This window comes from Culex quinquefasciatus, chromosome 3, assembly GCF_015732765.1.
Source record: "Culex quinquefasciatus strain JHB chromosome 3, VPISU_Cqui_1.0_pri_paternal, whole genome shotgun sequence".
Lineage (NCBI taxonomy): Eukaryota > Metazoa > Arthropoda > Insecta > Diptera > Culicidae > Culex > Culex quinquefasciatus.
The window spans coordinates 161,716,710-161,775,450 of record NC_051863.1 but is presented as its reverse complement, the minus strand read 5'-3'; the positions used below and the strand labels follow the sequence as shown (position 1 = coordinate 161,775,450).

Here is a 58,741-nt window from a genome sequence, read left to right as displayed (position 1 = left end):
CAAATAATAGTGGCTATTTGTTTGGGCGTGCGACAAATGGCATAACTTGATGACTTTAGAATGAATTCGTTTAAGGTGGAGGACATTCTACTTCATCGTCAAAAATCCTTCAACATAGGGGAAATATACCCATTTTAAGCCTAACAAGCGATCGTGTTTGAAAGATGTTCGGTAATCTGGAGTCTTCCTTGAAATTTACTTAAACCAAGGTCACCAACGAGTAGAGCAACTTTTTGTAAACATTTCTGTTTATTTTTTCTTTTGTGAAAAGTTATTCTATATTCCTTTTACAAGCATTTAAAAAAATATTTCCCAAATGTATTCTAATCAGACGAGAATGCATTGGGCCACGCCCATTTTTCTATTTTCAGCTTAGTTCATTTTTCTTCCAACGCTCTTTTGAGGATGCTTAGTGCTGCCAATTGTGATGAAATTTTAAACGAACGAAAAGTAGCTTTTATAGGGAAAATTTGTTGGCATCACTGACCCACTCCAACAGGCGCTGCTGCTGGTGTTGGTGGCCACCCTTTGTTCTTTATTTGCCTTTGCCTTTCGTTCGGTTTTCTTCAGCCTTCGATTGGAATGGGTCGTCAAAAGTCAAACGTCAAAAGACTTGGCGCGTTTGTTTTTTTGATGGCGCTTGCTAATTATTTACATGTTTTGGGATTATTTTTCAAGTGAGTGACTAACTAGTGTTCAAAAGAACACGTTGCCGGTAGTTGGAAGCAATTTTATATCATAAGCGCTTTGAAATCGTTAGCGCAAGTGCAAAGATATTGATGGCGACTTTCGCCAAGCAGTCATCTTGCGTGTGGATCTCAAATCGAAATTATGATCAAAAGTGCATTAAATTTGTTCTTTTTGGCCAGTAAGTGGCATACATTTGAGTGCTTACTCGAGGCGGTGTTGTTGCTGGTATGTTTATAGCTTTTGGAGCTTTAATCGAGCATCAAACTCTCCATATGACGAAGATAGGTGTTTGATTAGAAAGAGTATATTTCCCCTACATTTTATTATGATCTTTGAATAAAGTTTCCGAATAACTTTGATGCGATTTGGAAACAACTGCTACTTGCAGGAAAGAACTATTCAAAATTTTTAATAAGGAAATAAATCCTCATCTCATGCTTTTCGATTCGATTGAAAACCAGAAAAGCCCTTACCATCAATTATGCCGAATGTTTCAACACCCAAAATTCACACGCGTAATTTGTTTCAGTGTGTAAAACTACTAAGAAGGATGCCGATGCACACATAAACCTTTGGATGTGTGTGCGCGCGTGTGTGTACGAAAGTGGGTTTCGGGGAGGGGGCAGAAATCTAAAGACAGAAAACATTAAAAAAGTGGGACAATAATAACAGTCTGAAGAGTTCCGATTTCGAAGGAAAAATAGGGTTTTGGTATTTTCTTACTTGTTTTTTTTCTTCACCTTCCTTTTCTCTTTCTGTGTGTGTGACAATAATTAGCGAAGAGCGATGAATTAGATTCATGTCTTAATGGTTGCGTTAATAATATAACTCTAATATTTGTTTTGTTTGCTTGCTTTTACTATGTTTTAATTTCACCGTGTTTGCATGTTTTTTTTGTTGTTTTCCGCGAATGTTTCTTGCTTTCATCTCGTGTTTTTTTTTTTGTTTGTTTCAATTCTAGTGAACCAATCGCGCGCGCAAACGAAAGAAATCAACCTTTCTCTAACTGATACAGCTGACGAAACGAAATACAATTCATTGTATATATGTATATATATTTTAAAAAGACCAACACGAGTGGGTTTGTTTTTTTTTTTGTTTTGTTTTGTAAAAATAATATACGCACAAACACTGCTCTTCATAAAGAATATTCGTAAAAAGGATATTCTTGGCACGCGCGCGCGCGAGCGCTGTTCGTGAATTTAGGTTTGACGAACCGGAGCGCGTCTGTTTTAGAAACAATATCCATAACAAATCAGTTTCCTTCTTTTCTTTTTCGTGTTTTTGCTTTTGTCTGATACAGTTACAGGTTACAACGGCACAATCTTGTTACAATAGGTAAACAGTGAATAATGTGTGTGTGTGTGCTTCTTCTTTGTTTCGTTACGTTACGTTCAATGAAAATGTTTCTTGTTACTTCATTTTTACGTTCCTCCTACGCGCGTTGTGTGTGTTTGTATAATTTTGCCTTCTCTCACTTGTTTCACAATTGAGAACCGAAAAAATGTAAACAAAACAAATAGTTATAATAAAAAAAACAAAACGTTTCATTGCATCTGTGTGTGAGTGTGGTGTAAGTGTGTTGAGGCGCAACAAAACAAGCGCGATTTTTGTTTCGTCCGACTTTTGATTATACATTCTTCTTCTTCTTCTGCTTGGTGTAGAGAGAGAGAGTAAACTATTACTTTTGTGATTCTTTTGTTACTAAAAAGAAGACGCGCGCGCGCGCGTTTTCGCGATTTTCCTCGTTCAAACAGTTTTATGCTCTCTTTCTTTGCTAGCGATGCGTACAGTTTTCCTACCTTTGTTTTTCTTTGCTTTCTTGCTTGTGTTTTGTTTATGTGTTATCTTTATTGTGTTGCTTTCCATTTCATTATTGTTTTTGCCTAGTTTTTTTTGTTTGTTTCTTTGTATATATGCGGCATATTGTTTCATTTCTTATTTGTTTGTTTTTAGTTTATGTGTTGCTTAGCTTTGTTTTACTTTTGTTTATAAATAATAATCACTTAGCGTTTACAGTTTCACAATAATATATAGTTGCGATAAAAAAGATTGGTTTAAATAATTTAAATAATAAATCATTACAAAAATAAAACAAAAAATAGCATTATTATTCATTAATAATAGTGTAGTGTTTATTCCAAGCAAATTCCTGTGAAAGTGAAGAGAGAAAAGAATATTGAACATTGCTTGCTATTCAAAATATTTTTATCAAAACTTTAAATTTAAAATATAAATTGTTGCTCTAAAATTGTTTTAAATTTTGTACATCGCCTTGTAACATCCAAAACTAGTTTTAAAAAGTGAGACAGATACAGCAGATAGTTGATGGCCAGGCCACCATACATAGCGTTCACCGCAGAGATAATTCGTTGAAATAGGTTTGAAGTTGAACTTCTCAAGACTTTTAGTAGGGCACGATTCCCGAACCGTGCTTCCATTTCAGCAAGCTAAAGCGGAGTACTCACCAACTAAACGTGGAGCTCTGACTGAAAATTGGAAGCCTTTTGTACCGTCCGGTCCCTTCGGGGCCCGAATCACCGTCAGGCGCGGCCCGCTGTCGTCGACCGAGTTGAGCTTGATGCGCGACAGCAGCCGCTCGGCGCGCATTCCGTTCACGTCCGGCACCTTGATCATGTTGCAGGCGGACGTCTTGCCGTTGCGCTGTTGACGAGACAGAAAAAAAACAGGAAGGTTAGTCGGACACTACGCCTGGGGGCGCGCTCTGCTATCCTGTCGATCACGCTACACTTGCCTGGTTTGTGACGATCGAGAACTCGACCGAGTCGCCCGGGTAGAGGCTGCCCCCGCCCTGCACCTCGGACATGTGGAAGAAGAGCTTCTTTCCCTCCTCGACCTCAAAGTCCAGAAAGCCGAACAGACCCTTGACGGAGTCGACCTTGGCTTGCTTCTTAGTACGGATCGATGTGACCTGCGGAAGTTTCAAATAAGAAACAAAAAGGTAAGATTTTGAACAATCTAAAATCAACCACCGACAAAACCCACCTCCACCGCACGGTTCTGATCGTCGACCTTGAACGTGACGACGTCGTCCTTCTGCAGCAGGTCGCGCTTGTTCTTCAGGCTGGTGATGCCAAACTCGTGCGTCGACAGCCCGTCCCCGGCCTCGTTGCGCACCTGCACCAGCCCGCAGTACTCGAGCTGGTCCGGGTTGATGCAACGCAGCGGGCGCAGCACGACGCCACTGTACACGGCCGGCAGCACCTTCGGCTGCGGGATGCTACCCTTCGGGATGATCTTGACGTTCTCGGCCGGGATGCAGTTGCCCGCGTTGACGGCACTGCGCGTCGACAGCGAGTACTCGACCTCGTGGCCCAGCTCTAGCGCGGACGTGTTGCCGATAAAGTTGCTAAAGTGGAAGAACACCTCCTGGTCGTGCTCGATGGTTTCGATGAAGCCAAAGTTTTCCTGTGGAAAATCAACAGAATAACGCTTAGAACTCGCATTTTTGCGCCAGCAAACGCCGACATACCTTCAGAACCGCGATGAAACCGTGGTGGATCTTGGCGGCCTTGCCGATGTTGCCGTTGGCGTAGTTGGCCTTCATGGCGTTGCTGGCGCCGATGGTGCGGTTGCCGTTGTTCATGCTCGGCGAGTGCGGCGCTTGCATGTTCTGCAGCGAAACCTGCTGCTGAAGAAGTTGTTGCTGCTGCTGCTGCGGGGACTCGCCGGCGTTCAGCGAAGTTTGCTGCTGCAGCTGATGGGGGTTGTTGGTGATCTCTTGAATGTTGGTGGCAATCAGCTCTTTGTTACGTTTAACCTGGACGGAAGAAGCGGCGAAATTAGTTGAACCCGCAATATGGAAAAGGTCATTGAAACCCACCTGACAGATATTGAATCTAACTTTATCACCCACGCGCGGTGCTTTATCACAATCTTTCAAGAAATACATAATAGTCTTTTTGGTTGGACCCGGCCCGTACGAGATGACGCCACCCTCGGTGCGCTCCTGGCTCTTGATCGGCGATTTGGGGGCCTCACGCGACACGACGCCCTCGACGTTCGACTCGATCAGCGTCTCGAACTTGACCGTGTCCGCCGGCAGGTGCTTGATGCGGATCGCGCTCTGGCGCGTGTTGGCGAAGCTCGAGCCCGGATCCTGGATGACGGTGAACTCGACCTCGTCGTCGACGCAGATCTCACGGCTCTGTCAAAATAGGGAGATTCTTTTAGTGTTTTGCAACTCGCTTAACTGAGCCTGCCCAACTCACCGTGTCCAACACCTCCGTAAAGTGGAAAAACAGTCTTATGTTACGCTCGACGCAGCGCAGAAAGCCGAAGCCCTCCTTGAGCGACGCGACGACGCCCTGTTCGCGCTTCTCGCCCGACACCTGGAACGTCTCGTCCAGCAGCGAGATCGAGGTGGCCCGCTGCAGCTGGTCGCGGCGATCGGTCGCCAGCAGGAACTGCACCCAGTCGCCGTGGCGTAGGGTAAAGTCACCCTTCTGGTCCTTGTCGCCGAATGGCACTTCTACCTCCGAATGGTCGGCAGCCCTATATCTAATTCGTCCCGGTAGCGGATCGTTGTTCTGTTGGCGCAGCTGGTTGTTCCGGTCGAGCGACTTGAGCACCTGGCCCTTGTAGATCGTCGAGTCGACGTCCTCGAAGATGACCGAGCCCGGCGGCAGGCGGGCAATGTTGCATGCGACCTCTTTGCCCTGCTTGAATAAACAAACACAACCAACCCCATTAACCTTTTTTGCTCAACCTCTCACTTTTGCTAGCAATGCTTACATTTCTCGTCTGGATGATGAACTCCACGTCGTCACCCGGGCGCAACTCGATGGTGTTGTCCGTCTCGGAAAAGTGGAAGAAGATCTCCTTCACCACATCGGCACGCTCAATAAACCCGAACGTGTCCTTCATCGAGCAGACCACCCCGCGGTACTTCACCGGATGGGCAGGATTCTCCAGCCGGATATGGCAGGCTCCCAAGTTGCCCCTACAAGAAAAAAAAAATCCCGTGTAAATCTCTCTCCACTTTCGCTCCAACCCACCCCGCTCTTACCGTTGATTGGTGGCAATCTGAAAGCTGACCTTGTCGCCAGCCCTCAGCGTGACGTTCCCCTCGACGTCGTCTTTGGTATAAGGAAGGAAGAAGCACTCGCCCCGGTTCTCATAGCTAATCCGGCCGGTCGTGGTGTCGCTCGAACTCGCCAACGACAGCTCCGTCTTCAGCTCGGTGGTAACCGTCCCGGTGACGCGCTCCTCCGACAGGACCACCTCCGGCGCAATCTTCGTCACCTGGCTAGCGATGGGCTTCCCCGTGCGACGATCGTACGTCATCTCGAACTCAACCGGGTCGCCAATCTTCAGATGCTCGATGGTGCCCCCAAACTGGGAAAAGTGGAAAAACAGCCGAGCCTGGCGCTCGCAGCACTGGATAAACCCGTACGAATGCTACAACAAAGAAACAAAAACAATCAACCACAACTCCAACCAACCCCCCTCAAAGGTCAAACCCTTACCAACAGCTTCTCGATGATTCCGGTCTCGCGGGTGCCCTGATTGTTAGCATCCCCGTTGCTATTCGACTGACCGCCACCACCGCTGCTGCTGCTATTGTTCCCGTACGAGTTCCCCGAACTGCCCCCACCGTTCGGCCCATTCCCTCCGCCATTCCCACCCATTCCGCCGCCCATGCCCATCGAGCTGGCGTTAAACACTCCGATCGGGCCACTCCCCATCGAGTCACCGCCGCCGCCAAAGACGTTGTTGCCGGCGCCGCCAGCACCTCCCTGCTGGCCGGACCCACCCGTGGTCGATTCCAGCGTAAACGTCCCGATCGGCGGGAACGAGTTCGACGGGGCGGACATGGGCGGACGCGACACCGACGGCGGGTTGCCCTGCTGCTGCTGCTGCTGGCCGCCACCGTTGAAGAACATGTCGCGCTGGCCGTACTCGGCGTAGTCCAGGAAAGGCGCTGTTAATAGGTAGAATACAAAATAGTATCACATTGTATTTAGCGATTTAAAATAAGCCTGTTCACAGAAAATAAAAATTATGGAATTATGACAGATTTTGTGTCAAAAAAAGTTTAATTTTGCATCAGGAACTAGTAAATTTTCATCAGGTTCACATTTTTAAACATTTTTTATGTAATATTTCTCAACAAAGAGGTAATATCTAGATTTTTTTTTGAAGTCCTAGAAAACATATGAAACACAATAGTTTATTGGAACTTAAAAGAAAAACTCTAGATATGAAACCAACCAAATTTTCAACCTTCCAAAATTCAAATTTTGCGATTTTGCAATACCCCGATTTTCCGAGTTTCGATTATCTGAAATTTGATTAACCCAAGGTTTCTGTAGAGACTTCGGATAAGGTTGCCTAATGTAACATAGATTCATTCTCTGCCAACTCAAACGAAATCGGAAAAAGTTGCCCCGACCACTCTTCGATTTGCGTGAATCTTCGTCCTAAGAGGTGATTTTGGTCCCTGATAACAAATACGAGGTCCATTATTCGATATATATCTAAATTTTTGAATATTAAAAAATACGTGTTTTCAATAATTTGCAAAAAATAAATGCAAAAATAGTTAAAAAAAATTCTCTGGCATTTTTCGTTACGAAGCTGTAAAAAAATTGGAACAGGTAATTTTATTGGAAATTTAATTCACCATTCATTTTGAAAAACAAATCATTTTAAAATTACGTATTTTTTGTAAGTTTGCAGGGTTATTTTTAGCATGTAACAATATTTCATAAAGTTATAGATTACAGATTGCTGAGATATTGCCATGCTCTCCCACCATTTTCTTATGTCGATATCTTAGCAACTAATGGTCTGATTTTCAATGGTAAATTTGGTATTTTTTTAAGTTTTCCGATTTTTTCGAAAACAATATTTTTAATTTTTTTAAATCTAGACTAACATTTCAAAGGGGCGTAATATTGAATGCTTGGCCCTTTTGAAATGTTAGTCTTGATTTAAAAAAATGACATTAGAAAATTATCCATACCTACTTACAAATCGATCAAAAAAATCCTTCTAAATATACAATTTATTTTGTATGGACAGCTGCCAAATTTGTATGGAAAATTATATAGACAAACTAATGATGCAAAATGGCTTCTTTGGGAATACCGAAAGCACTAAAAAAGTTTCAGTCGGATTTTTACAAAAATTAAAATAAAAAAAAGAACAATTTCGTAGAGAATTGCTCACCGGTAAATACACCGGCATTCACCGCCAAAATTTCACAGCGTCGAGATAGCCGTGCGAGTTGGGGCGTGGAATTGGTAAGCTCAATATGGTTATACCCAGTTTGATGTTATTTTTGGAATCGCGTGTTTTTTTTTTTTTGCATTGCATATGCCAGAGGTAAATTTACACGTTTTCAGAGGTAATATTAAAACTTTTTTTTCTGACATAAAAGATGTACCGTAAAACGGGGTGACTTTAATAGGTTTGCTTTTTTTTCCCGCAAAATGAAGAGTACAATTAAAATACGTACGGAATTGTTTAGAATCATACTGACCGTTGTAGAGAAGTGTTCAAAGTACCCCAAAATAACTTTTCATAAAATTTTGAAAAATTTAAAGTGTTATTTTACTATATTAAAGAAAATGTTGATGAAAATCATTATTTCAAACTTCTCAAAGTGTCATGATTTTCTCAATGAACACGATTTCAATCGGAAAACAGAACATTTTCGGATTCTTTGGACAATTTTCCACTAGGAGAAGGGTAAATAAGTTTTTAAATAACTCACAGCAGTTGCCCCAAACCCTTTTCGATTTTCGTGACACTTTTTCCTAATGGGTAACTTTTGTCCCTGATCACGAATCCGAGGTCCGTTTTTTGATATCTCGTGACGGAGGGGCGGTATGACCCCTTCAATTTTTGAACATGCAAAATATAGGTGTTTTTCAATAATTTTCAGCCTGAAACGGTGATGAGATAGAAATTTGGTGTCAAAGGGACTTTTATGTAAAATTAGACGACCGATTTGATGGCGTACTCAGAATTCCGAAAAAACGTATTTTTCATCGAAAAAAGCACTAAAAAAAGTTTGAAAAACTCTGTAGTTTTCCGTAACTCAACTGTAATTTTTTTTTTGAACATGTCATTTTCTGGGAAATTTAATGTACTTTTCGTATCTACATTGACCCAGAGGGGTCATTTTTTCATTTAGAACAAAAATTTTCATTTTAGAATTTCGTGTTTTTTTTCTAACTTTGCAGGGCTATTTTTTAGAGTTTAACAATGTTCTACAGAGTTGTAGAGCAGAAAATTACAAAAAAATTGATATATTAACATAAGGGGTTTGCTCATAAACATCACGAGTTATCGCGATTTTACGAAAACATGTTTTGAAAATGTTACTTTCTGCGTTTTTTTTTTTTTTGTTTTGTCTTCCGTGTCCGTCGCGGGTGATGATGAAAGGCCATGATCGACGACGACCAGCTTTTTCTAAACTTTTTTTTCGTAAAATCGCGATAACTCGTGATGTTTAGAACATTATTACACTCTAAAAAATTATCCTGCAAAGTTAGAAAAAACACAAAACCTGAAAAAATTAAAAAAATGTTCTAAATGAAAAAATGACCCTTCTGGGTCAATGTAGATTCGAAAAGTACATTAAATTTCCCATAAAATGACACATTCCAAAAATGTTTACTGTTGAGTAACGGAAAATGGCACAGTTTTTTTTTCGAAATTCTGAGTACGCCATTCAATTTTACATTAAAATTCTTTTGTAACCAAATTTCTATCTCATCACCGTTTCAGGCTAAAAATTATTGAAAAACACTTCTTTTTCGCAAGTTCAAAAATTTAAGGGTTATACCGTTCCTCCGTCACGAGATATCAAAAAACGGACCTCGGATTCGTGACCAGGGACAAAAGTTACCCCTTAGGACAAAGTTTCACGAAAATCGAAAAGTGGTCGGGGCAATTTTTCCCGATTTCGTGTGAGTTGGTAGAGAATTACCCATAGGTATGTGTTTATGAAACACAATTTAAAAAATCTCCATATTTGTAGGCAATTTCATTTGAACAAATTTCATGTAAAATGTGAAAACTTTTGATTCGTGCTTCGAATTCAATATAAAATACAATGTAAATCAATAATTTTATAAACAAAACCAGTTTTAACAAATTTCACGGCAAATTCCGTCTTTTTAACAATTTTGCCTAAAATTTATATGTTTTTTGTTAAAAAGCTTATAAACTTAGTTAACTAATTATGAACATTGATTTTTTTTTCTTAAAAACTATATCAGCTATTTTAGTGATGGTACATTTAACGTACAAATTAAGTTTTAACATATTACATATGATTTTAATAAGAATAACTATAACTATCAAAGTCACCCCGGAATTTAAACTAAGAATTTTAAACGTAACTATTTTTCGAAACACTATTGAAAAAACTTTTTTTTTCCAAAATAGTACATGGACTTTGTGTGGCCTACCCTGCCGTTCAACGCATAATTGTCCCATGTTCAAAAAAGTGCAACTGAGAAAAACGCGATTGAAATTTTTAGACCGATTTCTGTGTTTCTACGCATAATTGTCCCGTGGGTTCCTATTCGCCCTATGTGTCCCTAATCGGCCCAGTTAGCAGTTTATCACCCTTATTTGTGATCCTCTTGCTATGATTCCGTGTAAGAAAATACTTGTGGGACAATTATGCGTAGAAGTTCAACGCTGGGACAAACAGACTTGGTTTTGTTTTTGATGAGTTTCCGAACAACGCACCAGATTTTATGTGTTTTTCTTAAAGTACACATCAGACTAAACTTAAAAATGGCATAAAGTCAAAATCGTCAAAAACTGACATGGGACAATTACGCGTAGAACGGCAGTACCTACCTACTAAAAATAATAATCTGTTGGAAAATATTCCAAAACAAATTGAAATCCTATCAAAGTCACCCCGGTTTACGGTACTCCTTTCCAGATGTATATAGTATTTATAACGCTATTCAAAATGCAAATTAGTCGAAGCTTTAAAATTCACTTAAGGGGTTACATACATGTAAATCGGCAAAATGTCAGAGATTCATAGAACACACACTTACAATTTAGTAAATCTGTTTTCAGTGCATTGAAGTATACATTTTCAACTTTTTACAAAACAAATTTGGAGACATTTGGTTGTATCATTGCCGAAATAAAGCTATTTGAAGTAAGCAGTTTCAAAAAACGGGTGCCACGCTATCTCAACACTGCTTCGAGCAAATAGGCTCAAAATTTTGGTGAAGACTTGCTGAACCGGTTCCGTGTGCATGACGAAGGCCGATTTTCAAAAAGTTTAAAATATTTTTTTAAATATTTTTTTATTTTAAAAAAAAGTTAAAAATAATAAAGGACACATTCTCCGGCAATGTACACCTTAGGATGAAATTTTGAAAAGCGTGTATGAGCTATTTTTCCTAGATTCTAGACTACTTGAAGCTTTAAAAATCATGGTTTTCATTGATTGAACTTTTGAATATCATTATGTACAAGTTGGTTAAGTTATGTATCAATTCGTGATAAAAACATCGTTTTAAAACATTTTTCTAAAAACTCCTGGTTTTCAGCGAAATAAAATCAAAAAATTATTCTTTTGATTGCATTTTGTAGGTTTTTAAATGTACTAAACGGAAATGTCATGGATTTGCAGTTTATCTTAAGTCAAGTATTTCTTCAAACTAGTGTAAGTTTACCATTTACGTTGCAACGCAATAACGTCACGAAAAAGGGACAGTTGTTTATGTCAACAAAAAACTGAACATTCAATCATTTTGATATTACGGATGCTCTTTGTACTTGGAAAGAGCTTTCAAATGCAACCAAGAGCGACTAAATTGGTTGTCTAGATCCAAAGTTACAACAGGTTTATGTTTGCGTTGCAACGTCACGAAATTTTAAATGATATTGGTCACATGGCAAAAAAAGTGTATGCGTAGTTGATTGTTGAAAATCAAAGGATAATAAATATTATATAGGTTTTATATAATGTTTCCGAGCCTATTTACAGAAAAATTGTAAATGGGTCATTCACAAATTCCGTCACTTAGGTTTGCAGCAACTCGAAAAAAGAAGGTATTTTATAAAACATGTTGAGTAAATCAAAATAGACCGATGTTCACAATGGGAAAAAAATCTAAACTTTCAAAAAAATAATCACGTGGTTACTGGATGACCCTTTTATGATAAACTGATTTATGTAAGGGTTCATACAAATACAACGCAACGATTTTTTTTATCGCACATCCTTATGTAGGCCAAATTACGGTGTAATTCACCAAACAATAGTAATCACGTGATTCGATTGTTTTTTACAAACTTTTGTCACTTTGTTGTTGGACGAACCCTTACCTAAATAAGTTGTATGCAACGTTTATTTGTTCGCAATTAAAAATGTTATGCTGCGCAGGTAAACAGTTTTATTATTTCCTCAAATTTAATTTAAAAAGCACAAAAGTCAACAAAATAAGTTACGTTGTTTGCAGATCACCCCTTAGGGGCCATCAAGAAACAATATGGGCACTTTAGTTATACATTTCTGCCCTCCTGAAAACTTGAAGCTCCATACCTCCCTTCTAAAACTTCCACGTGTTTTGTAAATTTCCCAAAACGATTAAAATATTAAGGGAGCGTTCTTGCATTACGTAACAAAACATTTATATTTTTAGACCCCCTCCACCCCTGGTAATATATTTCCGATACATTTTTTTGTATAAATCCTCGAACCCCGCACCCTCCCCCTTGATATTACGGCGTTACGTAATGCATGGACGCCCCATAACATGGATAGAGGAGGTGGGAGTGGGGGGGGGGGCTGTCCTTCGTGATAATGGAATAATACAAATATTTTTTTTTGCTTTAAAAAGGCTTGGAAAACTTCGTATATCGTACTGCTACTGTAAAAGCGATATAGGGGGAGGGGGTCTAACATGGGCGGGCCAATCAATTCGCATGTCCTTGTACTGTCTATTAATGTCTTATAATAAAATCATAACCTACAGTTGCTCAAACTAACAAAAACTATGAATTATTTTGAAACTAAAATTTCGTGACGTTGCAACGCAACGAAAAACCCTGTTTTCAAAAACAGAGCGTTGCAACGTCACGAAATGTAAATGGTCTTTAAAAATCGAGGTTTGATTTTTTCGAAAAACTAATGATTGCATTCGATTTGTTGGCCAATTTTACACTAAAAATGGAAGAAGAACTCCAAATTTGCCGTTTAACAGAGCAGAGTTAATGGCGAAACATGAATTGGGTCAGGATTGAGAAAAAGTCATGCGTTGCAACGTCACGCTACATATTCCTCTCTCAAAAATAGAATGTTCGCTTGAAATAACGTTTCAACATTGTTTATTATAGGCAATTTAATGTACTTTCCGAATCTGTAATAACATATGTACATTTTCAATGTATTTTTTGAGTTACAGTCGAAATACTGAAAAAAGAAAAGTCAAAGCATTGCAACGTCACGGCGGAATGTGTCAAAGATGGAAATAACGAACTAGTTTTCATTTTTGCAGTGTATAATTTTTATCAAAGGGTTGCATCTTGAACTGATGCTAACTTTTTCAGTAATTTTCATGTTCAAAACTATTCATACATAACCAATTTTTGCGTTTATTTCTAGCAGATTTTGAAGTACCATGAAATTGCTGTGAACTTTAACTGTTTTGCCGTGAAAAAGCCCTAACGATGTCTCTCTGTTTTGGAATTTTATGTCTTTAATTTAAGTGGCGAAATAATTGCAGTTTTAAATCCAGGAGTTAAATTAATGACATAATTGACCCTTCCCACCTGCAAATGCCCACCCCCATGTTATCACTGTAACACAATTAAAAGGGGTAGAACAAATCGGTAAAAAATTGTGGCACCATGCTGCGGGGGCGGTGGCAGATTGAATCCATTGATTTTTCCGGGCGGTAATTAACAATTCCAACAATTTCGAGCTCCGGGTTGCGGTGAATCGATGCGATCAGGTATCATCCAATGACACACACACACCATATCATGCTCACTCGTGTGTTTATGCTTCCTACGCATTAGAGACCGTGACACCCACAACCCACTTTTCAATTCGATTCTATAAAGGGTGGCGAATAGAGTATTATTTTACAGGAACATTCTAGTGGAATAAAAAAAAACCTTATTAAACATATTCAAATGTTTGTCCAAAGTTGGTCGTCACATCAACCCACTCACCGCGACTGGCGGTACTCCTCAAAACCATCAAAATGCTGCGGACGCAGCGTGCAAGCCAAAACATTGACAATGATGAGATGAGCATATCAGCATCTATCGGGTTAATCTATGGATGAAATTTTTTTAATGAAAATAATTTGAGAATGGTCAAATCAGTCATAAAAATATGTCAAGCATTATTTAATCAATTCCGTCCGACATCTCATACAATCTAATTTGATCCAACTGTCATTTCTTCCGACTCTTGGCTATAATAAGCATCAAACAGCAGCATATCTTCAATCTCCTAGATCTGTCCAATCAGTTGGAAAAAATCGAGCACCAATCGAAACCGCTTAGCAAAATCGATAACTGCGGCAACGACAAGGATGGTTTTCCATATTTTCCATTCACAAACCACAAAACATAAAACCTTTTCATCCATCCCCTCTGCATACTGCCTGTCACTCACCCATCGCTCTCTAATTTGCAATCAATCAACCATTTTCGATTGCACAGTTTGAGATTCAGGCGGGAGTGCAGCTGCCCAACTCTACGTTTAATTAAATTTTAATTTATCTGACTGAATTTTGCCATTTTGCAAACTAAAAGTAGACAGTGAAATTCTGCCTAACATTACAACAATTGCATTACTTTATTATATATTGACTGCTCCCGTTATTAAATATGCTAGGGTTATTACCATAAACTAATCATCCGATAAAAATTAGACATAACCACATAATACGACCAGGTATTTCGCTAATCAAGTTAGAAAACATTTACAATTCCCCTGATTACCAGTAGCCCGATACCATTATCAAACTGTCCTTCCTATCCGTGGAAAATGAGGGGGCATAACACATTAACATCATTTAGGCATAATTGCCAAACGAAACCCCCGCGCGAATGCCCCATTCTCGATTATGACACCATGTCCACATCCCGGGCAGAGCCTTCTATTTTGCCAACAATTTGTTGGATTATAGGAGAGGGCATCCTCACAACAACCACCCACCATTAGTACCCACTCAGGGGTATCGATTAGATTATTCGAGAGTGCCTGTGTGTATTTCAGTTCCAAAAGAGCAATCCAGACTAAATTGCGAGACTCATTCTGGTTGCAAAGTGTTTTTTTTTTTTTCATTCACTTTAGCCATAATATACAAATTTAAAAAAGTAATTGAATTTTGTTTTATACATTTATAGAAATGACAAGAGTTACAATTAATATTCGATTTAGTATTTTCAGCTGGAATTTATCTGCAGCAAACAAGCATAAAACAGTAGTAATTGTGCGACAAAACTAATAATTATACACACAATAATGAAATCGGAACGAACATTTCGCAAGACCATTTCTGGGCTCACTTGTACACCCATTCCCACCACTTCGTGCATAACGGGGGATCCGCGGAAAAGGGTTTCCACGGGGGATGATTTGGCAAAATGATGACACATTATTTCCGTTGCGTGGGAGGATTGTTTGCCCTGTTCGCTTGTTAGCATAGAATTAACATTGTGAAACGAAACGAGGAAATAAATTAAAAAAAAAATGATTCTATTCACAAATTATTATTTATTTAGAAGCAAGGAAGTTGTTGTCTTCTTATTGAAATTTATTTATTTTTATTATCCTGAAATAATTTGATTATAAAAATTGACAAATTTGGTTGTAAATCTTTATGGAAATAGTAGCTTAGGGGATGAATACAAGTATATATCGATTGTTCCCGTAGTTTTGAAGATACTAAAATGTCTGTAACAAAAAGGTGGATGCTAAAGCTCTGGTTGATGTGCACCGTTTAAGACAAAAACAGTTGAACACCTTCATCTTTGAAAAAACCCCTTTTCACGGGTTAAATCTCATTTTAAATTCAAATGCAAAGCGCCAGCTCCTGTTACATCCAATCAAGCTCATATTTGGGCTCAGTATGCCAACCGGAACAAATCTCTGAATGCCCGCGAAAAAGTTATTTTTGTTACACTCTAATAGACATATTTGACATTGATCGTAAATTTGCCAAGATAAAGCTATGTGAAGTTAGCAGTTTAAAAAAATGTGCTACGATATCTCAACACTGCTTTGACCATATCGGTTCAAGATTTTGATAAATACTCGTTAAACCGGTACAGTCTAGACTCGATTATCCGAAGGCCTCGGAAAAAATCACTTCGAATAATCGACACTTCGGATAAACGAAACACGAAATAACATTTTTTTTTCGATGCCTAATTTTTTATTGTCGAGCTTAATTATGACCTCTAAACTACGTAAAAGTGATTTAAAACTTTTAAATCCAACATGGCGGCCAATATGGCGGTGTTAAAATATTGAAAAAATGCTTTTTATTATTTAATAGGCAATCAACTATTCAAATTTGACTAAAATGGGGTTGCAGAACTCGAATTTGATGTTTAAAAGAAAAAAAAAAGAAAAAAACGTGTTCGTGACTTATTCGAAGTCCCATAAAAACCTTCGGATAATCGAGTCTGGAATGTATTAGGTGTATATCGAAGGTAGATTTTCAAAAAGTAATTATATTTTTTTTTATTTTTCAAAATCTTCAGTTTTTTTTCTTAATTTTTTAAATATAAAATTTAGAAATCGGGCTTCGTTATGCAAACCAGTTTTGTCCTAAGAGACGGCACTCCAAATTTCAGCCAATCAAGTACATTCAATCTCGAGATATCGTGGCACCCGTAAATCAACTTAGTATTTCGAGAAAAACGAGTGAAGGATTCTAGAAAAAGGTTACAATCTAAAAAAATATCTGGTCTTTTAAAAGTGCAAAAGTGGAAAAGTGCTGATTCATCGTCTAAAAATAGCTGAGGTCAAAGTGGAAAACGTGGTCTTAAAAATGACAACGCCATCCCCCATTTATATTAAGTAGTAACAGTATTTCTAATTCCAGTCATTGCTCACCAAGCCGTGATGGCCTAGGCTTCATCCATAAAGTACGTCACGCTAAAATCAGCCAAAATTTACCCCCTAGACACACTTTCTCAGACGCCCCTCCCCCCTAGAGCGTGACATACTTTATGGATGACGCCCTAGTGGTTGACATTTTTGCCCCGACTCGAGCAATTTTGATTTTTCGTTCATGTTCAGGGTTTCAAGAATTTATATTTCCTAAACATTCTCGTTTGGAGCAGATGGGAATCGAACTCAGGACCATTCGCTTCAGAGTGAACGCAGTAACCAGTCAACCACGGCCACTCTTGTTTTCATAAAACTCCTGCGCAACTTAAATAATTTCTGAAATAGACATACACAAGTGGTTCTTGAGCTTTAGGGGCTACATACATATAATTCGTAAAAAAAATCAAAGGTTGGTATAAGCACATATCTGGAGTTTTTTTTTAAATGGTCCAATAAACCAAATTTCTAGTTTTTTGCTTTTTGGGTGTTTTTGAAACCGCCTTGAGCCAGGGGTATTAAGAAGATATGTCTAAAGAGTCTTCACCAAAAATATTAGACAATTTGGACAGCTCGTTTTGCGCATGGCACAATTTGAAGCTTAAATATCTTCATGAAACATTCAGGAGTGATTGGAGATCACCTCTTAAGTATGACACATAAACTATTCTTACTTGATCTAGAATTTCAAAATCTAAGATGACGGCCAAACTGGCGGCAATGTCATATTGAGAAAACACAATTGGTAGTTTTAAAGGTCATTTAACAAATTTGACTAAATCATCAAAAAAATCGAATTTTGTGTTAAAAGATAAAAAAAGAAAATTAAAGCAACGAAACAAATTTACAATTCAATAATTTTAAAATTCAGAAATCTTTTATGAATTCCAAAAATAAAAAAATAAATAAATTTAGTGCCATAATTTGTGTAATCATTTTGAAAAAAAAAATGACAATATATCAATAAGCCAGTGTTGGAATTCGAACGAGAAGAAGGAAGGCATTTCTCGCTCGCGAGCGAGGGAGAGAACTTGTAAGCAGCTCTCTACGAAATCGATCTTTTTTTTTTTTGAATTTTAATTTTTGTATTTTTTAATCCGGCTGAAACTTTTTTGGTGACTTCGGTATGCCCAAAGAAGCCATTTTGCATCATTAGTTTGTCGATATAATTTTCCATACAAATTTGGCAGCTGTCCATACAAAAATGATATATGAAGCAATTTTTTGATCGATTTGGTGTCTTCAGCAAAGTTGTAGGTATGCATAAGGACTACACTGAAAAAAAAAATGATACACGGTAAAAAAATGGGTTATTTTTTATTTAACTTTTTGTCACTAAAACTTGATTTGCAAAAAAACACTATTTTTATTTTAGGGGACATAAAATGCCAACTTTTTAGAAATTTCCAGGTTGTGCAAAAAATCGTTGACCGAGTATCTGCAGCCATTGCCGTTGAATCAGCGGCAAAAATTTGCAGAGAATACAACACCTCCAGGCTTCAGTCAGCAACCGAGGGAAAACCAACCAGCATCAACGGATGAAGGCAGTAGTGACCTGTTTTCACCACAAGAACTTCTGAACTTGCAAAACTCGTGCAGAACAAGTGAGAACGCTTGGAGGATTTAGCATAGCATAGCATTGGTGTCTACCCGTAGCTGCTACTTCGTTATTGACACTACTTCGTTATAGACATATTTAATTTCGATTTCAAAATCGTTGACCGAGTTATGAATTTTCGAATCAGTACTGATTTTTTCAAAAAATCGAAATATTGGTCGCAAAAATTTGCCAACTTCATTTTTCGATGTAAAATCAAATTTGCAATCAAAAAGCACTTAAGTGAAATTTTTTTATAGCCAAGTTAGTTTCAAGTTATAGATGTTTTCTTAGTCTCACCCAAACAACCCACCATTTTCTAACGTCGATATCTCAGCAACTATTGGTCCGATTTTCAATGTTAAAATATGAATCATTCGTGAAATTATCCGATCTTTCCGAACACAATATTTCCATTTTTTTAAATCAAGACTTACATTTCAGAAAGGCGTAATATTGAATGTTTGGGCCTTTTAAAATGTTAGTTTCGGTTTAAAAAATTTTCAAATATTTTTTTCGAAAAGATCGAAAATGTTTCATATTTTAACATTGAAAATCAGACCAATAGTTGCTGAGATATCGACGTTAGAAAATGATGGGTTGTTTGGGTGAAATTTAGAAAACATCTATTTTCCTGCTTTTTAAACACTTGCATGGCAATATCTCAGCAACTAAAGGTCGTATCAACAAAGTTCAAAAAAGCAAAATATAGAGAATTTTCTCAGCTCTTCAAAAATATTTTTTTCAAAAGTGGGCAAACATGTGCACTAATTTAAAAAAATGAAAAACTGCGACTTTTTTCAAAAAAGTTACCTGAAAATTGCTATAACTTGAAAACGGTGCAATTTATCAAAATTTCACTGAAGTACTTTTTGATTGCAAATTTGATTTTACATCGAAAAATGAAGTTGAAAAATTTTTGCGACCAATTTTTCGATTTTTTGAAAAAATCAGTATTGATTCAAAAATTTAGAACTCGCACAAAGATTTTTTGCACAACCTGAAAATTTCTGAGAAGTTGGCATTTTATGTCCCCTAAAACATATAAAAAAAAATAAATAAAAATAGTGTTTTTTTATGCAAATCAGTTTTAATGACAAAAAGTTAAATAAAAAATCACCCAATTTTTTTTTACCGTGTATAATTTTTTTCAACGAAACGAAACTATTGGCACTACGCCCCCCGGGGCATGGCCTTCCTCTAACGTGGGATTTCTGCTCCAGCGCCTCTGACAAGACAGGAGAAACCGGGACCGACGTTTTACTTCACCATCCGATAGAAGCTCAGTGGATAAGGCGGGAATCGAACCCGCGTCTCATAGCATCATCCGGATCGGCAGCCGAAGCCGCTACCCCTGCGCCACGAGACCCAATTTTTTTCAGTGTAGTCCTTATGCATACCTACAACTTTGCTGAAGACACCAAATCGACCAAAAAATTCCTTCAAAAGATACAGATTTTTGAATTTTCATACATCATTTTTGTATGGACAGCTGCCAAATTTGTATGGAAAATTTTATGGACAAACTAATGATGCAAAATGACTTTTTTGGGCATACCCAAGGCACCAAAAAAGTTTCAGCCAGTACTTTTCTCCTCTCGCTCGCGCTTGCGTTTTCGTTCGCGTTCTCGCTCCCACCGCGAGCGCTTGCGAGCGTCTCGTGCTGGCCGTTCATCCCAGCTAGCAAATTGTTCATCAGGCTTATGAGTGTGAAGAGGTGTAACTTCAATCTCTGTGTTTTTTTTTTCTTTCCTTTCTAACACGTTCAACTTCTCGCGAACGGCCAATACTGGCTCGCGAGCTATCCCGTTCGCGAACGGAGGAGAGCACGGGCAATCGGTGAGTTTCTCTCGGCAGCTCGAGACTCGTGGCGAGAACTCGAGAGCGAGGATTTTTTCTCGCGAGAGCGCGAGAATACCAACACTGTCAATAAGTGACCAAAATTTTGAATAAAAATAAATAAATAAAATTGTTCGATTTCAAGTCTTTAAATTTTAGAATTTAGACATTTTTAAAATCACTTCGTTTGCTTAGATTTCGTCATGTTCATGTGATGATTATCCAAATCCAGATTCTCTACACCAAGACCAGTTTTTCTTATGACTAGTTTTTATTTATCTGTTTATTGCCTTTCTACGCATAACTGCTTAAAAAAAATGCAAATGAAAAACGCGATTGATCAATCTGTAATTCTGTTCAGAACTACTGTATCTGTATTAAAACTAAGTCCAAAATAAAGTCAGCCGCTCTAGTTTTAACATTCAAAATTTATACCAACTCCAACGAAGTTTATATCTTGTTTTCAACGATCATACCATGCCGAAAAGCACACGGTCCAACCGATTCCTCCGGTCAACAGCTCCGAATTAATCTGCCATTAAAAATAACGTAATAACGTAAGAAAACCGCCACAAAACTCACCGTCAGCGGAGCGGAATGGCTTCGTCTGGCTGCCCATGGTTAGCGCAAAGTGCGACGTCGTCGTCTCCGGTGCCGGAACTACTGCACGAGCCGGAAGTCTTGCCGGGCGCGACAGGATGTCCACGGTTGCTGGTGTGGTCACAAATTGACGAATCTTGTCGTGCTCTCGTCTCGTCGTATTCCTTTTTTCGTGCTTTTCCTCAAGTGTTCACACTACCGGTACTGGATGTTTTTTTGAGTTTTCAGCTTCAGCGATTGCTTATCGCCTTTGACGCGAACAGAAAAAAAAAGAGTTGATGAGTTTTTTGTTGTTGTTGTTGTTTTGCTTAACTTGCTTCCTTTTTTCACTAATTAATAATATTTGAATTTGGTTTCTATATTCACAAATCAGCCTTATCGGATACTTTACTTGTTTTCTTCTTCTCCGTCAAATGAAACTTGCAGTGTTCTAGTTCGTTTCGACGTGAACTTTTTCCTCTAGTTTTCTTAGAACGATTTTAATGATTACCACAAAAAGCACACCAAAGTTGATTTTATGTTATTCCTTTTGCTCGATTCCGCACTTAACTAGATGGATTTTTGTCTATTGATGGTTTCACTACCGTCCCGATTATTAATAATTTCAATAATATAATCAAATGTGTTTAACTTCTTCTTTGAAGAACGTTCGTCTCTCCCGATTTTTTTCACTTTATTTTAAAGAATAAAACAGCTTCGTTTACTTTACTTTTTCTCTTCCTCGTCTTGCACGAAGAAAATAAACTTAAAAACTCAACTTAGACAGCTAGTTATCGTCGTTTACGGTGTAAAAACAAGAGGAAATTCGATAAATAAAAGCTACAACACAAAGTGTGTGTTGTGTGTGTGGGTTGTTTTCGGCAACTAATTTCTAAACGAGTTTCGCAAAACAAGGAATCCACTGTCTGCGCGTTCACAGTTTAGTTGTTGTTCACTTTGCAAGTTGCTTAGTCTTTTAGCGTTTCCAAATTCACACCCGGTTGCGGTAGGAAGTGTTCTTTTGTTTCGTTTGTTGCTTTCTTCGGCGTTTCTTCGTCTGTCTGTGTGTGTGAGTGTTTTTTTTTTGTTTGTTGTGCACCCTTTGCAGGGCGCGGGGGGTTTTCACTTACTTTCTTAGCTCTTAAACTTAGTTTTGCATCAATAAACGGTACGCTTACTTTTGTTTACTTGTTTATTTTTTAAATTTTATCACAGAATGGTTTTATTTGTATTCTTTTTTTACTTCAGAATTTTAAATTTCTCTTTTGTTTTCCGCTTTAGACTTTTAGATTTGTTAAATATTTCCTATAATGTTCGTCCACCTTGTTGTTGATGTTGTTTTTTTCTGTTTTGCTACTATAAAACGGTTCGCCACTTTTTCTTCGCACTTTCGACGCTCCCAAAATAACTTCCAGTGGTCTTTTTGTTTCCTCTTCTTAAACCACTCCCGTTTTTTTTCTCGTCGAAGATTTTTTCCTCTAACTTAGACGCGCACTAATAGTTTTTTTAGTCATAAACAAAATTAATAAATTAACTTAACGAAATGTGTTGTTTGCTTTTCCCTTGAAAGGTTTTCTTGTTTCATGTGATACTTTGTACTTGGTTGTAGTTTTTCTTCTATTTTCTCGGGAGATATTATTTTTGCTGTTTGTTTTTGTTATCACTATTGTCCACTAGAGTTGATTTCCGGTTCGTAGTTTTTGTTGTTGCTGTTGTTGTCAAAACTGTTCGTCAGACTTGTGTGAAGATGATGACACTTTTGCTTCAGTTTTCTTTTTTTTTTATGATGGCGATGGTTGAAACTTGTTTTCTTCTATTTTCCGAAACGAAACTAAACAATCGTGTCCGTTTGGTTTGCTGTCCAAGATCTCCAGATTTTTTTATTTTTATTATTTTCAATCAGAACAAACACAAGAAACTAACGTGCGAGAGTAGTAGCAATAGTAATAATTGTAGTACCACACACTACCCTACATATATACGTTTGATATTTAGTGCAGTAAGGACTTCGACGAAAATCAATCTAGAACAATACTTGTAGCTTTGCGTTATTTGGCTTTAGTTTTACGGTGTTTACAAAGTCGCGCGCGTTGTTCACACTCTTGCTCTTCACTTTCTCGCTCTCTACCGCTCTCTCGCTTGCTTTCAAAAAGGTTGTTTTGGTGTTTTTTATTCACTTTTAAATCCCGTCCTACTTACTGTTGGAGTCTTTCTAGTTTTTTGTTTGTTTGTTATTCTTCCGCTTCTTCTAGCACAATCTGGCAACGGGCGTCGAACGGAAACACAATCACACACACAAACACTGAGACTAGTGACTTGTTCCGGTGATTACCAGGTCCTAAAGTGGCAGAAAAGAAAAGATATAGATTAGGTTAAGATTTTGAAGAGATTACTAGCGTATTGAGCATAACTTGTAATTTTCAACAATTTTGGTAATAGTGCCGACCTAAATCCCAATCCGCGCCATATTAAAAAATCGCGACCAACATTCAAGAAATTTTATTTTTTAACGAAGAACAACTAATAAGGCTTTCTAGTCAAAAATTTACCAACACATTCAAAGTATGTTTACATGGCAGCTGGACGTTTGTTTGCATCAGATTTCCTATCTCTTTCTAGCTGTGACAGCTCGAGCTCGCGATCATTGTTTGCATCAGGACACTGTGACGAGAAGTTCGTCATTATTGGGCTAAATTACATTTTTTTCAATGGGCCTAGAAAGCCTTATACAGAAAATAATTGATAAAAAAATCGTTTTATGTGTAAAGGCAAAAAAGCAAAAAAAATAGTTTTAAAAAAAAGCTTAACAGACGGTCAAGGAAAGGGTCCCAAAAAATTTCTTTTTGTTGGTATGAAGCAAAAAGAGAGACTTTTAACCAATAATTTTTACCAATGTTAACAAAATAGAACATTAAAATATTTTTAAAAATCTAATAAATAAAATTTAACTTCAAAAATATAAACTCAAGAATATACCAGAATCTAAAATTTTTATATACCTAATTAAATTTGAAATTTCGAAAGTCTAAAATTTCAAAATCTTTGGATTTCCGAGAGAATTTTTATTTCCAAAATTTCTAAATCTCTAACCTAAAATATGACTTCAAAAATTGTGGCATTTAAGAATTCGAGCCAAACATTTCATCAGGGCACAAAACCAAAACGTAATCATTCGGAATTATTCCACTATTCCATTCATTAGTACACTTCCTATATCCCCCTCAAGAATCAGATTGATAGCATGCAATTTACTACTGAAAAAAAATCAAAAACACAAAAGGGCACATAACAATGGTTCAAATGTGCCCTTTTGTTTTTCGTAGTTGTAGATTTTTTTGTGTTATAAAGAGAACCTTTCATACATTCTCAACACTAATTCACTTCAAAACAAAGTGTGGTTTGCTTTTTACCAAGGATTTCTGCAGAAAAAAACTTCGTCGAAATACAATATTTAATACGGTCCCGCGGCTACTGTTCAGTACACTTTTGAAGATTTTTTATTTTTCACATACCTTATCTACACCATTCAATCGCAAAACTTCAGCAATTTTTAAAATTGCCACCCAGTTCCTAACTAGGGGAAATATACCCTTTCTAATTAAACACCTATCTTCGTCATATGAAGAGTTTGATGCTCAATTAATGCTCCAAAATACTATTTAGGCTATAAACTTACCAGCAACAGCACCGCCTCGAGTAAGCACGCAAATTTATGCCATTTACTGGCCAAAAAGATCAAATTTAATGCACTTTTGATCATAATTTCTATTTTGCGAGACCCTTTCTCATCATTTTGGTGGCACACACATCTACACGCAAGATGAGAGCTTAACTGCTTAACGAAAGTCGCCAACAATATCTTTTCATTTGCGACGATTTAAAAACGCTTAATATATAAAATTGCTTCCAACTATCGACAACATGTTCTTTAGCCCATTAGTTAGTCACTCACTTGAAAAATAATCTCAAAACATGTAAATAATAAGCAAGCGCCATCAAAAAAACAAACGCGCTAAGTATTACATGGTGTCGATTTCTGGAAAAGTCAGGGAAAACCTGGAATTGTCAGGGAATTTTATTTGACCTGGAAAAGTCAGGGAAAGTCAGGGAATTTTAAGCTGGGTCAGGGAATTTCGATGATCCTAAAATATTACTACAAAATTTCATTTCTTTTTGAAAATTCACCCTTGATTATGTATTTGAATGTCTTCCAGGCCAAACTTTGCAACATTGATAATATTTATTTTTTTATATTGGTCAGTCCGGAAGAAACGCAAAACTCCATATAAAAATGCTTAAGAAAAGGGTCACAAAGAAAAGGAACAGCAACGAAAAGTTGCATTTGGCACATCTTCGCGCGTTGCTTGTTTGCAATACATATGTTAAGGTTTAAAAATCAAATAATTTGGATTTGCTTTTGATTAGTGTTCAACTGAAAATTACAAATTACTAGCGCACACAGGGGGGACACCTGCCCCACCAACCTCAGAGATGCTCAGCATATAGGGACCATAGAGAGAATCATACATTTTGTCATAAAAATTGAATGATGAAAAAATTCAAAAGTTAAAAAAAAACGAACAATAAAAATATATCTAAAATTCTGAAGCTCAATGGTTTCAAATTTTGAAAATTCTGAAATTCTGATATTTTGGAATTGTTGATTTCTTTTTTTTAATTTTTATTCTAAAATTCTAAAAAAATGTAAGGTTAGAAAATTTTCCAAAATTTCACTATAGTAGACGTTATCTAAATTTTGATTTTTCTCAAAATTATTGAACTATGATTTAAAAATGACCCAAAGTAATCTAATTTTGTGTATTAAAATGTAAGCAAAATAGCGATGGTGAAATAGAATTAAAGAATTAAATTCAAGTTTAAATGAAATAAAACATTTTTTTTTAAATAAACAGGGTCGTTACGGACGGTGCGGATATCGCGCGGTAGCAATTTTAAATAAAAAAATATTGAGAGAGATAAAATTACTTTCAACTTATAAAGAAAAATATAATCCAAAATCAAGACAATTTTATTTTTCGTTGAGTTTAAAAACTTGGATTTTTTATTGATTGAGTTTTCTTCCGAAAATGTTTGTTTGTATTTTCTCAATAAGAAAAATGATAATGAAGGATATAAGTCGGTTACTAACCAATCCGTCTCAGTTGAAATATACTATGGTCATGGCCAAGTCCTGCCAAGACGGAGATACTAATAGATACATACATGCATACATACAAGAAAAATGATAATGAAGGATTTCCTAATTAAATGTATGACTACACTCAACTCATTTTTAAACACACTGACTCTAAATATTTAATTTCTTTTAAGTTTTGAGTAATGTTTTTTACCCATATTTATTTTTTCTTATGAATCTTAATCATATTTTAAACTCTTCCTGAAGATACAGACGTTAGGATGTAACAAAAATTATTATGGGGGCATGTTCCAGTGAGTGTGCTGTGCTTATATCCCAAATATGGGCTTGATTGGACGTAACAGAAGCTGACCTCTGCCATTGAATTTTAGATGGGATTTAACCAGTAGAAATATTTTTTTAAATTTAAACATTCTTGAAGAATACTAAAAAAATCAAAATATTAAAAAAAATACAGCTTCAAAATTGAATTACTTATAAATTAGGAAATTAAATTAGGAAACATAGTTAAAAAAAACCAAAACAAAATAAATAATTTATATTAAAAAAATTAAAAGAGCAAAGAAAAATAAAAAAAAAACAATCAAGAGAAAAAACAGATATTTTCTTAAATTCTTAAATTCTTAAATTCTTAAATTCTAAAATTCTAAAATTCTTAAATTCTAAAATTCTAAAATTCTAAAATTCTAAAATTCTAAAATTCTAAAATTCTAAAATTCTAAAATTCTTAAATTCTTAAATTCTTAAATTCTTAAATTCTTAAATTCTTAAATTCTTAAATTCTTAAATTCTTAAATTCTTAAATTCTTAAATTCTTAAATTCTTAAATTCTTAAATTCTTAAATTCTTAAATTCTTAAATTCTTAAATTCTTAAATTCTTAAATTCTTAAATTCTTAAATTCTTAAATTCTTAAATTCTTAAATTCTTAAATTCTTAAATTCTTAAATTCTTAAATTCTTAAAGTCTTAAATTCTTAAATTCTTAAATTCTTAAATTCTTAAATTCTTAAATTCTTAAATTCTTAAATTCTTAAATTCTTAAATTCTTAAATTCTTAAATTCTTAAATTCTTAAATTTTAAATTTTAAATTCTTAAATTCTTAAATTCTTAAATTCTTAAATTCTTAAATTCTTAAATTCTTAAATTCTTAAATTCTTAAATTCTTAAATTCTTAAATTCTTAAATTCTTAAATTCTTAAATTCTTAAATTCTTAAATTCTTAAATTCTTAAATTCTTAAATTCTTAAATTCTTAAATTCTTAAATTCTTAAATTCTTAAATTCTTAAATTCTTAAATTCTTAAATTCTTAAATTCTTAAATTCTTAAATTCTTAAATTCTTAAATTCTTAAATTCTTAAATTCTTAAATTCTTAAATTCTTAAATTCTTAAACCTGATAAAATTTGAAGTATTTTTGGAGTTATTTTTTTTCGGTTAGAGAAATTTTGAGAAGAAGATGTAGGAAAATTTGCTTCGATTTTTTAAGTGACGCTTTCGTAAGATCATCGATTATGAACTGTATCTTAAATTTAAAATCTCAAATCGAGGATTTATTACAATTTTTAAATTTTATTATTTTTCTTTATTTTGATTTGATTAGGTTTTTCGATCTGAATTTCTAAATGTTGAAATTTTTGATTTTTTTTTTTTGCCGAAATGTTTATTTTGGCTTTTATCTCTAGTCTACCTAATTTTAGCAAAAATATATTTTCATCGTTGCAAGATTCTGCGTTCTGAGATTACAAAATTGAATTTATTATGATACTCTTTTGTATGGATTTAACGCTGATTGGGTTTTGGGATGGCGCGGATTTTTTTATTTCTCCGTAACAACCCTGAATAAAGGAATTTGAGAATTCAAGAATTTATAAAATATGGTCTCTTCGGAAAAGTTGTTTTAACTTTTATTAAGATCCAGCATCCGAGATTCCATAGGGATTGTACAACTACATTTCACATATTTTTCCCAATCTATTTTAACCCCGTAAAAATGTACTTGAAAAATTCACACTTTATTGTATATATTTCCTAGTTTTCCAGTTTTTTCAATCTTTCTTAAGGTTCTGCAAAATCACTTAGTTGTGTCTCCAAAACCTTTAGTTTTTTTATAAAAACACAGTCAAAAATTGCATCGGCCTAATTCGTTTAAAAAATCCGGCAAAAGGCACCAATTTTAAAATCAAACTTGATTTTTTAATTAAAATCAAATTTTCAATTGATTTTTTTTTTGGAAAACTTTTAACTTTAAATTTTCTTAAGGGAATGAAGTGAAATTAACTAATCGCAATTTGAAATTTGGGAATTTGAAATTTGCAACAATTTTAATTATTATTTATTTCTAGATATTTTTTTTTGAAAAGGTCCTATAAACTATTGTGTTTCATATGTTTATAGGCCCTTTAAAAAAAACTCTAGATTTTTTGGTAAAGGACAACATTTAAAATGACATCAAAAGATTTAAAAACATAGGACATTTGTTTGGTTGCTCATTTTGGATGTTCGATAAGAAAAAATTATTGACAAAATAAAAAAAAAGTTTTTTAGTTTTTACAGAATCCATCGCTGAAAAAATAAAATAAAAAAGTCATTGAAGTTTTTCAATATCTTAAATTTTCAATATTCAAAAAGAAAAATGCATGAAACCATAAAAACGCTCTAAACCATATGTTAGTTTAAAATAGAAAATAAAAAAAATTATGGTCTGGAGAGGTCAGGGAAAAGTCAGGGAATTTTATTTTGGGATTTGGATCGACACCATGTATTTTGACGTTTCAATTTTGACTACCCATTCTAATCAAAGGGTGAAGAAAACCGAGCGAGAAGCAAAGGCAAATAAAGAACAAAGGGTGAAGAGAACAAACAAAGCGCCTGTTGGAGTGAGCCGGTGATGCCAGGGAATTTTCTCTATAAATGCTACTTTTTGTGAGTGTTCGCTTAAAATTTCATCAATTTTGGCAGCACTTAGCAGACCCAAAAGAGCGCTGGAAGAAAAAGGACTAAGCTGAAAATAGAAAAAAAGGGCATGGCCAGGGTGACCACTCAAATTCCATTGTCAAATTCCCGACTTTTTTCCAGACTTTTCCGGAATGCTAAAAAAATAGGCATTTCTTATTTAAAGAATGATTTCAAACTAAAAACTTTCTATAAGAAAAGGTAACATTAACCACCGAAAAAAAAAATCTCAATGAATTTAAAAAAAAACCCAAATGTAGGTATAGAACAGGTAACAACAAATAAAGAATACTTCAAAAATGTTATTTCATTATTATGATTCAGAGTAGAAACACAAACAATTAGTCATTGAAAAAATAATCAAAAGTTCAACAATACTTATAACTTCCATGGTATTTTTTAAATTGGCAAACGTATAGTTTTTGATAATTTTGTTTAACTTCATCATCATTTTAAATCAAAGAAGGATCAAAACATAATTGCTGTTATTATTCATTAAAAGGATTTAGAAAAATTTCAAGGTATTCACAAAAGAAAATGTTTTTGCCAAGTTCCCTTTTTAATTTTGTAATTTTTGATATTGATTTTTTTAATCAATGTCAATTTATCGGTATGGTATGCAGTATTTAACTGTTTTTTTTTTTTTCAATGAAAATTCAGTTTGATATGATTTTATATTTTCTCACTTATTTTAAGCAAAATTTTCGAAGAAACAGTTTTTTAAACAATTAAGCAATAACTCAAAATTTCCTGGATTATTTTTTTGCAATTTCAATATTTTCTTTATGTTTTCAAAACGTAAAAAAGTTTTTCAATTGTGGATTTTATTCGATATTTAAGTTTATCGCAAACTGAAAATCAAGCATTATCTATGGTAGGTAATTTACCCATACTCACAAAAAAAAAAGTTCAAGGGCAACATTAGGAAAAAATATATTTAAAATTACTTAATGAATTTCCTTAAACAATTACAAATATTTACAAGATAAAAAACTTTGCCAAACTCAAGTTTAAATATTCAACTATGTGACAAAATGAAATAGAATCATAATTCTTAGCTGGCCATTAGGCTCTATTTTTATATTAGTTTTTCATTAACTTTACCTCTTGTTTTATGAACAAAAATTAATAGCGATCATTTGATTCATAAAAAAGACTCCAATATTCATAAAGATTTTGAATGTCTTAAACAGCTTTTCCATACTCAAATATATGGAAATAGTGAAAAGAACCTTAAATTTAAAGTAAGTTACTAGAGCAGAAATGAGTGAATTCAATTTGAAAATTGTACAAAATATTACAAAATTATTCAAGAGTTAAAAACTCTTAATTGGGTTGAGATTTTTGCTCAGCAAGAGTTGGTAGCCTTATTCAAACACGACCGCTTATTAGGCTTAAAATGGGCATATTTCCCCTATTCCCACCCACCCACACAAAGGGCTCAAAAACATCATTCAAAGCATCAATCCGGTGACAGCGCTTTATTTCCCTTTCAGTTCTCTTCGAAATTGCATTTAGAAAGGGGCCCATTATGAACAACAGTTAGAAAGTTAAAAGGGTCCAATAACGAGATTTTTTAAAATGATGAGTTTTATTGTGAAAATTTACATAAATTAAGAAGCATTAAAGCAGAGTTGAGGATAATGATGTGTTTTATCGTATTATCAGTAAAAATATCATCAGACAAGCTTCTTTTTTTATAGATAGGAATTGAAACAAGTTGTACACTTTTTGCAAGCGTATTGTGAATGAATGAAATATTTGGCTGGAATAAGACTGGTAAAAAATATTTTTTCAAAAAACTTCAAAATTTCAATGGAAATTTAAGTACACTCAGCTGAAAATGTTTGAGTTAATTTTTTTTTAATTTTAGAAAATTTTTGATGTTTAATTTATTTTTTCGCTGAAATTGATGTTTTCATCAAATTTTAAATTTTTCAAAAAATAATGATTGCAAAACTGAACTATTGTAAAAAGCACTTTTTTCATGCAAATGCTGAAACTGTATGGCTTGTTATTTCAATATTTACATTTTTTTTTATTTTTTAAAGCAGACCCCCCCCCCCCTCCCCCACATTGACCCCTGCCAGAGCCGAGAGACAAAAACTTTGCATCGGCCTGAAAAAATAATAGAACTAAACAAGCACTAATGACTTAAACAATTAAAGAATTAATGAAATAAAGAATCAAAAAATTAAAGAATTAATCTAATCTAATCTAATCAGACCCAGCCAATCTTTCGAAGGGATCCTGGAGAGTGCCTTAGGTTAGATGACGCCTAGCACTCTTCTTGTCATTTATTAACATTTGTACTGCACCATTGCATTGGAATGCATTGAAACATCACAAGCGTTAAAGCGGCCAGGCCTACTGCGTAAAGCCGTATCGCAGAGATGACTCGTAATTGGGTTGAGTTTGAGCACTGAGTGTTCGAACAACCACACAATTCTGAATCGACAGGGGAGGAAGAAGCGTGGGGACACACCACCATACGCTCCGAGATTTTGGTTGTATTCGTTGGGAGCACCATGCTAAGAAGGTTTGGTACTCCGGGACCCTCTGGGATGGGACATTGTATTTCCACGAATGCCCTGGACACTATTTGCCGTGGTTATTGCGCCACAACTCGCTCAAATAAAAAAAAAAGAATTAAAGAATAAAAAATAAAAGAATAAAAGAATTAAAAAAATAAAAAATATAAGAATTAAAGAATAAAATAATAAAAGAATTAAAGAATAAAAAAATAAAAAAAATAAAAAATTAAGAATTAAAGAATTAAAAACTTTATGAAATAGAAAATTAAAGAATTAAAGAAGTAAAGAATCAAAGAATTCAACAATTTAAGAAGTTTGAGAATTTACGAATTTAGAAAGTTTAAGAAAAGAATTTAAGAATCAAAGATTTGTGGAATTTAAGAATTTTGGATTTCAAGAATTTAGCAATTTGATTTAAATTTAATTTTGGATTTTCTAAATTTTAAATTTAGAAATTTCGAAAATTTTGTATTAAAAAAAAGATTTTTTGAATTTTTGGTTAGATGCTGCGGAGATGCGAAACTAGTTTGGAAGTGGATCACAAATATAATAAAAATCGTTTTAAATTAAATATAGTCGATCCAGAAGAGTTGTTGGCATTGCAGATAAATTCGAATAATTTTCGATGCAATGCAGGTTTATGGCTAACCACAAGAGCAGTCCAATTCAATTTGGAAAATTTTGGAAAAAGTGGCATAGATATCATAGATTTCAGAAGTAGTATTCGGGACGAAAAGTGGAATAATAGAATTTGCTTTAGCAAATTTTTCAAAAATGTTTTGGACATCTGTTAGGTTATAAAACTGTATTAAACCAGCGAGTAAAGAAGGCAGTGAAACAAGTTTTAGCTTTAACCAAATGTAAAACGTATTCATGAGTAAATAAACACGGTTTAAAAAAAAAACAACTATAAAAAATTAAAAAAAGATTCGAAGTTTTGAATTTCAGAATTTTTAATGTTGGAGCTTTCATTTTTGGATACAAGATTGCTTAAATTTAGAAAAAATGTCTTTCTACGGGTTAAATCCTATCTAAAATCCAAGACGTTTCTGTTACGCCCAGTCAAGCTTATATTTGAGATTTGGACACAGTACGCCCACCGAAACATGCCCCGATAATTATTATGTTTGTCATTCGAATGGCTCTATCTTCGGGAAAAGCTTGAAATATGGTCCACATGATTAAAAATGGAATGTATTGAGTATAAAAAAAATAAATAAGATTAATAAAACATCACACAAAACTCAAAAGAAATTGAATATTAAGAGCCGATAGCAGATGATAAAAATGAGTTGAGTGTAAAAATAAATTTAAGAAATCATCAACAAAAACAAAAAAAATTGGAAGAAAATTCAGTTTTGTTTCAGTAACAACTAGAAAGCGAAGTTTTTGCACTGAAAAAATATCGTAATTCCTGATAATACTTATCTTTATAACTTGAAAGCAATTCTATTTCTCTCAATTATTTTATACATCAAAATTGCCATTCGCGCGAACTAACTTCATGGAAATTATGTTGAAAAGACCCTTCAACGTTGTATTAGACTAGATGACTTGATTTCTAACGTGGCCCACTTTGCCCCGCACCCTTTAAAAGTAGTCGAAAAAAACTTTTTTTTTAAGTGCATCAAAAATCGTTTTATTTTTTTCCAAGTAAGTTTCCACGTGGTGGATGGATGGTCCCGATTCATTGACTTCCCACTCACACAGATTTTTTGTTTTGACTCACCTTGTCCCAGGTCCGCTCCGCGGCGGCCGCTGGCCAGCTGCTCCGGCTTTCCGAGTTCCCCGAACGACGACTGATGCGCGCGCGTTCTAGCCCGGTTGGCCGTTTTGTTGCGCTAACTTTTGATTCACTACTAATTTTTTATTTACTTTTGTTTTTTTTTTTTTTAATTTGTTGCTGATGTTGGTTGATGTTTGACGTTGATTTTTTTTTTAGTTCAGGCAGGCTGTTTTGTGTCTGGTGGTTTTCGTGGTTTTTTGGTTGTTTCTTGATCTTTTTTTTTTTACTTGTTACTGTTGTTTTAGTTTGTTTGTTAATTTCGCTCCCGATTAATGTCGTAAATGCGTGCTGAGTTGTTTTGTTATAACTTCCGGGTCACTGCGCGTACCGCGTTCAATACTTGTTTTTTTTTCTAAGTTTCCTTTTTGCTGGCTGGTGTGTGAGTTAACACAATAATGTTCTTGGGGTTTTAAACTGTTGGTTCTCAAACAAACAAAAAAAGAAAGAGTGCGAAAAAATAAACTTGGAGATCACAATTGCATTACGAATTAATTTTCTTCTTGTTTTACTTTTTTTAAGGCTTTTTTCGATAACACTATTTGATGAATGATCTTGAAGATTTTTTGAGTATTAACTTCCCGGTGTTGAATTCCGTTTTTAAATTGTGGATTTTTTTAAGAAACAATATGGATGAGTTGTGGTTTGATTTTCTGTTTTGGTTGCTTTTTTGTAGGTGTAGATTCGATTATACTGCTTTTTTAGTCTAAAATAGCGGTTTTTTAGTTACACAAGCTGTGGAAAGAAAGGAGAAAAGAAAACCATATTTTAGTATTTAGTGACAGACGACACGGAGGAAAATATTGATCGAGATAACAGTAGTGAGCTGCACGAAAGAAAAAAAACTAAAAAAAAATAACAAAGACTAGTCGGTGTGTCTCGGTTGCTTCGATTATTTCTCCATTTTGGCTCCCCTTGGCGCATCCCCCTATTTCGTTTCGTTTTTTTATTTTTCGCCAGCCCGTGTCAAATCGTGGTTGGCGTTGCATTCCTCCTCCTTTTGCCCAGCACCAGAATCACAAAGCGAAGCAACCACTGCCATCAGTGCCGCCAGGGGTAGGGAGGAACAGGTAGAAGGGGAGCGGGCCGGGGACGGCAAACGGCACAAGGAAGAGCCATCGGATTTCGGGATGGAAAATTGGAGTGAAGAAAAAAAAATCTGGTCACTTTTCACGGCGCCGAAAAGGGCCTCAACCGACGCGCCCTGGCGGAACTTTTACGCGAAATCGATGCACCGAGAGGCCGGCTACACCTGGGACCACTTTTCAGCCCGGACGGAACACAATTTCAGCGAAAATTTCCGATTTTTAAACTCACCAAGACCACTCACACACGATTTACGACACTGAGCCATGTCATTAATATGTCGGCCGCGAATGTCGACTGACAGCGACGGAGCGACCATGCAGGGATGCCGCGGAAAAGTCTGCAGAGCAGGGCGTTGTGAAATGTCTGCAAACGTTTGTCAAATTTATTCTTTTGGGTGGCGATGATCAAGAGGGATTGAACAATCGAACCAATTTTGAGGAACTAGCAAATTCAGTAACAACATTTCAAAAGGGCGAAACCTACGATCCTGCCGTTTCGGGAAAATCAACATTCAAAATTTTGCAATTTCGATCAATTCCTATTTCCACAAAAAAGCATGAAAACCATCAATTTTGTCAAAACGTAATAGAAAATAGCAATAATTTCATCATAGAGAGCAATATGAAATTAATTAAGGTGTTTTTGCTATTAAAAATTGAGAAAAAGAAATTACGCCTTTTTGAAGAGCGTGCCTACATTTTCGCCCAACCGTATTCGCCACCCACTCAACCAAAACAACGGATTAGCCCGTCAGGTTACGCCACAAAACAGAAGTAAACAACAGATTCGCCCTTTTGTTTTTTGTTCATTTTTTGGGTTTTTGAAAGAAAAAAGTGGCGAAACAACTATTTTATCATTGTGAAACATTAAAGTCAGTGATAATACAGTGATATTTGCAACCTCAGTGATAAAAAATTGGTCTAGAAAACCTTCATAAGGAGCCCGATTCAGGCCAAGACTCGTTGAGCTAGGATACACCGTAAGTAGCAAGTTGGTTTGACGATGTGGTCTATATTGAAATGACGTTCCTTGGGGTGTCCCCGCCGGAAGTGGGAGACATGGCACCTGACGACTACGCCACCCTGCGACACCATCCTGCCTTCTCAATCTTTGCATAGCTTCAATGGTTACGGAGGCGATGATTTTGTACGGCATTCCTCCTAAACTAACTTTTTGTCCTGCAACTGCTCGACCCAGAATCCCCGGATGTTCCAAGAACCGGTAAATTATCCAGCTTTTTAAGCGAATATGGCGTTCGAATGGTGAACGCCCGAAATGTCAAAATCACGCAGTGGTACCAACATTACGAAAAAAGTGTGCCATGGCATGACAGCCGCATTTTTTTCTAATGTTGGTGCTACTGCGCGATTTTGACATTTCGGACGTTCAACATTCGAACGCCATCTTCGCTTAAAAACCTGGATGGACCTTCATATTTAGATTGTGAAACCAGATCAGATCCGATACTACAATACTTGAAATTAATAAGTTATGTATTTAGGATCATACAAATCTGTGTTTGTAGTGGAATTGTGTTCAGAGACATCAGAAACATACATTTTGATCCATTTTGAGGATTGTCAGGTTAAAATTCACTAAATTATAATGAAAATTTAGTGTTTCTAAATATACGTCGGAACTTGCAGAAAACACAACATTCGCCCCTCGTGATTGGGTGAAAACACAAGGGCGAAAACTCAATTTGGTTTGTTTTGATTGATGTTGTTGATTAGCCCTTTTGTTTTTTGCTTGTAAAACTACGTATTTTCGGAATTTTGAGATGATGGAGGGTGTTTTAGAATCAGTTTTGTTCGCTTTATATGATTCTGACAAAAACTCAGTTTGTTTACATCTGAGGGATTCGCCCTTTTGAAAAGTTGTTACAGAATTTTATATTAATTTAGCATGTTTTATAAACGAGCAGCAAGGCTCTTGGTAGAAGCACAGTTGTTTCCACTTTTATCAAAAGTCTGCGAAAGTATGCTGCAACATAAAATATAAAACTGACAACACTGCACCAGTCGACATCCAGACGCAGCCGAACAAATGACAGAATGGCTGCGGCTGAGACGGTTGCTTCAAGATGGTGGAGAATATTCAAGGTTTCTTGATTTGTAAAGGTGTATATCAAAGAGTATCCCTTCTCTCTGGGTGTATGCTAAATTGGGTCCTAAAATTAAGCTTAGATTGCTGATATTATTGTTCACAGCGATAAAGCTTATTTTTCTGAGTACAATGACCCTTTGTACGACCATAAAGAGCTTAAAATGGATTTTTAAATCAATTTTGAAAAATTAACCTCGCGGTCCTTCTTGACAGAAAAGCTCCTACTTGACAGGTCGTTTCAAGGGGACCATAGTTGATCCATCGAAAAAATGTTGTCTTGTCAAAAAAAATTTGCATTAAAATGAAAAAGAGTGATCAGAAATGGTTTTTAATCGTGTTTTTTACCGTTGTACATAAAAATTGGCATAGGGCTTTAGTACCCAATTGTTATTTTTAATTTATTTAATTGATATAATTTAGTATCCAGAATTTTAAGCGAAGATGGCGATCGAATGGTGAACGCCCGTTATGTCTAAATCACGCAGTGGTACCAACATTACGAAAAAAGTGTGCCATGTCATGACAGCCATACTTTTTTTCTAATGTTGGTGCTACTGAGCGATTTTGACAATTTGGACGTTCACAATTCGAACGCCATCTTCGCTTAAAAACCTGGATACACTCCACTCCCGGTGGTTGGTCACTTTTTGACATTTTTTTTTAGTTTGTACCCCGTTGGTTTGATAAAGCCAAACTAAAAAGTGACGAACTTTCACTTTTACACGGGACTCACACATACTATCATTGAGATTTTTGGCTCGAGCCTCGAATCGATTCTGGCTCGAATTCGAACTAAGCGAAATTTTAAAAAAATTGGCAAAAATTCGGAGCATGACATTAAAAAAAAAAAAAAATATGACTCCAAAAATGTTCACAAGTTATCAGATTTTCTGAAATCTAAAATGGTGACATCAATTGTGGCATTTAATAATTTTAAAATTCTGCAGTTTTTGCAGTTGAGAATAATTCTGCAGTTGTTTTATTAGAGGTCCAAAATTTGAGAATTTAAGAATTTAGGAATTTAAGAACTTAAGAATTTAAGAACTTAAGAATTTGAGAATTTAAGAATTTAAGAATTTAAGAATTTAGGAATTTAAGAACTTAAGAATTTAAGAACTGAAGAATTTGAGAATTTAAGAATTTAAGAATTTAAAAATTTGAGAATTTAAGAATTTAAGAATTTAAGAATTTTATAATTTAAGAATTTAAGAATTTAAGAATTTAAGAATTTAAGAATTTAAGAATTTAAGAATTTAAGAATTTAAGAATTTAAGAATTTAAGAATTTAAGAATTTAAGAATTTAAGAATTTAAGAATTTAAGAATTTATGAATTTAAGAATTTAAGAATTTAAGAATTTAAGAATTTAAGAATTTAAGAATTTAAGAATTTAAGAATTTAAGAATTTAAGAATTTAAGAATTTAAGAATTTAAGAATTTAAGAATTTAAGAATTTGAGAATTTAAGAATTTAAGAATTTAAGAATTTAAGAATTTAAGAATTTAAGAATTTAAGAATTTAAGAATTTAAGAATTTAAGAATTTAAGAATTTAAGAATCTAAAAATTTGAGAATTTAAGAATTTAAGAATTTAAGAATTTAAGAATTTAAGAATTTAAGAATTTAAGAATTTAAGAATTTAAGAATTTAAGAATTTAAGAGTTTAAGAATTTAAGAATTTAAGAATTTAAGAATTTAAGAATTTAAGAATTTAGGAATTTAAGAATTTAAGAATTTAAGAATTTAAGAATTTAAGTATTTAAGAATTTAAGAATTTAAGAATTTAAGAATTTAAGAATTTAAGAATTTAAGAATTTAAGAATTTAAGAATTTAAGAATTTAAGAATTTAAGAATTTAAGAATTTAAGAATTTAAGAATTTAAGAATTTAAGAATTTAAGAATTTAAGAATTTAAGAATTTAAGAATTTAAGAATTTAAGAGTTTAAGAATTTAAGAATTTAAGAATTTTAGAATTAAAGAATTTGAGAATTTAAGAATTTAAGAACTTATGAATTTAAGAATTTAAGAACTTAAGAATTTAAGAATTTAAGAATTTAAGAATTTAAGAATTTAAGAATTTAAGAATTTAATAATTTAAGAATTTAAGAATTTAAGAATTTAAGAATTTAAGAATTTAAGAATTTAAGAATTTAAGAATTTAAGTATTTAAGAATTTAAGAATTTAAGTATTTAAGAAATTTAAGAATTTAAGAATTGAAGAATTTAAGAATTTAAGAATTTAAGAATTTAAGAATTTAAGAATTTAAGAATTTAAGAATTTAAGAATTTAAGAATTTAAGAATTTAAGAATTTAAGAATTTAAGAATTTAAGAATTTAAGAATTTAAGAATTTAAGAATTTAAGAATTTATGAATTTAGGAATTTCAGAATTTAAGAATTTAAGAATTTATGAATTTATGAATTCAAGAATTTAGGAATTTAAGAATTTAAGAATTGGGTACTAAAGCCCTATGTCAATTATTATGTACAACGGTAAAAAACACGATTAAAAACCATTTCTGATCACTTTTTTTTTCATTTTAATGCGATTTTTTTTTTTGACAAGACAACATTTTTTCGATGGATCAACTATGGTCCCCTTGGAACGAGCTGTCAAGTAGGAACTTTTCTGTCAAGAAGGACCGCGAGGTTAATTTTTCAAAATTGATTTAAAAATCCATTTTAAACTCTTTGTGGTCGTACAAAGGTTCATCGTACTCAGAAAAAATAAGCTTTATCGTTGTAAACAATAATATCAGCAATCTAAGCTTCATTTAAAACCCAATTTAAGAATTTAAGAATATAAGAATTTCAGGGTTGTTATGGAAAAGTCGAAAAAAAATCCGCGCCAGATCCGCGCCGACCCCGAAACCCAATCCGCGCGAAATCCGCGCTATATAGAAAAATCGCGACAAACATAGAAGAGAGTAACGTAATGAATAAAATTTTAAACGAAAAAAGAATAATACAGAAAGCATAACTGATCCGTTGATCAGTTGTGGATTCATATCCCACCTGCACCAAGTGGAACCTTTTCAGCCATTTCTGAAACAATATTAGCATTTTTTGTAACACTTTAAATATCGTGCTTTAAAAACAAATTCAGGAAAAAAATTTAAATTCAAAAATTTAAAAAATTTTAAACCCTGAAATAAATAACCAAATTATAAAATCTAGGGATTTTGTACTATTTCTCTTAATATGACTCCGAAAATGATTTGAACTAAAAAAATGGCAAAAAACAATAATTTAATAATTCAATAATTTAATAATTTAATAATTTAATTATTTAATTATTTAATAATTTAATAATTTAATAATTTAGTAATTTTAAAATTTAATAATTTTATAATTTAATAATTTAATAATTTAATAATTTAATAATTTAATAATTTAATAATTTAATAATTTAATAATTTAATAATTTAATAATTTAATAATTTAATAATTTAATAATTTAATAATTTAATAATTTAATAATTTAATAATTTAATAATTTAATAATTTAATAATTTAATAATTTAATAATTTAATAATTTAATAATTTAATAATTTAATAATTTAATAATTTAATAATTTAATAATTTAATAATTTAATAATTTAATAATTTAATAATTTAATAATTTAATAATTTAATAATTTAATAATTTAATAATTTAATAATTTAATAATTTAATAATTTAATAATTTCATAATTTAATAATTAAATAATTAAATAATTTAATAATTTAATAATTTAATAATTTAATAATTTAATAATTTAATAATTTAATAATTTAATAATTTAATAATTTAATAATTTAATAATTTAATAATTTAATAATTTAATAATTTAATAATTTAATAATTTAATAATTTAATAATTTAATAATTTAATAATTTAATAATTTAATAATTTAATAATTCAATAATTTAATAATTTAATAATTTAATAATTTAATAATTTAATAATTTTATAATTTAATAATTTAATAATATAATAAATTAATAATTTAATAATTTAATAATTTAATAATTTAATAATTTAATAATTTAATAATTTAATAATTTAATAATTGAATAATTTAATAATTTTATAATTTAATAATTACATAATTTAATAATTTAATAATTTAATAATTTAATAATTTAATAATTTAATAATTTAATAATTTAATAATTTAATTTTTTAATAATTTAGTAATTTTATAATTTAATAATTTTATAATTTAATAATTTTATAATTTAATAATTTAATAATTTAATAATTTAATAATTTAATAATTTAATAATTTAATAATTTAATAATTTAATAATTTAATAATTTAATAATTTAATAATTTAATAATTTAATAATTTAATAATTTAATAATTTAATAATTTAATAATTTAATAATTTAATAATTTAATAATTTAATAATTTAATAATTTAATAATTTAATAATTTAATAATTTAATAATTTAATAATTTAATAATTTAATAATTTAATAAATTAATAATTTAATAAATTAATAATTTAATAATTAAATTATTTAATAATTTAATAACTTAAGAACTTTCTTAAAAAATTAAGAATTTAATAATTAAAAGAAATCCATGTTAATTTTTTTTGTAATTCTTCAATGTGAAAATTCATATTTCTTTTTGCGTTTTTGAGTCTTCAAGTTTTGGCAATTTAAATTTATGAATTCTATTTTTTTTTTTTTGGTTTAATTGAATATGTAAATTCTGAAATTTTCAATTTTAGACGGAGATTTTAGCAGATTGCGTGGATTTAATCATGTTTTGATAATTGGGAGTAGAACCAATTCTACCTAAAGCAGAGTGGCAACAGAATCTTTCAATTTTTAATAAACCACAAATTTCAAAATTTAAATTTAAGGTTGAAAAACTTAAAAATCTAAAAAATCTGTAATTTTTCGAATTTTGTAATTTTGAAATTGAAACTAATATGCTCGCTAAATATTTATTGCTTGCTATATTAAAAAATGCCTTGGAAACTTTGGAACCCTGTACCGATCTAAAAAAAAACTAAAGGTTAAATCCAATCCGGACCATATCCTAAGAATCATTTATGTACATCCTTATATTTAAATCTTTGGAAAAAGTTTAAAATATGAGTCAGAAGATTAAAATTAAATGTATCATGTGAATAAATAAAGAAAAATATATAAACCAGGTTAGCAAATTATGAGTTGTGATGTTATGTATAATTTATATAAGAAATCTCAATAAATTTTTTGAAAATAAACATTCCTTGAAGATTATTTGGAAGATTCGTTTAAGAAAAAAACAATGAATAATTTTCAGAAGAAAATTTTCTTCATTTACAACTTCTTAGAAATTGATGCTTTTGCACTCAAAGAAAAAGATTGAATTTATTTAATTGCTTGTAATATTTTCCTTTGTAACTTGAAAGAAATTCTATCGTTCTCAATTATTTTATTTATGAAAATTGCTATCCGCGCGAAATCCGCGCCTGAACGAAATTAGCCAGCAAATCCGCGCCAGATCCGCGCGATACGCGCCATCCGCGCCATCCGCGCGATCCGCGCCGTCCGTAACAACCCTGGAATTTAAGAATTTGAGAATTTAAGAATTTATGAATTTAAGAATTTATGAATTTAAGAATTTAAGAATTTAAGAATTGAAGAATTAAAAAAAATCTGTTCTCTTAATTTTTGAAACTTTGAATTTGTAATGTTATTTGTAATGTTACTTTTTTAAATGTTTTCCCCCCAAAAATGTTCAAATTTAGAAAAAATATCAAATTCAAAAGTGGAGAACCAGCCTCTGTTAAGTAAAATCAAGCTCATATTTGTTACATCCTTTTGTCTATGTATTTGGGAAACTTTAAATATTGATCACAAGAATAAGAATTGAGTGTTTCCAGTATAAAATAAATAATACATAAGATTTACAAACATTACTCAGAACATAAAAGAAACTAAATGTTCAGTGGTGAAAAGATATTAAAAAAATGAGTCGAGTTCAGTAATTATTATATTTATGGAATTCTCTACAGTACATTTAGAAAAATAACCTCTTCATGAAGATTATTTCGAAACTTTTAAGGAAATACAAACAACTTTTTCGGCAGAAAATTCAATTTTGTTTGAGTACTAACAACTTCTGAGAAATCGAAGTTTTTGCACTCAACGAAAAAAAAAAAAAAAAAAAAAACAATTTAGGATAATCCTAATTCCTGATGATGATAAACCACGTAGACTTTTTTTTTTAAATCTCCTCGGAAATCTCAGACCCCTACTCAGCAATGGTGGATAATTTCCATACAAAATAAATCTTTTTTGTTTGGAGCGTGAACAATTGTGAAAGTATTTAATTCTATCTCTCTCAATTTATTTATTTTTCCGTGCGAAATCCGCGCCCCAGCAAAGTTAGCCAGCAAATCTGCGTCTTCCGTACCCTGAACCCTGAATAAGAGATTCTCGTAAAGATCATTGGAAGTGTAAAATGTTGTACAGCAAATGGAATTATTTTCAATCAAATAATAAGCTTTTATTACACATCATTATCTTACCGCCTCCGAACCCCCCTTAACCCTAGAAACCCGGTATAATCCGTCCCTTCTTGGCCAGCTTCTGCATCTTCTTGGTCTTCTTCTGGTCCACCCGCCCCTTGATGTTCTCCGCGCGCTTCTTCTGGGCCTGACTCTTCTTGTGCTCCAGCTTTTGCTTCCGATCGGCCCACTCCTGTTTGGACTTTTTCACCTGCGTCTTGCGCTTCTTGATGCGCTTGGCCAACGCGGCCGGATCGTCGCGCAGCTTGTGGCCCTCGGTTTTGGCCGTGGCCCGTTCCCAGGCGCGTTTGTTCTTGATCGAAGCGTACTTTTCCGTTTCGCCCGATTCCTTCAGCGCGCGCAGCTCTTTCTCGTCGTTGATGTGCTTCCGCAGCAGCTTCTTCGCGTCGGTGTCCACGCCCTTTTTCTTGACGTCGTGCTCATCGAGCTGGAACTTGGAAAAGACGATTTTGCCTTCCGCGTTGAACGTTTTCGTCGTGTCCAGTTTGTCGATTTTGCCCTTGGAATCCGCTTCCTCCTGTTTGACCTGTTGCGTTTTGTGTTCGATCATGTTTGCTTTGCGCAGCGATTTCTTCAGGTTGCGCTTGAGCAGCTCCCGCTTCCGGGCGGTTTTCCCCTCGGCCGGAACCCGCCGCTGGCGGCTCAAATGTTTCGCCGTAATTTTGTTCTGCATTACCTCGAGCCGGGCCTGGCGTTCCTCTTCGTCGGCGGGCAGTGCCTTTGGGAGGGGCCGCTTTACTCCGGTGACATCGTCCAGCAGGTACTCGCTGACGATCGCGGTGTCGTCGGCTTTGCTCGGAATCTGGAAGGCCTCCAGCAGGTACATAAACTTGCTGCTGGTTTGCTGCAGCCTGGCCAGCAGTTCCGTTTGCTGCTGTTTCTTCATGGCGGTGGCTGAAATTCAATTGTTTAAATTATTAGATTGATTCAATGGATGAGTTGGCGCCGAACCTACTTGGAAATTCACGAATAACTTTAATTTTAAAGCAAATCTTTTAATTTTTAAACAAAACTTTAACTTTTCTTCAACACGCGTGCTCTCCGCATGTGTTTTTGTTGCGAGTGCAAAGTGACGTTTCTGTCGGTTTGTTTTGCCTGCAGCCAAGATGATCTAATGAAAGAGAGGTGAGCATTGCATTTGTCTAACGTTTAAATCAGTTTTGCTGCAGAAAAACACTTTTTTTCTTAATCTGAATTAAATTTTTGAAAACAAGTTATTTTTATCACTTTATTAGATTAAATTTCAACGATTTCAACCTCTAAAAAAGCAAAATTGAAGATAATAATTAAACGAACCCACTAACGCTCAATTTTCTGCACGCACGCTAACGCTCGCGAACTGTCAGCCCAAAAGGGAAACGCCCCAAAACAAGCAAGCGGGCGATCCCCCGCGGGCGGTTCGCGAACGACAACAACAAAAGGGAACGAAGAAAAAGAAGCCACCTCTCTCCGTTGGCCTGTCAAACGTCTTCTGTGCAGGCTGCTGGCTTAATGGGCCTCGTTTGGTGCGTCGCGTTTTTCCGGATTTTCGCGTAGAGTTTTCGCTCCGAACCGACCGAATCGTGCCGCAAAGTGTGCGGCCATGTGCCGTTGAGTGGGTGCGCGGAAGAGTTTCGCCGCGGAAGCGTTTTTCAGCACGGAATTTGAACGTTTTTACTCCCATTTGGGTCGTCGTGTGGAAGCCAGTGAGGGAGGAGGAGGAGGAGGAGGGTTCTCTTGTGATTTTTTTTTCTTCGTCGTGCGGGGGACACGGTCCCGATTTAGACAGACGGTTGTGAAAGTGAAATCGGTGGCAGAATGACACCGCAGCCGCTGGAGCAGGGTGGCGCCGTGACGGCGTTCATCCCGACCGGCCAGGAGATGGCCCCGCGGCAGAATCTGATTCCGCTGGGCAGGTTGATCGATTTTATCATCCAGAGGACGTACCACGAGCTAACGGTACTGGCGGAACTGTGAGTATTTTCTGATTGATTTGGTGTCATTTGAAACCTTGTAGATTTTACTCAATCCCCATTAATGAAAATTTCTGAAAAAAATAAATTTTTTGTAAATTTTAAATTTTAATATTTTTTTTGCAAAGATTTAAGAATTTTCAAATCTTTGCAGAAAATGTTTTCTGCATTTTTAGTTGTTTGTAAATGGAATGAAAAATATTAAAATCTTATTAATTTCAGGCTTTAAAAGTCTCTGCGGAAAAAAATCCCTTTTTTTAGTTGTTTGAAAATGCTATGGAAATCACTTTGCGCGATTTTGATAGACAAAAAAAAAACCCTAATACATTCACGGTAAAATTGAAGTTTTTACACTGAAAATTTAAATAAAATCAGTTCGAAATTTCGAAACCTTAGATTTGCATCCAAAACATTTAAAATGAGTTTAAAGTGTTATGATTTTTGAAAAAATATTTTTTTACGTTTTCTAGAATTTATATTTTAGAACCCCCTTAAGGACTACCCTAATGTGCAAATTTGTGGACTTATTTCCAGACCAATTTTGGATAATTTTTAAAATTTCGACTTTTAACTTTCCTATGGAATTGAAACTAGTAGCTGTACCGTTAGGCTTCGAGAGAAAAGCCCCCGTTACGGTGTCGAGAGAAAACCGCAGCTGGGTCCCGGAAGCCCTGGTTAGGCGGCATACCGAAGCAAATCACCAACTCAGAAAAACGAAAGAAGATCGGCATAAGACCAGGCGTCGTAAAAAGGACAACGATTGGAAACTCGGTACTTGGAACGTTCGAACTCTCCAAGATCCTGCACGTGCTGGCCTTCTTGCCCGGGAGCTTCACAAGCTGAACGTGCATGTGGCCGCCATCCAGGAAGTTCGATGGCCCGGTCATGGAGAGCGAGAATTCACGGCGGTGGACCCCATCGCCAACACCTCTTTCAAGTACCACATCTACTACAGTGGCGGCGAAAAGGCGATGCACGGAGTCGGTTTCGTAGTGATTGGGGATCAGAAGAACCGAGTCATCAAGTGGAAGGTGGTGAATGACCGGATCTGCGTGTTGAGAATAAAGGGCAAATTCTTCAACTACAGCCTGATCAACATCTACACTCCGACGAACGACAAGCCCGATGACGATAAAGACGCTTTCTACGAGTATCTTGAGTGCCCAAGACACGACGTGAAGATCATCGGAGGCGCAAACGCGCAGGTCGGAAGGGAAGCCTTCTTTTATCCTGTCATCGGCAAGCCTTCATCCTCGCACGAATGACAACGGCCTACGTTTGGTCAATTTCGCCGCAGCCAGAGGAATGGCTATCTGTAGCACCTTCTTTGCGCGCATGAACATTCGGAAGCACACCTGGCGACACCCGAATGGCGAATCGTGCACACAAATCGATCACGTTTTGGTGGATGGTCGACACTTCTCGGACGTGATGGACGTCCGATCGTACAGAGGACCGAACATCGACTCTGATCACTTCCTGGTAGCGTGCAAGATCCGAGCTAGGCTGTCGGACGTGCTGACCCCGCGGACTGCGAGGATAGCGCGGTTGAACGTCCAGCGCCTCGCGAGCAGCGACGTTGCTGCAGAGTACAGTCGGAAGCTCGACGAGCGGATCAACGAGGACGCGCCTACGGGTAACCTGGACGAGCAATGGAGAGCCTCCAGAGCATCGTCGACACAACGGCTACCGAAGTGATCGGCACGACTAGAGGACGCAAACCAAAAGGGTGGTTCGATGCGGAGTGCCAGCGAGTGACAGACGAGTGTAAGAAGGAAAACCACGCCTTCCCCTGTGATGTGCAACGACACGGAAGGCAACCTGTTGACAGACAAGACTGCGGTGGCGGCTAGGTGGAAGGAGCACTTCCAGCAGCTGTTGAACGGTGAGACACGAGAGGGAATCGTCGAGGACAGGATACACGTTGAGGAAGATGGAAAAGCTGTGGACCCGCCTACGTTGGAGAAAGTAACTAAGGCTGTTAAAGAGCTCAAGAACGGGATATCCGCGGGAAAGGACGGACTTCCGGCCGAACTTTTCAAGCACGGGAGTACGCGGATGACCGAGATTCTGCACCAAATCATCCTACGCATTTGGTGCGAAGAACAGCTTCCGACCCAATCTACAAGAAAGGGTAAAGACTCGATTGTGCCAACTATCGAGGCATCACAATCCTCAACGCAGCGTACAAAGTACTCTCCCGCATCCTGTGGAGCAAGCTGAGACCGATGACCGAGACCTTTGTCGGCGAATACCTGTGCTCACTCTGCGACAAATCCTCGACAAGTTCCGGGAGTACAACCTGCAAACACACCATTTGTTCATCGACTTCAAGGCGGCGTACGATTCGGTCAAAAGAAACGAACTTTGGAAGATTATGGTAGAACACGGCTTTCCGGCGAAGCTTATCAGACTGATTCGTGCAACGCTCGACGGAGCAAAATCAAGCGTGCGAATAGCTAACGAGACATCTGAAGCTTTCGTTTCGTTGGATGGATTGAAGCAGGGCGATGCTCTCTCGAACTTACTGTTCGTCATAGCGTTGGAGGGTGCTGCGCGAAGGGCAGGCGTGCAAAGAAACGGAACACTCATCACTAAATCGCACATGCTGCTTGGATACGCTCGACATCGACATCGACATCATTGGTATCGACCGTCGTTCAGTGGAGGAGGCGTTCGTCCCTTTCAAGCGGGAAGCTGCGAAGATCGGACTGACCATCAACACTGCCAAGACCAAGTATCTGGTTGCTGGCAGAGCGCGTGGCAGTGCAGGTGATGGTGTTTCGGAGGTGGAAATAGATGGAGAAAGATATGAGGTGGTGGATGAATTTGTATATCTTGGTACACTCGTGACGTGCGACAACGATGTGAGCTGCGAAGTGAAACGGCGGATTAGTGCTGCAAACAGGGCCTTCTACGGTCTTCGTAGCCAGCTAAGGTCCCGCAGCCTAAGGACGCCTACGAAAATCACGCTGTACAGGACCTTGATACTCCCTGTAGCTCTTTACGGTCACGAATCGTGAACGCTAAAGGAGGCTGACCAGACAGCACTTGGGGTCTTCGAGCGGAGAATCCTGCGTTCTATCTTCGGTGGCAAGCAAGAAGGAGACCGGTGGCGCAGCTGTACCAAGACTACAAACATGCTGATATCGTAAAAATCATCAAGCACGACAGGCTAAGTGGGCTGGACATGTAGCCAGACGTGGTGATTATTGCATTCGATCGTAATATTTCGATCGTAATTTGTCGATGGTAAGTCGTAATTTGTCGATAGTAGATTGAGATCATTCGATCGTAATTTCTCGATCTTCCATCGACAAATTACGACCGACGATCGAGAAAATCTCGATATGGGTTCGAAGCTCGTATTCAATAATTTAAAAAAATTAAAAAATTTCAAAGATTTTAAAAAATTCAAAAATTTCAAAAAATTAACAAAAATTTCAAAATTTTTAAAAATTTAAAAAATTTAAAAATTTTAAAAAATTGAAAAATTTGAAAAAATTTAAAATTTCAAAAATTTCAAAAATTCAAATTTTTTTAGAATTTTTAAAAATTTTAAAAATTTTAAAAATTTCAAAAATTTCAAAATTTCAAAATTTCAAAAATTTTAAAAATATTAAAAATTTTAAAAATTTCAAAAAATTTCGAAAATTTTGAAAATTTCGAAAATTTTAAAAAATTCAAAAATTTTACAAAATTTAAAAATTTCAAAAAAATTGAAAAAGTTCAAAAATTTTAAAAATTTTAAAAATTTCTAAAATTCAAAAATTTAAAAGTTTCAAAATTTTTAAAAATTTCAACAATTTTAAAAATTATAAAAATTTAAAAAAAATCCAATTTTTTTCAAAAATTTCAAAAATTTTAAAAAATTTAAAATATTCAAAAAATTTAAAAATTTCAAAATTTCTAAAATTCAAAAATTTAAAAAAAAATTTAAAATTTGAAAAATTTAAAAAATTCAAAAATTTGAAAAAAATCAAAAATTAAAATTTAAAATAAAGTTCAATTTTTTTTAATTTTTGAAATTTTTTGGAAATTTTTAAAAATTTTGAAATTTTTAAAAATTGTTGAAATTTTTAAAATTTTTAAAATTGTTGAAATTTTTTAAATTTTTGAAACTTTTAAAATTTTTGAATTTTAGAAATTCTTAAAAATTTTGAAATTTTTAAAATTTTTAAAAATTTTATTAAAAAATTAAATTTTTTGAATTTTTTGAATTTTTTTGAAATTTTTGAAATTAGATTTTTCTCAATTTTTCTTATTTTTTCATATTAAAAAAATTAACTTAGATTTTTTAAAAAAATTTTGTTTAAAATAAAAAAATATTAAAAAAAAACGGTATTACAAATTACGATCGTAATTTCTCGATCCACGATCGAGATTTCTCAACAGTCAAATTACGATCGTAATTTCTCGATGGTAAGTCGTAATTTCTCGATGGTAGATCGAGATTTGTCGATGGTAAGTCGTAATCTTACTATCGAGAAATCTCGATCGTGAGTCGAGAAATTACGATCGTAATATTACGATCGAATGCAATAATCACCACGAGAATGTCGGACGAGCGGGCGGCTAAAACGATATTCAGTAGCGAACCTGGACGGGGTCGTCGGCTTCGTGGAAAGCCACGTACGCGTTGGCTGTGTGCTTTCGACGAAGATGCAAGAGCGGCCAACATTGTGGGCGACTGGAGACGAGCGGCCCAAGATGGAGCATCCTGGAAATCTTTGATTAGTTCAGCGTTGGGTCGATAGACCTGTTGCTGATAAAGTAAAGTAAGTAATGGAATTGAAACAAAAAAATTAGAGTCTTTTCAAAAACTTTCAAACCCTGATTTTTTACTAAGAATAGATAATATCTAGTAATAATATAAAAATGAAAACTAAAAATTTTGTTTATTGGACCTTTACAAAAAAAAAACTCTAGATATGTTTGAAAATTATAAAACTTTATTGAATTATTTTGAGTTAAACTTTTTTTCAAAAAATTATTAAATAAAATAAAGTTGACAGTTTTTTTTAATGAGTGATAAAAAAATCTTATTTATGGAATTTGAGAGGTCTCCCTAAGATAATCTATCTGTTGATGATTCTTGCACCAAAATATCAGAAGGTATAAGCGGCCGTCACTGTATCATGTGAGCTCTCTTCTTTAACCTCGCCGAAGATTTTTTTATTTTCTCCAAAAACCGTAATGAAAGAACGCGAGAGGGGGATTGGGAACCGACCACGCACTACGTCTCATTAATCTGCGTTGGCATTTCTTTTGTGGTTTTGTTGAGGAAATATTGTTGTGAATGTGGGAATGAGAGAGGTGAAAAGAGTGTCAAAAGGGAGTGTGATAACAAGCGGCAGATACCGCCCAATTCTAGGTGCTGAGATTCTCGCGACGGAAATAAGGACAGTGAAAGTTGGGAGATGAAGTTTTGGGAATGATTGTTGAAGTCGTTGAGAATTGAAATTTTGATATTTTTACAACGCTGATAGTAGCGAAACAAAAATTGAATATGTTGGAACTTAAATTATATCTATTAAGCTACAATATTACAGAAGCAAACATATATTTACAAAACAAGTAAATTTAATAAAATTTGTATTTTGTATTTACTTTTTGGTAGAAAACTATTTAAACAATGGTTCATGGTTTAAGGAATTGCAAAACTTATCAAAACAGTTCTGTAATAAGAATGCATTTTTAAAGAACATAAAATTTGGTTAAATATAAATAATAAGACTTTTTCTAGTTAAATTATTTAAAAAAATAGAGAAAATTACAAAATATTATAGAAAGTGGGGCAAGTGTAAAAAGCAAAGGAAATGCTCGAAACGTAAAAAAATGGTCGGATTTTTTTATAATCATCTTATTCCAGGTCTTGATTTAGACTTTGATACTACTCAACTAGAGAGTCAAGACGAACAACTCGTTGGGGCAAGAGGAACAATGCATGAAACAACATGTTAATTCGCTAACAATTGAACTGTTATCACTTAATCAGATTATAGTGTATTTGAAACGTTTCTTTAATTTTTAGATAAAATAATAATATTTTACTAAAAAGTTGATCGTTTTTACGAAAAAATATTACTTATTTGATAAGTAGTACACTTTCATATTATCACTATATTTTGTATGGACAATTTTTTTTTACAATTGTTTATCAGTTTTTAATTACTTTATTTTAATAGGTGCAAGTCATTGGTAGGGACACTACTGATCTAGGAAAAAAGCATTTTGATAAAATGAGCCTTAAAACGAACCCTAAGTCTTATTTTGTACTATCCAAATATTATAAGAAAACAAAGGTTTTGAAAAAAAAACTTCATTAAATCTTATGCCCCGTAGCGTTTACGTCATTTTGGCCGTTATGTGTTAGTAGAATCAGCTAATCTCATTGCTAGCAACAATTCATCATACTGGAAATAATCAAAATTGTAAAAATTACGACCGTACGAACGATTGTTCCTCTTGCCCCATATGATCGTCTTGCCCCACCTTCCCCTATGTTTTTTAAAGAATGCTTTTTGCATTCAAAATTCATTGAAATATGTTTGATTCTCACCTTTTTCTTACACACATCTTGAGAGGTTGTTTCACGCACGAAAAAGTGGAAATTCACAGAATATTTTTAAAATAAATCACTGCCAACCTGTTGTTCTAGCGACCTTTTGGCATTCGACAATTTGTCCTTTCGATTGTTGGACAACATTATCCCTCCTCAAAAAAAAAAATAATAATAAAAAAATCAAATTTTTTTCCCCGCAGCCTGCCGCGCAAGACGGACATGGAGCGCAAGATCGAGATCTACAACTTTTCCGCCAGCACGCGGCAGCTCTTCATCCGGCTGCTGGCCCTCGTCAAGTGGGCCAACTCGGCCTCCAAGGTGGACAAATCGGCGAAGATAATGGCCTTCCTGGACAAGCAATCGCTGCTGTTCATCGACACGGCCGACATGCTGTCGCGGATGGCCCGCGAAACGCTGGTCAACGCCCGGCTGCCGAACTTTCACATTCCGGCCGCCGTCGAGATCCTCACGTCGGGCACGTACTCCCGGCTGCCGTCGATTATCCGCGAGCGAATCGTTCCGCCGGATCCGATTACGCCGTCGGAGAAGCGCCAAACGCTGCAGCGCCTCAATCAGGTCATTCAGCACCGGCTTGTGACGGGGAATCTGATGCCGCAGTTGCGCAAGTTTAAGATTGAGAATGGGCGCGTTACGTTCAAGGTGGACCACGAGTTCGAGGTGTCGCTGACGGTGATGGGCGACGGGCCGAACATTCCGTGGAGATTGTTGGATATTGACATACTGGTGGAGGATAAGGAGACCGGGGACGGGAAAGCTTTGGTGCACACGCTGCAGGTGAACTACATTCATCAGCTGATTCAGGGCCGTATCGTGGACAGTCCGGACGCGTTGGCTGAGGTGTACAACTGTTTGCACTATTTCTCGCAATCGCTTCAAATGGAGGTGCTTTACACGCAAACGTTGCGATTGATGCGAGATCGCCTCGACGATCACATCCACGTGGACGAGTACATCCCGGGTACGAAACTGACCGTGTCTTACTGGCGCGAACTCACCAACAAAGATCCCAAATCGGAACTCGGCTATCGGCTCATGATTCAGACCGATCAAAACGATTCCGCCAAACAGCTGGCAATTCTGCACATCCCATCGATCGGCAACAAAGAGGTTGACATTGCTGACCGTGCCGTCCGCTCGGACCTTCTCTCGATGGAGCGCCTGCTGGTGCACACCGTCTACGTGCGATCCCTCTCTCGTTTAGCCGATCTCAAGTCCGAACTGCAGCTCTTCCTGCCGGACGTCGATTACAGCATCCTCGGCACTCCAGCCATGCTGATGGTTCCCATTCTGAACCCTTGTCTGCGCGCCGAGCAGATCTACATCACCGTGGACACGCACACCGGAATGCTACGTTGTCACGTGCCCAAACATCTTGATTGTCCCATCATGGCCGAAATGCAGCACGCGCTCAACAACGATCGCTCGCGGCTGCAGCACCTCTTCTCTGAACTACGCTACTGGATCACTCAACGAAGGTGCGAGAAGACGCTGCAGCATTTGCCAGCTACGACGCAGGAACGGTTGCCGCTGGTGTTCCCGCAGGGACATGCAATCGAAAAGGTTGGACCGCACAAGGTTTACATCCAGCTGTACCGGCACTCGAATGTTATCCTGATCGTCGAACTCAAGGAAAAGGACTCCAGCCCGAACGAAATGACGTACACTTTCTACCTGGTGCTTGTCAAGCCATCCTCCGTCGAGGACAGCCAATCACAGGACGCTGAACCCACGACCTCGATTAGTCAATCCGGACCGGGCTCCGTTCCCCCAGGAGGACCACCCAGCGTTCCAGGACTGTCCTCGTCCGCCGCACATCCTCCCAACTCGTCAAGCGCCACCGAAAACGACGGCATGCCCAAAATGTACCTCAAGGTGCAATCGCTGATCGAGTTTGACACGTTCGTGGCCACGCACGGTCCTGGAACGTACGTGGACGAGCTGGCCGGATCGAAGCGCAAACTGAGCGCCCTCGGCGAAGGTCCCTCCAAGCAGCAGAAGGTCATTTATCCGGCTTACTTCATCCCCGAGTTGGCCCACGTCGTGGCCATGTGCGACGAGAAGCTGCCGTTTGTGGCGTTGGCGCAGGAACTGACGCGTCGTCGGATTCCTCACGGTGGTCTGCAGGTGGAAGCGAACGCCACTTCGTTGGTGCTGAAACTGCTGACGTTGCCTCAGCCGAAGGCGCCGCTGGTTCCGGTTTCGGCGACGGCTGCTGCTGCCGGGCAACAGGGTGGCCCGGATCAGAAACCGCCGGAACCGAAGCTGGTTAGTGTTCCGCGGATCGAGAAGGATGTGTGGAATGCGTTGCTTCGGCGGCTGCTATCGGTTTCGGTGCGGGCTCAGGTCAACAAGGGTAATCAGACGAGGTTGTGGACCACGGAGTTGGTATTTTACGGCAGTCCGTTGACAAGTGCACATCACAAGGAGCAGGGCATGCGACGGGCGGTTTACCTGCAGTATGACATGTCTCCGGTGGATGCGGTTGATCGCATCGTCGATATGATCCTCAACGATTGGTCCAAGATCGTGTATTTGTACACGTTGGTGCACGACTTCCGCGAGCAGATCGACAAGTACAACCTGCAGAACATCGTGACCATCAAGTCGTACAGCTACACCAGTCTGCTGCTGGCTTACGGTCCAAACAAGGAGGTCAACGTGAACATCTACTGGGACATTGAAGCTAAAGAGTTCAAAATGGTCTTCACCGGAGGTAACAACGCCATCAACGCACACTCAATGATGCGAGATCAACTCCAGGCCCACCTGAACCACAACTACGATCTTGCCCAGATTGTTCATCTGCTGCACGAAACCTACCAACCGCTGAGTTCCATCGCGAAGCTCCCGATCATCCCACATCTGGCGATTCTGCAGTCTCCGAAAATCCCCGTGCTCTCGTTCTGCATCATTCCCCAGTCGCCGACCCTGCTCCGCATTTCCTTCCAAGGCGTTTACTGCTTGGAGATCCGTTTGCGTGGATCCGGCCTCTGTTCGATCCGGGACGGTGCCTACAGTCGCTTCGACCGAAGTCACGTCGTGGAAGAATTCACGCCCACCCAAGGTCTCAAAGGGTTCCTCTCGAAATACGTGGACGAAACGGCCGTCTACCGGAGACGGTCCCAATCCGAGGACGACAATCCGCCGTCTCCCATCACCATGGAAGATCCACACGGTGGCCCAGCCTCGGTCGGATCGACCTTCCTCGGCGGCGGAAGCATGCGTGGTCCGCAAAGTCCTCGCGATCCGGGTCTTCGATTCGCCGCCCCACTCACACCACCTTCCGGTTCAAATCCGCACACTCCAGCCTCACCTCACCCGCAAGGTATGGGCGGAGGTGGCTCCCAGAACCACCCGAACTTCAACATGACCTCACCCCCCGCTCCGCACATGCCACACCCCTCGCCGAGTGGTGGCCTGATGCCGTCATCCCCGCTGAATCCCCAACCAAGCCCGATGGCCCACTCACCGGGACCCTCAAACATGCCGTACATGGGCGGACAATCGCACACCGACGGAAGCCCGTTCACGGCGGCACACTCGCCGGCCGCTTCCAACTGGCCCGGATCGCCGGGAATGCCGCGGCCATCGCCACGACCAGGCCAAAGTCCGGACCACAAGGCGCAGAGTGAGTATTCTTTTAATTGCTCTTTATTGAAGGTTTATGTGACGATCGTAACTTCTTCTTCTTCTTTCAGCTCCACACCACAACACTTCGCGCGTTCTGCCGGCTCGCTCCTGGGCCGGTGCCATCCCGACGCTGCTGACGCACGAGGCTCTCGATACGCTGTGCCGCGCCACGGCCCACCCCCAGAAGGAGATTCCGGGGCCGGAGTTGAGCCCGCTGGAGCGGTTCCTCGGGTCGGTGTTTATGCGGCGCCAGCTGCAGCGCATCATCCACCAGGAGGAGAATGTGAGTTTGCCGAGGGTGATGGGGGTAGAATGTGATTTTCATTTTGATGTTTTTGTTTCTTCAGCAGCTTCAGGCCATCACGTCGAACGAGCCCGGTGTGGTGCTGTTCAAGGCGGACAATCTACAGTACCAGGTGTTCCTGAACCCGAACCACATGCAATCGCTGCACATGAAGGTCAGCCAAGCGCCGCAGATGGCGCCGACGATGGACGGAAAGCCACCGTACCAGTGGTCTCCGGAAGACCTGCAGGCTCTCGAGCAGTTCTTCGACCAGCGAGTGGCCGCCCCTCCGTACCGGCCTGCCGTCGTGACCAGTTTTACCCGCATGTTGAACCTGTCGGCGCAGGTCATGAAGGACATGATCCAAATCATGCGGCTCGACCTGATGCCGGAGATGGGCCAGGGCAACAAGTGGAACGTGCAATTCATCCTACGGATGCCACCGTCCGCCACTCCGATCGTCCCCGTCGGAACCACCACCATCCTCTCGCATCGCCAAAAGATCCTCTTCTTCATCCAAATCACGCGTGTCCCGTACCTCCCCAACATGGAGTGGAAGGACTGCGTTACGATGCTGCTTCCGATGGTGTACGACATGACCGTCAACCACACCCAGCTCGCGGAACGACGCGAACAGAACGTCCCCCAGCTGACGAGCGCCGTCAGTGCGCACCTGCGACGATTCGCCGAGTGCACCGTTCTGCCACCGGGCGAATGTTCCCTCTTTCCGGCCGTGCGTGACCTGCTCATGAACCTGACCCTGCCGAACGAGCAACCTCCACCCGGGCAGATGCCCAACCAGGTAAGACGAACGCCAACCCACTTTTGTGCAGCAAAAACTAACTCAATTGATTGCTCTCAGATTGGCCCGATGGGTGCGATGCCGCCGGGAGGTCCCGGACAGATAGCGCCCTCGCCCGTCGGTTCCAGCCCGAACCCGATGATGCACTCGCCGATGCAGATGGGCGGAGCCGGTGGGCAGCAGTACGCGGGAATGGCCGGTGCAGGGCCGGGAGGACCGGGCCAGGGTGGAGCCGGAGGACCGAACTAGGAGGGCGAGGCAGGGTAAGTGTTATTTATTTGGATGATGGGGGGGTGCAGATTGTGCTGAAGATCTTGGTTTATGTGTCCCTGCGAGGAGGTAATTTTTTTTTGCTTCCGAGCATCCGAGATGTTTGAGCGGATCGAGAAGGTCAAGTTTAATTAAGTAAACTAAACATGAATAATCAAAATGTGAGAAACCATTAAAGAAGAGCAAATTTCTTGATAAAGAAACTTTATTTTTGCAACTGAAAATAATGAGAAATCCTTCCTTTGTGATTTTATATTCGCTTTGCATTGTTCAACAAATATTTTTAAGAGATACATTTGGGTCATTATCTGCCAACTCACACGAAATTGGAAAAGGTTGCCCCGATCCCTGTCCGATTTGCGTGAAACTTTGTCTTAAAGACCCTAATTACGAATTTACGACGGTAAGACTACTTTAATTTTGGAACACTGGAAAAAGACAGCCTAAAATGGTGATGATTTTTAAAATTGGTGTGAAATGAACTTTCATGTAAAATTGAACGCACGTATCATTTCAAAATAACAAATTTTTGGCCAAACAAATTACTTAAACGGGTTTAAAACCTCTGCAATAACCCAGAGATACCATGTCTTCATATCGAACAAAAAAAAAAATCAAGCAAACATAAACAAAACGCTGACAAGCACCAAAAATGCAAGGGTGGCCACTCAAGTCGGGAAATCGGGAAATTCGGGAAAAAGTCGGCCATTTTAAATAATAAATACAATCTTTGTGGTTTTACCTTTCCACAACCGGCTGTCTGAGATAATCCATCTAATCGTAAATAAATCATAAATAAAAGGGAATAGTCTCAACAGGAATCGGATGCTGCGATTGCTTGCCTTGGGAATAATACATTACCCTATCAAACAAAACTTATCGATTATTTGGGTCACATCATCATCTTCTATGATGAATCCTGGCCATTACCATTCCCTGCTAAAAAAAACAAGTAGAAGTAGTTTTTCCGGCACACGCGGGCGTGTGGATATCGTATAGAACCCACCCTTGGTAGCAGCCTGTGCTAACTAACATTCCCGTCTCATCCCCTCGAGATCTACAAACTGACATGGTGGGCGCCGTTGGTGGCCAACGACTGTTACCTATCTGCAGCAGTTCTAGTTTTGATGAGCTTGATGTTTTATCTTTTCATCGCATTCATGCATGTTGTTGATTACTGATACCCCTGACTTAAGGCGGTTTCAAAAACACCCAAAAAGCAAAAACTGAAAATTTGGTTTATTGGACCTTTTCAAAAAAAAAAAAAAACTCAAGATAAGAGAAACATCATGTTGGGACTTATGATCGGTTGTGCTGATAGGTTATTACGGTCCTGTTCAGCAACGGAGAAGGACAATCATGGGTGGTCTCTCATGCTCAAAAAGTCGGCCATTTTAAATATTTTTCCATATGTTTAATTTTCTCAAACTTTTTTGTGAGTTTTGTAAAAAACTAAAAGTTATTAACTATAGTTAAAACTTGTCTGGTATCGCAAAGATTAAATAATAATTAAAATCCATACATTTTTTGCTCTTAATATAAAAAATATAAAAACTTCTTTGTATTCTCTCTGAATCATTATTGGTTCCATTTTCAATGTTAAATACAATTTATTTTCTCACTTTTACTAAAATTTTCAATAATTTGTTTTTTTTTTACTTTGAAATTTTGTTCGATGGTTGAATTGATTTTTTTTATTAATAGTTCTTGTTAAAAAAACATTTGCTAAGAAATGCTTACTATTTAAGGTTCTGGATAAGTCGGGGAAAAGTCTGGAAAATGCCAAAAGTTTAATTTTCAATAGAGCAATTCCAGCTCAAATCAGGAATTTTTCTGGTACTTTTAAGTAAGTTATTTAAATATGGCAAACTTATGGGAAATTCGACGAGCTTTTCGGTAATAATATTTACGAGACTGAAAAATCAAGTCTGTCGTATCGAAATTGCCAAAAACCACCAAAAACCTATTTATTCGACATTTTATTTCTTTAAACCGCTGTATTTTTCCAAGGATTGGACATAGGACAATGGTCAATATGAAGACTTTTATGTAAAATTGTCTGGCGAATCGATTCCAACTATCGGTTTTTAAAAGTTTTGATGTTTAGACCACTTTTCAAAAAAACAATTTTAGTAAAAAAAATACAAAAATCTTTTTTAGGAGACATACCATCCTACTACAGTAACAACATTTCAAAAGGGCGAAACCCACAATCATGCCGTTTCGGGAAAATCAACATTCAAAATTTAGCAATTTCGATCAATTCCTATTTCCACAA

At 36.4% G+C, this 58,741-nt stretch overlaps 3 protein-coding genes across 9 annotated transcripts; 1 reads left to right on the top strand and 2 right to left on the bottom strand.

Moving 5' to 3' along the window:
* Positions 1-1,425: 1,425 nt before the first annotated feature.
* Positions 1,426-34,601, bottom strand: LOC6037297 (cold shock domain-containing protein E1). 6 transcript variants are annotated; one of them, XM_038258843.1, is made up of 14 exons: positions 34,542-34,601; positions 33,171-33,959; positions 21,208-23,133; positions 20,799-21,064; positions 6,180-6,634; positions 5,720-6,111; positions 5,446-5,653; positions 4,923-5,372; positions 4,535-4,858; positions 4,184-4,471; positions 3,697-4,119; positions 3,446-3,622; positions 3,159-3,354; positions 1,426-2,842 (listed from the first exon to the last, which is right to left on the bottom strand). In XM_038258843.1, the coding sequence occupies exons 4-14, from the start codon at positions 20,833-20,835 to the stop codon at positions 2,826-2,828; spliced, it is 2,967 nt and encodes a 988-aa protein (XP_038114771.1). In that variant the 5' UTR covers positions 20,836-21,064; positions 21,208-23,133; positions 33,171-33,959; positions 34,542-34,601; the 3' UTR covers positions 1,426-2,825. The 6 variants fall into 6 exon arrangements, with proteins under 6 accessions (XP_038114771.1, XP_038114772.1, XP_038114773.1 ...); XM_038258844.1 differs by having other exon boundaries at positions 20,799-21,283; positions 22,995-23,133; XM_038258845.1 differs by having other exon boundaries at positions 22,995-23,133.
* An 8,300-nt stretch (positions 34,602-42,901) lies between these two features.
* Positions 42,902-44,019, bottom strand: LOC6037298 (surfeit locus protein 6 homolog). The gene is made up of 2 exons (XM_001847172.2): positions 43,896-44,019; positions 42,902-43,834 (listed from the first exon to the last, which is right to left on the bottom strand). Exon 2 carries the CDS (start codon positions 43,824-43,826, stop codon positions 42,963-42,965), a length of 864 nt encoding a protein of 287 aa, XP_001847224.2. The 5' UTR covers positions 43,827-43,834; positions 43,896-44,019; the 3' UTR covers positions 42,902-42,962.
* Positions 44,020-44,387: 368 nt separating this feature from the next.
* On the top strand, positions 44,388-56,662 carry LOC6053172 (mediator of RNA polymerase II transcription subunit 14). Of its 2 annotated transcripts, XM_038260471.1 has the most exons (5): positions 44,388-44,892; positions 51,658-55,106; positions 55,177-55,391; positions 55,456-56,193; positions 56,254-56,658. In XM_038260471.1, the coding sequence occupies exons 1-5, from the start codon at positions 44,738-44,740 to the stop codon at positions 56,440-56,442; spliced, it is 4,746 nt and encodes a 1,581-aa protein (XP_038116399.1). In that variant the 5' UTR covers positions 44,388-44,737; the 3' UTR covers positions 56,443-56,658. The 2 variants fall into 2 exon arrangements, with proteins under 2 accessions (XP_038116399.1, XP_038116398.1); XM_038260470.1 differs by having other exon boundaries at positions 55,459-56,662.
* The last annotated feature ends 2,079 nt before the right edge of the window (positions 56,663-58,741 follow it).

Excerpts from the sequence above, each read along its gene's own strand:
- LOC6037298 (XM_001847172.2), bottom strand. The coding sequence starts at position 43,826 with ATGAAGAAACAGCAGCAAACGGAACTGCTGGCCAGGCTGCAGCAAACC.
- LOC6037297 (XM_038258843.1), bottom strand. The coding sequence starts at position 20,835 with ATGGGCAGCCAGACGAAGCCATTCCGCTCCGCTGACG. Across the intron at positions 4,859-4,922 it reads TTACGGAGGTGTTGGACACG|AGCCGTGAGATCTGCGTCGA; the intron begins GTGAGTTGGGCA and ends CTATTTTGACAG. Across the intron at positions 3,623-3,696 it reads ATCAGAACCGTGCGGTGGAG|GTCACATCGATCCGTACTAA; the intron begins GTGGGTTTTGTC and ends AAACTTCCGCAG.
- LOC6053172 (XM_038260470.1), top strand. The coding sequence starts at position 44,738 with ATGACACCGCAGCCGCTGGAGCAGGGTGGCGCCGTGACGGCGTTCATC. Across the intron at positions 55,107-55,176 it reads TCCGGACCACAAGGCGCAGA|CTCCACACCACAACACTTCG; the intron begins GTGAGTATTCTT and ends TTCTTCTTTCAG. Across the intron at positions 55,392-55,458 it reads TCATCCACCAGGAGGAGAAT|CTTCAGGCCATCACGTCGAA; the intron begins GTGAGTTTGCCG and ends TTTCTTCAGCAG.